Source organism: Ricinus communis, chromosome 8, assembly GCF_019578655.1.
Source record: "Ricinus communis isolate WT05 ecotype wild-type chromosome 8, ASM1957865v1, whole genome shotgun sequence".
Taxonomy (NCBI): Eukaryota; Viridiplantae; Streptophyta; class Magnoliopsida; order Malpighiales; family Euphorbiaceae; genus Ricinus; species Ricinus communis.
The window spans coordinates 12,801,207-12,857,771 of NC_063263.1; the positions used below are offsets into that span (position 1 = coordinate 12,801,207).

The 56,565-nt window shown below is 33.3% G+C and overlaps 7 protein-coding genes and 1 pseudogene across 10 annotated transcripts; 5 read left to right on the top strand and 3 right to left on the bottom strand.

Annotated features, from left to right (window-relative positions):
• The first annotated feature begins 4,977 nt into the window (after window positions 1-4,977).
• Window positions 4,978-6,135, top strand: LOC8284326 (embryogenic cell protein 40). Of its 2 annotated transcripts, XM_048378592.1 has the most exons (3): window positions 4,978-5,397; window positions 5,638-5,893; window positions 6,016-6,135. In XM_048378592.1, exons 1-2 carry the CDS (start codon window positions 5,059-5,061, stop codon window positions 5,866-5,868), a joined length of 570 nt encoding a protein of 189 aa, XP_048234549.1. In that variant the 5' UTR covers window positions 4,978-5,058; the 3' UTR covers window positions 5,869-5,893; window positions 6,016-6,135. The 2 variants fall into 2 exon arrangements, with proteins under 2 accessions (XP_048234549.1, XP_002512949.1); XM_002512903.3 differs by having other exon boundaries at window positions 4,979-5,397; window positions 5,638-6,135.
• A 4,617-nt stretch (window positions 6,136-10,752) lies between these two features.
• LOC8284328 (bifunctional phosphatase IMPL2, chloroplastic) lies at window positions 10,753-14,938 on the top strand. Its single transcript, XM_002512905.4, has 9 exons — window positions 10,753-11,384; window positions 11,716-11,794; window positions 12,076-12,170; window positions 12,249-12,298; window positions 13,155-13,279; window positions 13,425-13,491; window positions 13,896-13,985; window positions 14,487-14,598; window positions 14,725-14,938. The coding sequence occupies exons 1-9, from the start codon at window positions 11,006-11,008 to the stop codon at window positions 14,793-14,795; spliced, it is 1,068 nt and encodes a 355-aa protein (XP_002512951.1). The 5' UTR covers window positions 10,753-11,005; the 3' UTR covers window positions 14,796-14,938.
• A 127-nt stretch (window positions 14,939-15,065) lies between these two features.
• Window positions 15,066-18,725, top strand: LOC8284329 (probable receptor-like protein kinase At2g21480). The gene has a single exon (XM_002512906.3). The coding sequence runs from the start codon at window positions 15,805-15,807 to the stop codon at window positions 18,394-18,396; it is 2,592 nt and encodes an 863-aa protein (XP_002512952.1). The 5' UTR covers window positions 15,066-15,804; the 3' UTR covers window positions 18,397-18,725.
• Window positions 18,726-19,319: 594 nt separating this feature from the next.
• LOC8284330 lies at window positions 19,320-20,849 on the top strand. Its single transcript, XM_025156217.2, has 2 exons — window positions 19,320-20,338; window positions 20,467-20,849. The coding sequence occupies exons 1-2, from the start codon at window positions 20,274-20,276 to the stop codon at window positions 20,675-20,677; spliced, it is 276 nt and encodes a 91-aa protein (XP_025011985.1). The 5' UTR covers window positions 19,320-20,273; the 3' UTR covers window positions 20,678-20,849.
• A 202-nt stretch (window positions 20,850-21,051) lies between these two features.
• LOC8284331 (SUMO-activating enzyme subunit 2) lies at window positions 21,052-28,153 on the bottom strand. The gene is made up of 11 exons (XM_002512908.4): window positions 27,591-28,153; window positions 27,395-27,484; window positions 25,496-25,579; window positions 25,186-25,404; window positions 24,628-24,729; window positions 23,670-24,128; window positions 23,309-23,538; window positions 22,841-22,934; window positions 22,571-22,753; window positions 22,370-22,467; window positions 21,052-21,777 (listed from the first exon to the last, which is right to left on the bottom strand). Exons 1-11 carry the CDS (start codon window positions 27,621-27,623, stop codon window positions 21,435-21,437), a joined length of 1,935 nt encoding a protein of 644 aa, XP_002512954.1. The 5' UTR covers window positions 27,624-28,153; the 3' UTR covers window positions 21,052-21,434.
• A 2,616-nt stretch (window positions 28,154-30,769) lies between these two features.
• LOC107260795 (protein CHROMATIN REMODELING 35) lies at window positions 30,770-37,572 on the top strand. Its single transcript, XM_015715444.3, has 7 exons — window positions 30,770-31,135; window positions 31,266-31,329; window positions 31,638-32,152; window positions 32,491-32,676; window positions 33,406-33,564; window positions 35,288-37,035; window positions 37,129-37,572. The coding sequence occupies exons 2-7, from the start codon at window positions 31,278-31,280 to the stop codon at window positions 37,130-37,132; spliced, it is 2,664 nt and encodes an 887-aa protein (XP_015570930.2). The 5' UTR covers window positions 30,770-31,135; window positions 31,266-31,277; the 3' UTR covers window positions 37,133-37,572.
• Window positions 37,573-37,863: 291 nt separating this feature from the next.
• LOC8284332 (BEL1-like homeodomain protein 6) lies at window positions 37,864-43,970 on the bottom strand. Of its 3 annotated transcripts, none has more exons than XM_002512909.4 (5): window positions 43,026-43,970; window positions 41,207-42,167; window positions 39,782-40,161; window positions 39,599-39,659; window positions 37,864-38,852 (listed from the first exon to the last, which is right to left on the bottom strand). In XM_002512909.4, the coding sequence occupies exons 2-5, from the start codon at window positions 42,095-42,097 to the stop codon at window positions 38,151-38,153; spliced, it is 2,034 nt and encodes a 677-aa protein (XP_002512955.1). In that variant the 5' UTR covers window positions 42,098-42,167; window positions 43,026-43,970; the 3' UTR covers window positions 37,864-38,150. The 3 variants fall into 3 exon arrangements, with proteins under 3 accessions (XP_002512955.1, XP_015570902.1, XP_048233632.1); XM_015715416.3 differs by having other exon boundaries at window positions 41,207-42,179; XM_048377675.1 differs by having other exon boundaries at window positions 41,207-42,291.
• A 7,651-nt stretch (window positions 43,971-51,621) lies between these two features.
• LOC8284333 lies at window positions 51,622-53,916 on the bottom strand (annotated as a pseudogene).
• Window positions 53,917-56,565: the final 2,649 nt, after the last annotated feature.

A 56,565-nucleotide genomic window follows, 5' to 3' on the forward strand; every position in this document is an offset into this window, starting at 1 on the left:
AGATTTAGAGGACACTGAGTTTGTGGACTCTGATTATGACCTGAGGGATGAAGATGCTGATGATGATGCCATGTTTGATGAGTTTGTTGATAAGGAGCTTGAGAGGGACAAACCATCTGGTTCTAGAAGTGCTAGGCAACCTGCTGAGGAGTTCTCTGAAGAAACAGATGACACAGTTTATGGTCCATTAGATGAGCTGTTGTCATGCTCCTCATCTGAACACAGCGATGCAGATTCAAGGAAGCAGAGATGGCCTGTGTTTAATAAGGAGACTGACATGGCAAATCCCTACTTCAAGATTGGAATGCTCTTCAGTTCCTTCAAACAATTCAAGGATGCTGTGAAGAGCTCATCAATCAAAAGCAGAAACTAGGTTATATTTAGACCAAATACAAGGCAGAAATGCAAGGCAAAATGCAAGAAAGGATGCCAGTTTTTCATTTGGGCCTACCTGCTGAACTCAGACAAACAAATAGTGCAGATAAAATCAGCCAATTTCATCCACAACTGTTCAAGAGAGGCATACAATAGGCATGTTAATGCCAATTGGATAGCTGAACATTATGTTGAAAGGTTCATAGCTGATCCCAATTGGGCAATTCAATGGATCATACAAGCTGTAAAAGAAGATTGTAGTGTTGAAGTGTCCAAACTAAAAGCATGGAGAGCAAGAAATGCTGTTTTGACATTTATCAATGGTGATGGGACATAACAGCTTTCTAGCCTTCATGATTACAAGCTAGAACTCTTGAGAAGTAATCCAGGAAGCACAATAGTTTTTGGTTTGAATTAAGGTATTTTTAATCAAATGTATGTGTGCTTTGCTGCATTGAGGAAAGGATTTAAGTTTTGTAGGCCTTTCATATCTTTGGATGGCTGTTGGCTGAAAGGAGTATTTGGAGGACAGCTTCCCACAACTGTTGGTTTAGATGCAAATGACTGCATCTATCCAGTTGCATGGTGTGTTGTGCAAAAAAAAAACAAGGAGAACTGGAAATGGTTTTTGGAGCTGCTGGTTCAAAATGTGGGGATAACAAAACAGTTATCAATGGGTGTTTATGATTGACAGGCAAAAGGTAAATACTCTTCACAATTTGCTTTTCTATTCCTTCATATATTTTGGCATAATGGTATTAATTATGTGTTGTTCTTTTGGAATAGGGTCTTATTCCTGCCATTGAAGAACTTCTCCCTAATTCTGAACATAGATTTTGTGTTAGACATGTGCATAATAATTTTAGGAAGAAATTTAATAGTCTAGGGTTAAAAGAACTTGTGTGGGGTGCTGTTAAGGCAAGTTATGTCCAGATTTTTCAAAGGATAATGGAGAAGTTTGCAGCAGCATCACATCAAGGACATAATTACATGAATAACATCCCTCCTCATCACTGGTCTAGATCTCATTTTAGGACTGATGCTAAGTGTGACATGTTGTTAAACAACTTATGTGAGTGTTTTAACAATTTTATCTTAGATGCTAAAAGCAAGGGTGTGATAGCTATGAATGAGGTTATAAGAACAAAATTAATGAAGAGGATACATAAGAACAAGGATGCTATGAAAAGAGTGACATCTGCTTACTGCCCTAAGATATTGAAAAAACTAGAAAAATGCAAAGAATTTTGCTGGATGTTTACAACAGAGTGGTCTGGAGGTGAGAGATTTCAAGTGGTTGGCCCAGAGGGATAGTTTGTAGTTGACAAATAAGAAATGACATGCACATGTAGGAGGTGGGGTCTAACCGGAATACCTTGTTGTCATGTTGTATGTACAATTTGGTATAACAATGAGAACCCTGAATTTTATATACATGACTTCTACAAGGTTGAAACATATCTAAAATGCTATAGCCATTTGATTAACCCAACCACCAGTAAAGAATTTTGGCCCAAGGCAACTGCCCCACCAGTCTTACCCTCTAAACCAATAAAACCTAGAAAAGGCAGACCTGCTAGAAAGAGAAGGTTAGAGGAAAAAGAGATGGAGGGTCTGATTAGAAATGGTAAGGTCACCAAGAAGGGGTTTGTGATGACATGCACAGTTTGTGGTGCTAAGGGCCACAACAAGAGGTTTCATAGTGCTGGTGCTTTTACAAGGAGGGAAAAACTGCCTATAAGTATGCCATTCTTCTCATTCACTTATGCCTGTAAGTATACCGAATTGGTACCAAACTGTGTTCTTTTATATCCAACTGGTACCAAACTATATCAAATTGGTACCAAACATTGGATAATTATATCCAATTGGTACCAAACATAGGTAACTTATATCCAATTGATACCTAACATTGGTTACTTATATCCATTTGGTATATAATACTCCTTCAATTTCTTTCTTTCTTATTGTAGGTGAAGAGGAAGACAAAAAAACAGCAAAAGAAAAAGGAATCAAATGCTGCAACTACTACTGCACAGAATGTAGATGACCAACCTGATCATGTATCTCCTACAGACATAGCTCCTTTTGGGACAGCTTCAACATTTGATAATTTGTCACTGCTAATACCATTGTCACAGGTAAGTAATATGTCACCTCTAATATTTATTCAGTAATGTCAACTATATGCTAACTTGAGACTTTATTATACAGTTATTCAATGTAACACCATCAGCAAAAGAATTAGAAAAACCTGCAGTTCACTCTACTACATCACCTTCAAAACCTACCAGCAAGAAGAGTAAAAGCATTAATAATTTGTTAAGTGAGCTGCCATCAGATCTGCCATTGGAAGACTTTCACAAACACAGAAAGGAGGAACTGAAGTTAAGGGAAAAAAGACTTTCAAACCCCCAGGGTTGTTGAGCAAAGATGTTGGAGCTAAAGGAGTTACCACAATAACAAAACAAGACAAAGGAAAACAAAAGATTGATGGAAGTGTTTCAACAAATAAGAGTGCTTGGATGCCTCCAGAAAATGCAAAGAACAAAGGAATTACAATTGGAAACCCTAAAAAATAATGTTTATTTTGGTTGTTATGTTGTTAATATGTTAATATATGTGTGGACCTAACATGTGGTCCTTTGACAGAATTTTATTTTTTGTAATGGCTTTTGACAGCCTTGGGTGTAGGGTTCATGTGGATAGAATTTCCACATCTATTCACTTTTTGTTTAAACATTTCATTATATAAAGTAATCAACAGAGTACAATTATTTTCACTCAATTTGTCTGTTGCGAGGATTGCTCTATATAGGACATGTCTGTGCATATTTATCATAACAGTAACATTCAAATGATGCAATATTAATCAACTACTGTAAAAACCAAATACTCATTTATCATTTCATTCATTCATCAGTAAATTACATAAGTAACAGTAGTTGTAAATATCCGAAGTACATCTTTAAGTAAGGCTATATCTTCTAAATAACAATCATAGCCACACCATAACAGCCAAGCTTAGACAGGTCCATTTTGCACTTCATGCTCCTTCTGTCTTTTTTCATTTTCTGCAGCTTTGAATTTAGCAAACTAATCCATTCTTGTACTCATTCAGCAACTCAGTTGTAAGGTCAGATTCACCACTGTCTATTTTTAAGTTAATAAAATGACAAATGAAGAACATGTACAAGAAGAAGGTTCTTCATTACAACTCAAAACATATCAATGTAAGCTAAGACAACATCCCCAAAACTTACTATAACATAGCATAACCAAACTTGCGCCCGGATTTCCTTTCAGTTCGAGAGACGAAGCTTCACTTTCATTGTTTTTGGCAAAGCTTCACTTTCAGTTCGAGAGACGAAGTCACCATGCACATATAGATCAGTGGCTCAACTCCAACACCAAACACACTTTCAGTTGTTTCTTGCTCCATTTATTCGACACGACAAAGAACAAGGAAGCTACATAATTGATTATTAGAAAAAGTAAATTGATCGATATAATAAAAACTAGCTTTCATAAATTGGAAATTTTTCTGATTTAGGGTTACTTATTTGGGGTTTAGGGTTATAAATTGGAAATAAAAACTAGATGTTGTTAATTGCTGAGTTGAATAACTATTTGTTGAGTCACCAACAGATGTGGCAAGTGGTGTGTTATCATTCATAAATCCGGCAGCTACATCAGTAAATAAGTGCCGGATTCCTCTTTGATACTGGCAAAAGATACAGAAATAATAGAAGTGGTATCAAAAAGAAATAAATTAAAGGTTTAGTACCATTTGGAAAAAAGTATAAAGATTTGATACCAGCGGCGCATTTAACGCGACAATTGCTCAATAAATACTCTTTCACTTCTGTTTTGGTGAATTCTTTTAATCAAGTCACTGTCTGTCAGTCGCTTTTATTAAAAAAAAATGAGAATATTAGTTTTTGCTGTTTAATTTGATCCGAACACTGTTGAAGCTTTTCATATAAAATAAAAAAACTGGAAACCTTGTATCTATTTTTTCTAATTTCTTTTAGTCTTTTATTTAATATTTATATATTTATATCGAATTTATATTAATTTTTACATTTTAAATAAAAATAAATTTCTATTTAATGAGTAAAATATTATACATGTGAAGCTTTATTTAAATTATTAAATAAATATGAAATCATATTTAACGAAAAATTAAAGATCTAAATTCAAATTTTTTATTTCTGAATTCAAGACTTTTATTTGTAAAAAATAAATATTTCCGCTGTTTAAGCTTAGATATAAAATGTAATTTATTTGCTTAAAGATATGTATCTGCTGTTTAACCCTAACGTCAATATCTAGAGTGGTTTGCTAAAAGACACTTTCTGCAATTTTGGATCTGTACATGCTATCTGATCAACTGATCCACGAACTTAATTTGTTACAGAGCCAAAGTGGATCAAAGATCATCATATCCCCAAGCCATGTCATCCAGCTGAGTCACACGTGCCCTCTAACGTGTCAACAACACCCTTCACTTTCAAGAACACGCGTAGAACCCTAGCTACGTGCACGACAGCATTTTCAGGCTTCCACCGCCATCCATTCCCTTTAAGGCCTAGTCTCATCCAAAGTTCCTTTTGGAAACGATATTATACTTGTTAGTACCATTTGGGTTGTCTAAGAACTAGCTAGCTACTGTTACTAAAGATGGCTGATATAAGGGATGAGTTTGGCAACCCAGTTCAACTAACTGATGAACATGGTAACCCAGTTCAATTAACGGATGAACAGGGTAAACCAGTGCATCTAACTGGTTTTGCCACCACGGAACCTCCTATCGCTAGCACGACTGTGGTCCAAAGCGAGGTGCCACCTACTGGCCTTTTGGCTAGTTCTGGCAAGGAGGAAGTAACAGAGAGTCGGACTACTGCTCCGATTGCTGGAGAGCATGGTGCTGCTGGTGACGAGGATAAGTATAAGAAAGAAGAGAAGATGGATGAGGGTTCTAAGGATGTTCAAAGATCCAGCAGTTCAAGCTCTAGTTCGGTGAGATATTCACACACACACACACACACACCCCCCGCTGTGTGTATATATAAGATAAAATCTTGCTAGTTTTTGCATTACAGTAGATGCATCAGATTAGTAGTCTAATGAAACGTATTGAAATAGACAATTGACTAGTAGCGTACCTGAATATACTTGTATTCAATTATACATTTTACAGGTTGAACTTTTTAATCTACTTGTAGTATCATTATTATTGTTGTTGATGTTTCATTGTAGTCCGAGGATGATGGGCAAGGAGGGAGAAGGAAGAAGAAGGGGTTGAAAGAGAAAATAAAAGAGAAGTTAACAGGAGGAAAGCACAAGGAAGAGCATGGACAGACAGAAAGTGTATCCACCACAACCACTGCAACCGCCCCAGCAGAAGCGCACCAAGCACATGAAAAGAAAAGTATGATGGAGAAGATCAAGGAAAAGCTGCCCGGCCACCATAGCCACCATAGCCAATGAAGATTTATATATGACTAAATATCATGTACATGTGCTCTTGGATTTGTAGGGTTTTGTTACTTAGCTAGCTAGTTGGTGGATTGAAATGTTTTGAATTAATGAAGTTTGTTTGGTTATTGTTGTAATAATGGATGCTGCATTTTGCAGATACTGTATCTTTGATGGGTTATGTGTTGTTTGGCACCAAAGTATGGGCATCCGTTTGTCTTGTGTCCATGAGCTTGTTGAAACAAGATTGGTAATGCTACAGAATCAGAATTATCTCCATTTACCGTGTATTGGCTGTTGCAGGGAAAAAAAGAAACATGACTTGATTCATTTTTGGAAAATGAAATAATAACTAAATAACATGTTCTGAAATTCCATCAAGAGTGGAGCTGGGATGAGTCTCGTTCGATCGGGATAGTTGTTCGAGTTTAGCGAGTTCAATAATTTTGTTGATGGCTTGTGAATTTGTTTGTGAGTTTGAGCTGGAGTTTTGTTGGTTTTGGATTTTTCAAGCAGAATGGTAAGCTCGAGCTCGAATTTCACGAGCTTAAATATTTGGTTTTGGTTTGGCGATGCGAATCTGAAGACCATTTAGAAAATTTAGGAAGTTAATATTGGCGCAGTCCATTTAGAAAATTTAAGAAGTTATATGTTGGTTTTGGTTTTGGTTTTGGTTTTGCGAGCATACGATTAGTTCAAACTTCATTTAGGAAATTTATATTAGTTTTGATTTTAGTTTTGATTTTGTGAGCATATTGGTTTTGTGAGCAAGTGGTTAATTTTCATTTTTTAATTTAAATTATATAATATATTTACTTATATAATTAATATTTATATATTATTTATATGTAATTAATAATAATAATAATATAATTAATGTCAGAAAAATCTAATAATAATTTTGAGTTTTTTATATAATTATTAATGAGTCGAATTTAAAGTTAGTATATTAATTAATAAATAAGTCTATAAAAATTGAGTTTGATAAAGTTTGATTTTTAATATAATAACTCTTAATAAATTAAATTTAGTTCGGACTCGGAAACCAAGTTTAGTTCGAACTCATTACAGCTCTATGAAGGACTCTAGAACCTATACAAACTGTATAATGTTTTGTTTTTGTTACTTGTTTTTTAATGTTTTATTGCATTGTAGTAATTCATTTTCTACGAGACTTAGCTTTTTCTAAAGAAAATTACGAGTGTATAGGATTTTTCAGTTGACTAGTTTTCGATTTATTCTTGAACTAAAATTGTCAATTAATTTATCACATTTTCGACAATCATAAGCCTGTGTAGTTGAAAGCTTTGTTTAGCCTGACGGGGAGATTTCGAACCCAAGTAAAAGTAAGACTCCCCGCAATAAGCTGCTTTGCCTGCCAACGGGCTGGCCTATTCCCAGATTTGCAAACAAAAAGGACACGAGCAATAACAAAGGATTGGAGGCTGACTTTTGCTTAGGGCACAGAGTTAGCCACCTCCTAAGGAACTTAAGAATTAAATGCATTACAAAGACAAGAGTTTTATCAGGGGAAAATAACATAAAATATTTAAGGCTAATTTCAGTTGCCATCTAGAGAGCCCGGTTCATGACATCTTCCTTCGCAGCAAGGATAGAGGAGATTGGTTTACAATAGGATGCACCGTCAATCAGCTTCCCGAACCTATCTCTGATCAGGATAATAAGGCCAGCTTTATCAGAGGACTTCCTTCTCTTGACAAAACAGTGTGAATGAAGAAGTTAAAAACATTCCAATTAAGAGAAACTTCAGGAGCCCTGCTTAAGGAAGAAACAGGCGGTTTGGATAGCCAGGCGGCACAGTACTCATCAGCCAACTTGTCATTAGAATGAGCAATAGCCACAGGGTCAAGGGGAGTATTAGCAAAAATCAAAACATTCCTACCCTTCCAGATAGACCAGCACATAATCACCAACCTTATGATAATATCAGGACCACTCTTTCCTTAGGATTTCAATAAGGAGAACCATCATGACAAGATGGAACCAACAACATTATCATCGGGAATATACGCCAAAAGGCTACTAAACCAAACTTGCTTCACCACAAGGCAAAACAAAAACGCACGCTCAATAGACTCCCTCTAATCTCGACACATTAGGCATGTATCATAATTGATGATGTTCTTGATAGCTAAAACCTCATTTACAAGAAGCTTCCCTCTCACCAATCTCCATAGGAAAACTTTGGAAGGATATTAACAAGTAAATTCCTTAGCCGGTACCAAATATTTGAACCATGTTACAAATTGGTACCAATATTTTTATTGATTCTAATTGGTATCAAAACTTTACGAAAATAAATCAATTTAGGGCAGCACTCTATTTTTCCAGCCAATTGAAACTAATGCAGTCATCTAAGAAGGAATATTCCTTTAGATTCTCCATATCAGCTCTTGTCACATTATTAAAAATTATTTAATCACCAACAGGATCAATCTCTTTCTTTTCCTAAATTAATTTCTAATCTTTTCAAATTGCACCCTAAAATATCATGATTAGAAATCTCATTCACTTTATCATCGAGAAAAAAAATAGAAAACAACACGATCTAGATCCATGATAAGGGAAGATTCACTTTTCATGCTGGAAGTAAGAAGGCTTTTGCATACATTTGAACTCATGACTGCGATTCCAAAATATTTGAAGATCTTCTTGAGCTTGCATAAGATATATTTGAATCAGTCTGCGAAAAAACCAACAAGCCAACCAACCATAACAATATATGATCAAATGCTTATTTGAAAGCCATACAGAGCCTTGGCTAGGACTCGGGATGGGGCAATGCTAGATGCATGGTTTCTTCGGCAAGTGCTCTCAATTTGTTTAGTTACGGCAAAACAACATTCCCAAGATTCGGCATGTCTTTCCACCTCAACTCTAAGCACTTGAGGGCAAGCCTTGCACAAGACTTGGCCTCTTCAACTAGTCAATCAAGGACTGTTGGATCCAACATCTCCATAAAGGTAAGGGATCGTTCAACAAGGTAAGTTAAACCCATTGGCGATTTTTCTGTTAATACCTGTAGAATCATTATTCTAAGTGAGTGTTTATCTGACTTAATACCCAGCATTCATGTTTCCTGATACGCTGGATCTATATAGAAGAATGTCCCCATTGTCTATGTCATTCTATATTGTGTAATGTTGTCAACAACCGATGGCGGGACTAGCCTTGCCAACCCAACGTCACTAATCTTGCTTACGTAGTTACGATCTAGCAAGATGTTAGCTGGCTTTAAACCATAGTGCACTAGTGGCTCTGGTTTAGTTTAGTGCAGGAACAACAAAGCTAGTCCTATTTTTGCTGCACTTCAGGACCTTAGTTACTAGGAGAGGGGCGGCATATTTACTTTTTGAATCATGATATTTTAGGGTTCAATTTAGAGAAATTAAAAATTAATTTAGAAGAAGAAAGGGAGTGGGCTCCTTTTAGTGATTAGCCAATTTTTAATGATGTGGCAATTTTTAATGATGTGGCAAGAGTTTATATGGAAAATCTAAAGGAATATTTTTTTTCAGATTGGTCAACTTCAATTGGTCTGAAAATGGAGTGTTATTCCAAATTAATATACTTTTATGAAGTTTTAGTACCGATTAAAATCAAATTAAAGTATTGATACCAATTTATAATATGATCTAACGAGCTGGGCAATTTATCTAGATATTGACACTCCAGAAACTCTTCCATTCTAGGAAAAATGAGGATTGGCTAAAGGATAGCCCTCATTGAAATTTACCAAACTCTGGCTCAAGGAAAAATAGGTAGACTTGACAATATGTTCCCCAAAACCTGTTAGGATGCCAAATCCATCGGTCTCGTTCCCCTCCCTCATCCCATGGGGGATTTTCAATAGCCACAATCTCCATTTGGTCAAAAGGCCTTCAATACCCCTAGTGTCCCTCCCATCCATAAGGCTTCAACAACTCGCCGACTTTCATTCAATCACTATTAGGGCTTTAAGGAGAGAATAATCTAAAATTTGGAAGGGAGGCAATCCAAGGATCATGCCGAATAAAGATTGACTCGCCATTTTACACTTGTACCCTGGACCCCAACCCCAATACTTTTCTAGCAGTTAAGATACTCTTTCAACCCTAGGATGGCTTATACCCCATATGGGCTTTCCAAAAGTCATCCTCCCGAAAGTAAAGACTTCTCATCGATCTAGCCTCTATCAATTATCATTCTTATTTCTATTTTATAGATTGGTATAATTTAAAATTAAATCTAAGATTTAAATATTTACTGAATTTTACACTTAATTTTATTTTAATTATATATAAAATTTTAATTTATTTTATTTTAATTATTTTAAAAATAAATAATTGACACGAGATAATAGGAACCAATCAAAAAAATTAATTAAGAGAAAGAAACGAAATATGTCAATTTATTACTAATAAGGTGAATAAATATAACTAAAACTAAAATTAAATGATTCAAATAAAATCAAATTTTTATAACTAAAATAAAATTAAATATAAAATTTAGAAAATTTATATGATTATTGCCTTTCATTCTTTGTACAATAGCATCAACATTTTAATTTTATTTACACCTTTGTTAGATGAAGTATTGATTTAAGTTGTAATTTTAGAATTTTTTACTGATTTAGCTCATCTTTTATCAATTTCGATTCTGTTCTAAAATCAATGGGGTAATTGAGCTTTTCTTTTAATTTGCTTGATTCTATTTCATTTTTCAGTAATTTTGAGAAAAGATATTTGAATAGGACCCAAAATAGATCAAATGAAAAGGAACAGTTTTATCATACAAATTGAAGAAAATAAAGCCATAATAAATTTTAAATTGTATTATTATTATTCATAACAATAAAAATATAATACATAAAAGTGTCAAATTATTTCAAAAAAATAAAAAATGAAAAGGTGTCAAAATAAATAAATAGAATTTACCGGGAAAACACAACGAGAGGCTTGCTTAAAGTTAACTACTATAACTACTAAAGTAGATCAAATGGAGGAAAAAAGAAAGACATAGAACCAGAACGGGTCGGATATCACAAGTTACCCGCTCGCTCTCTCTCTCTCTCTGCCGTCGCTCACTCTGCTCTACTCTCTCTCTCATACCACATTTTCCCGCCTCTTTAAAAAGAAAACATTTACAAATGCTTTCTCAGTCACAATCTTATTTCCTCTCCCAAATTCCCAAATTCCCTCTCTCCTCCACTCCTCACTTCTCTCTAAACAGCTCCACCGGCGGCAGCGGCAGCGGCGGCCGAGTCGGAGGAACCGCCACTGCCGTCTCGTTTCAATCCTCAGGAGTAGAGTCTCCTATCTCTCTGAAATTGCAAACAAAAAAATTAGCTTCCGCCATGACTTCAAATTCTAAACTTTCTGATCACACCGATACTCTCCACTCATTGGTTACTGATGGTGAGCTGGATCGCTTTGCTGATGTGGCTAATAAGGTTGCTGATGCTTCTGGTGAAGTTATTCGCACCTATTTTCGAAAGAAATTTGATATTCTTGATAAGGAGGACTCGAGTATGTACTTCTGTATTTAATTTATCCGAAACTCTAGTCTTTATCTGATATGTTTTTATAGATAATTGGAAAGTTTTAAGATTTTAAATTGAATTCTTATTCAGTGACGTGACATTTTTTGAAAGAAATAAATTTTGTAAAAATCAATTATTAATATTTATTAGTGAGAAGTACTCATATAGCTTTACTTGATGGCAGATTAATATTTTATTTAGTCTCAAATTGCCTTGTTCTTTTACCTAACACTGTGATAATGCTCATTTGTAATTGGTGTGTATCCTAGTTTCTACATTTCATACTCAATTTTGTGTTGCTTTTAACTCATGAACAGGTCCTGTAACAATTGCTGATAAAGCAGCTGAGGAATCTATGGTTAAAATTATATTGGAGAATTTTCCTTCTCATGCTATGTGAGTTGCACTATTTTATTTCTTTTGGCCTTTTTCTGCGTTGTTTGGAATAAATCAATTGCAAGAACTCAATTCAGTTCTTGCTAAGTCATGTCACTTATGGCATGACTTCATTTCTTTCAAAATGCCTTCTTCTTTTTAAGTTGAAAGAATTAATTCCAGAACCTGTGACCTTTCTAAACAGGAGAATTGAAGGACTAAAACTGAATTCTTGCATTTTTTAACTTCCAGTATGTTAGTGAACTTTCTCACCATTTTTTTTATTGTTTCTGTGATTGTAGTTATGGTGAGGAGAATGGTTGGAGGTGTAAAGAGAATTTCTCTGACTATGTTTGGGTTTTAGATCCAATAGATGGGACAAAAAGTTTTATTACTGGTATGCTTCCTTATATTATCATCAATATTCGATCTTTTTGAATTCTTCCCGTAAGTAACTTACTTTCTATCATTTCAGGCAAACCCTTGTTCGGTACACTCATTGCTCTACTGCACAGGGGTAAACCCGTAAGTATCACCTGCCTTCTGGTCACTAGCAACAAAAAAAAAGGAGGAAGAGTTTCTTTTTTGTTTAGAAAAGATTCTTATAGTAATATGCACTAGATAAAAAATGAAGTTTATATATCTGTATCTATTATGGCTTTTTATGACATGAGATGATTATCTTCCTCTTCAATATAAAAGTAGGGATAAATTCTAATCCTTGAGCTTAAAATTATTAGCATTCTCAAAACAATATAAGGTTAATTCTAGGATATTGAATTTCAGGATATAATGCATTTCTCTGGATTTTGAAGGACATTTTTCATTGGTGTTGAGTTAGCTAACTAGAGTGCCCCATTGGGGTATAACTTACAAAAAGAGCATGTTTGGGTTTGACAACTACATGGCTTACCGGGTGCATACATCATAATAGATCTAATTGGTTTGTTTTAATTTCTATAATTGTACTTATCACTTCAATATTAGGAGTATGGTCCTTTGCAATGGTTAAAGTTTATGATTTGCAACAAACGAGTTACGGATCTAACTCTTAAGGCATGAGAACAGTCACTTAATGAAGAATAGTGAAGGATAGGACTGTTCTAAAATTCACCTGACCAAAAGTTTTCGTCAGTGGAAACAAAACTTTGTGATCATCTCTTTTTAATATTAGATTTTGAGGACCATAATAAATGGTTGACAATCTCATTATTTATCTTTATGCTTGTTGTTGGTTTGTGTATCCTTGGTGTAATATTTGAAGCATAAACTCAAAATAATTGGTTCGCTGGATAAGTGCATGGCGAGGTTTAAATTGCATGGTTAGCTTTTATTTATACAAGTGTTGTTTCATTCCCAAATTGCTAAAATTGTTTTACAGATTCTTGGCATAATTGATCAGCCTGTACTTAAAGAAAGATGGATTGGAATAACTGGAAGGCGAACAACATTGAACGGGGAGGAACTATCTACACGCTCTTGTGCAAAATTATCACAAGCATACCTGTATGTTCTCATCGTTTTGTTTGTTTTCCGCGAACAAATCAAACTTGTGACTTAATTGAAGTAATTGCACCTCCAGTGATTTAATTATGAGTCACATGAATAGTGTGTATCTATAACTTCTTTACTCTCTTTCTCCCCCTTTTAGGTACACCACAAGCCCACATCTATTTAATGGGGAAGCTGACGAGGCATTTACTCGCGTTAGAAGTAAGGTTGTATCTGTTTGACATGTGTTTTGACTAAGATTTTAAATGTTAAGGTTTTGTGCCACTGGGATATTATAGAGTGTAAAACTCAAATACAAAGAAAACTCAATTTCTTACTAACCTAACAAGAAGACTATTATCATTTTCATTTTCTTGTCTCTTTGCACGGAAAATATTTACCAGCTGGTCAATTCCAACCTGCATCACTTGGTAGAGTCTTTAGCAAGATTTGTCAATGGCAAGACCAAGCTTGATTTCTAGAGGCTAGACCTAATTGTAATATGTTATTAGTAAACAATTGAAGCGCTATCCTTTTTTTTGAATCTGAAGCATTATAAATTCATGATTCCTTTTTATCTTTGATGTATTAAATTTTTGAACTCTTCCCTTCCCTGTTACTTTGCTTATAGGTGAAAGTGCCACTATATGGATGTGACTGCTATGCATATGCGCTTTTGGCTTCTGGATATGTGGATCTTGTCATTGAATCTGGCCTTAAGGTATGCTGTACTCATTTCCATCAGTAATGTTGACTGATTGGGTTGATGCCGACTTGATGTGAATAGCTCCTTCTCCATGGAGGATAAGGACTGCTCCTCTTTATTCATACTGGGAAAACTTAGCATTCGCTTTACAATTTAGAGCATGTGGCAGACCTTTTTCTTGAGAAATGAATAAGGGTATACTTGGGGGAGAACGCTCTTACTTTCTTTCAAAATAATTCTCTATTCCCCATAATTTAATCAACTACTGGGCACCTTTTTATCATAACTAATATTATATTTTCCATACACGAAAGTTGTGAAACTGCCCAACTAACTGGATGATAGAATTCAGATCAGGCGTTTGGCGTTTGGCATTTGCAAATTCAGATTTATCTCACCAAATGGGGTGTTATTTGATTCTACAATACATCTGTTGCTTAACCTTCATTCTCTGTGAAGTGTGTATTGAATAATCTCAAACATTATATATGATGACATTGTGTTTCTTTTTACCAGCCATACGATTTTCTTTCCCTTGTCCCTGTGATAGAGGGTGCTGGAGGTATCATAACTGATTGGAAAGGACATCATCTTTGTTGGGATGCTTCTCCAAATTCTCGTGCAACAAGTAGGTTCACCTTCTTCCAAGATCACATTATTTTTATTCACCATCAATTGACACATGAGACATCCTAAAAGTTGTGAACCTAGTTTTCCAAGTACTTACAGACTTCAATTCTTACTATATTTTCAGGTTTCAATGTCCTGGCAGCTGGAGACGAACAGATTCACCAACAAGCACTTGATTCATTGGAATGGCATTAAAGATTCACACCAGAATCCTCCCCTATTTGGTTAAGAGCACTGAATTATTGTATTGGTGTACGATTTCTAGAATTACTTGTTGAGGTCAAATGATTTATTTTTGGCTAGAAATGAACAAAGTGACAGTAAATCTTATTTTATCATTTTTACCTGTCAAGAAGAAATTAGCAAGCAGTTATATGGCCTCAAGCCTCTAGCGTAAAAAGTGATAGCACTGAAAGTAAAGTAGTTAAAGTAAAGAGAAAAAAGGAAAAAAATTGAAAGTAAGGATTGCTCCATGTTAAAATGGTTTATTTTATTTGATTTTTTTTTTTTTTTTATCTCTCTTTCCCCAAATTGATACTATCTAATTGTGAAAATGACTTAGGAAATTTCAAATATTGACATCTGAGAGTTTTATGTCGGAAAATATTCTGCAAGCATGTTGGCATGGGGCTGCCTATGTGAACGTGCTAATGGCCTTCACAGTAAGACTGTTCATCCTAGCTTAGGCATTGCATGACATATAGAGACGAAGTTAAGAACAAAATTCTTTTGAAATATACAACATGAATATCACATATTTCAAGCCATATCCTTGGAATGAAAACATAAGGTTGAGGAGGGGTAAAATGTAAAGACAGAAATGCACAAGTTTTCACCATCACTAAATTAGGATGCATCAGAAAAAACAATTTTTTTTGACCATTTCAAAATTGTCTAAACATTTGATGACCACTATTCTATTGTTAGCAACAGAGAAAAGCCTCCATCACCTGCTAATTTTTGAAGAGAAAAAAGGAAGCATTTCCTTCCCCCCTAAAACATTGCCTGTTTATCAGGAAAAGAAAGTCCTCTCAGCTGTCAATTCCTTTCCTCCACTTATTATCAAGAAAAGGAAAAAAAGAAACAAGAAAAAGAGAACAACAATACCAAACTCCCATTATAGGTAAATGAAACTCACCTTTCTCAAATTCTCTTAATCTTTCAAGTTTGTGAACATCTTTCCACCGCCCCTCATCCAGGAGGGATGGAGATAGAAAAGAAACATATAATGACCAATCTTTTTCTATCTTCCTCATTGTCGTCATCTTGGATGGCTATCCTCCTGGTTCTCCTCTATTCCTTTGTTTTTGCCTCAGCTGCTGACACCAGTAGCTTTGCACCAGCTGATCAAATCCTTATCAGCTGTGGTTCAAAGAGCCTGTCTGCAATTCCTGATGGAAGGGTTTTCAAGACTGATCATGAAGCCCAAAGTTTGTTGAAGACAGAGGAAGATATATTAGTATCTGCGCCCTCTGCAGATGTTCCTTCTCCTATATATCTATCTGCAAGGATTTTTGTTCAGGAATCTACTTATGCTTTTACTATGAAAAGTCCAGGATGGCATTGGTTCCGCCTTCATTTCTTTCCATTCAATAACACAAGGTTTGATCTTCAGAGCGCAACGTTTTCTGTCTCTACTGATAAGTATGTTCTCCTTCATAACTTCAACGTCAACAATCAGACCAAGCCTTTCCTCAAGGAGTACCTTGTTAATGTGACCGATCCAAAGGTTACCCTCAAATTTCAACCTATGAAGAATTCTGCTGCTTTTATCAATGCTATTGAGGTTGTTTCAGCTCCTGATATCCTGATATCTGATGAAGGATCGGGCCTTTTCCCAGTTTCCAGCTTTTCTGGCTTGACTAATTATGGGTACCAAGTTGTTTACAGGCTTAATGTAGGAGGACCTTTGATTACATCCAAAAATGATACACTCTGGAGAACTTGGGAAAATGATAAGCCGTTCCTTAAGGATCAATCTTTGGCGCAGAGTGTTTCTATCCCTACAAGCTCCATCAAATATGGAACAGGAACTTCACCTTTGATAGCACCGGCAACAGTTTATGCGTCTGCACAAGAGATGGCCGAGTCAAAAACAATGCTGCCAAATTTTAACGTGACATGGAAATTTGAGGTTGATACAGCTTTTAACTACTTAGTTCGGCTGCATTTCGCTGATATTGTTAGCAAATCCCTAAATGACCTCTACTTTAATGTATACATCAATGGAAAAACCGCGATTTCTGGTTTGGATTTGTCTTCCATTACCAACCAATTAGCAGCTCCATATTACAAAGATATTGTTGTCAATTCCACCCTTATGTCTAATGGACTCAATGTTCAGATTGGTCCAATGAATGAGGATACTGGTTCGACAAATGCAATTCTAAATGGTTTGGAGATCTTGAAAATGAGCAACTCGGTTGATAGTTTGGATGGTGAATTCGGGGTTGATGGCAGGATGGCTATTGCCAGCAGGAGTACAGTTGCAGCAGTTGGTTTTGCTATGATGTTTGGTGCCTTTGTTGGTCTTGGAGCAATGGTTATCAAGTGGCATAAAAGACCTCAAGATTGGCAAAAGAGGAATAGCTTTTCTTCTTGGTTGCTTCCTATCCATGCTGGTGACACTAGCTTTATGACAAGCAAGACATCACTTGGATCTCACAAAACCAATATGTATTCATCAACTCTGGGCCTTGGTCGATATTTCTCTTTCTCAGAGTTGCAGGAAGCCACCAAGAACTTTGATCAAAGTGCAATAATTGGAGTTGGTGGTTTTGGTAATGTCTATCTTGGTGTTATTGATGATGCTACTCAAGTTGCTGTCAAGAGAGGAAACCCACAATCTGAACAGGGAATTACAGAATTCCAGACGGAAATTCAGATGTTATCTAAGCTCAGGCATAGGCATTTGGTGTCATTGATTGGTTACTGTGACGAGAATGATGAAATGATCCTAGTTTATGAGTACATGTCAAATGGCCCTTTCAGAGATCACTTATATGGCAAGAATCTACCTCCGCTGTCATGGAAGCAAAGGTTAGAGATCTCCATTGGAGCTGCTCGTGGTCTTCATTATTTGCATACCGGTACTGCACAAGGTATCATTCACCGTGATGTGAAGACTACAAACATTTTGCTTGATGATGCTTTTGTCGCAAAAGTTGCGGACTTTGGCCTGTCAAAAGATGCACCAATGGGGCAAGGTCATGTGAGTACAGCAGTGAAAGGAAGTTTTGGGTACTTAGATCCTGAATACTTCAGGAGACAGCAACTAACGGATAAATCAGATGTGTACTCTTTTGGGGTAGTGCTGCTTGAAGTTTTATGTGCAAGGCCTGCCATTAATCCACAACTTCCAAGAGAGCAAGTAAACTTAGCTGAATGGGCTATGCAATGGAAAAGAAAGGGATTATTGGAGAAGATCATTGACCCTATTCTTGTAGGCACAATCAATCCCGAATCAATGAAGAAATTCGCAGAAGCTGCAGAAAAATGCCTGGCAGAACATGGAGTTGACAGACCTTCTATGGGAGATGTCCTGTGGAACTTGGAATATGCTTTACAACTTCAGGAAGCATTCTCACAAGGAAAAGCTGAAGATGAAACAAAATCATCAGCCAGCGTAGCCGCCTCGCCTGCTGTTGTAGCTGCTGCTCCTGCTCCTGCTACTCCAACTTCTGATAACCGTCCTGTTTCTATTCCCGAAGAGAACAAAAGTCCAGCTGAAGTTCAAGCCATTGATGAGCATTCGGGAACTGCAATGTTTGCTCAATATGGGCTCAATGGCAGATAAACTGTAACTCTGAGAGCCTTCCAAATCAGCAGAATTTCAAGCATATTGATGGGGGTTCCTGTAATCAAGAGAAACCATTTTATAGCTTTTGCCGCCGCTGCTGCTGCTGCTTCTTCTTCTTGAACTGGATAAACTTAGCATTTTCAGAGGTTCTTTTAAGGGCTAGGATTGCTCATATACTTTTATATAAGATGATGATGGTGGTGTATTGAGCTGTGTTGTATCCATACTCTCTCCTCTTTGTTCTATATATTTTTTTTTTTTCTTGTTTTTAGTATTGGATTTGGTGGTTATAGAGATATATGTATTCTATTACATGGATTTATCAACTGGGACGGATAGATAGATGCATTCTTGCAGCAACTATATTATGCATGTATCCATCATTCCTATTATATTTCATGACCACAATTTTGTAATTTATTGTCTTAGCATAGAACAGAATGGGAATTTTCAGAATCACCTCTAACTCCATCCTTTCCACATTGAAGTAGAAACTGCATACTCTGTCCTTGTTAAAAAACACTATTCATATATCATTGCAAAGAAGTAATTTATGGATTTTCTTTTTTGAGTTTTAATAGTCGAAGCTTGTCAAATTCACTATTGAAATGAAATTCAATGGCTTTAACTAATATATTCAAAGGCCTAACTCAAGTGACAGAAATCTTGAATTCGAATTCTTTCTTCTGTTCTGAATAAAATTTTAAGTAAATTACAATTAGTTTACCACTAAAACTTTATTGAATAATAGATGATACATCAATACTTGCTTGAGTACCCTTTTTTCAATTCATAAATTTTTGTCTCCTATGACTTATAAGCACTCAAGTATATAGGTTCATCCATATGACAAAATATTTTTGGCCAACAAAGGATAAGAATAAGAACTAGTACTACTATCATGATTCTGAAGCTGATTGCTGAAGGCTCCTTTTTAGATTTTTTTTTTTTTTTTATTTGAATGGGTATATTGGGGTTTCCCAGCAATGGGTATTGGGCCGATCTAGCACTGGATATAGTAGTATGGTAAATAGGAAGGGCAACTCAAGCAATAGCACAAATCAGAGGCAGATGTTATCCTACTTCCAGTCCACCAAGAAAGAAAAATATTGGCCAAGGTCTCATAATTCAGGATTACATAACAGTTTTAAGTAAAGGAATTTGTTGACACTTTTAGCTAGATGTCATTCTACAATGGTAAAACTAGTGGCCAATTTATATATAATAATAGAATAACATTTACTCTTTTGTTTTCTAAAATAAGCTTGGGTGATTACTTTGAATAAGCTTCTGTTGAAACATCAAATATGATAGTAACGTATCCTGGCAAATTATATAAATTAATTGATAACATTTTAAAAAATTATGGCTACATCACAAGGTTCTTATAATAAAATATCAAACATTTTATTAATTTAAAAAAAAAATTGTTAATTTATTAGAATTACGTAAAATACAGTCAAATGACTAATTACTTTTAAAAGTAAAAAAAGAAAAAAAAATGATGAAAATAATAACAAAATAAAGATGGGAAGTGAGAAATGCCTCAAAAAGAAAAAGGAACTAGTATGGTAGGGTAGACATTTGAACGAAGAAGAGAAAGAATAGATAAGGATGTGGAAACAATGGAGGCATCTTTATTTGTCTGTGACTTGAGAGCCTTCTATTCTAACCAACCCACTTTTAAGGAAGCTCCAATATTTCCTAAGGCTGTCCTTTTGTACTATCCAATCCTTGACCTGTGAGTGATCCCTTATCCCATATCTATTCACATCTCTCATATATAACAGCCTCATATACAAATCACTTTTCTCCTATGTCCAAAACTCTCCTTAATCTTTGTTATACATTTCTCTTTCTCTTTCAACCTCAACATGGAGAATCCATCAGAAACAATGACCTTCGATATGAATGCATTGCGAAATAATCTACCAAAGAAGTAAACATACGAATTCCTTCATCTTATATTCGATCGTCCTAATATTTAGAATTTCTTTTATTCTTTTCTTTTGTTCTTGATTTTTGAAAAGTCAGTCTATAATGGGTGCTAATTTGTTTCTTCAGCAGGAGAGGGTTGTCAAGGTACTACTCAGGAAAATCAAGATCATTTACATGCATGGCAGATGTTCACTGTCTCGAAGATCTAAAGAAAAAAGAACATCCTGATGCAAAGAAAAGAAAGAAATATTCAGAGAGGAGGGATTTGCATGTTCCTCCATATCCATGTCGAAGGGTATCTAGCACAACCCAATGTGCTACACCTTATATTGGTGTCTAAATAATAAATAAACTTAGCCAAATGTATTAATTATCCTCCTTGTTTTACCACTTAAAAGATTTTGTAGTCATTTAGGCTCGAGGGTTTCCTAGTCTTGAACATATTATTGTACATTGATTTTGTGATTTATGATGTTTACAATTTTCCTGTTATATAAAAGTGTTATTTCAAAGATTGCTTTGTTTTCCAAGACGAATACTGAGAATTACAGCCACACAGAGAGAAGAGAGCCAAGCAATGAGAAATGCATTATTTCTGAGTTGATCAACAAGCAGGCATTCCTGAGTTGGGGCTACATCAATTACATCGTGCCGTACTCGTGCCTCTTCTGATTCATAATTAAAAGTAGGAAAAAATAAAAACAATCAAATAGGTACTGCAAACACACCAAATAACTACTCCTGAATAATGTCATCTCCATCCAGGGATGTACAGAAAAATATTTGCGGAGTTGCTTCAAATGTTACGAACACCTGGTTTGACCAGTGATCTCACTTTGCATCAATTTCTAACATAATTTAGTACTTTGACATATTACAAAATCCGACTGTTAATCTTAGCGAAGCCAGGAAGAATACACAATGTAGCTACACTCATAAACCACAGACGGTATGGAGACGTCAATTACTAGTATCTACTCGAAGCAAAACATTAACAAGCAGCAACTTAGTAACAAATATGAGCACCAAAGAATTACCATTTCTTCCTAATGGTACAAAATTAGGATGTAAGAAGCCTAACAAAGTTAAAGCTAACCCTATTGCAGCCGGTTTTTACTGCTTTTTGTATCCCAATGATCGAGCATGAGAAGGTCATCGTCATCATCAACAACATCAAGCTTTTGGACTTTATTTTGATTATTAGTTTCATCCACAGCAGTGTCTGTTGAAACCTCAGGTCGTTTTCTCTTCTTCTCAGAAATTATTATTTCTTCTGAAATTTGCTCAATCTCAATATCCTGTTGAGCCTCTGTTGGTAATGTGTTAGACGTGCTCCCACCGTTCCCAATGGAGTTGTTATCAACCTTCTTCTCGGGAGGAGCTTGTATCCATCCAGAAAGAACCATTCCATCAGGTTCTTTCTCCTCATCAAATTCTTCTCTATAAGAAATCAAGTAAAATCTTAGTTTCCAATGTCAAAACATAGATTTTAATAAAGCAGCCATAACATATGGTATCAAATCTAAAAACAAGCATTTTTTAGCAGTCTAATTACTGGTCATGGAATTCAGCTAGCAATTTTCATTTACAATCACTTACGTGGTCCGAGATTAATCAACAAAAAATCAGCCACTTAAAAATGTAATAAAACATCCGAACAGAATAAAGAAATGACAACTTCCAATAGTCCACCAAAATGGTGTGCAGTCATTCCATCTCAATTACAAGAAGAAACTGACTCGAGACTTTAAACCACATCATCACTTAATAACAGTTTTTCTAATGAAACTGTCTGCCCTCCATATCTAAAAATCAAACTTGAATGACAAGGCAAATAAACTTAAATGAAAATTGCTCCTACTATCGTCTCCATTGCATACAATATAGTTTCATCCAACCTAACTATAAAACCAAATACTAACTGGTTGATGTTAAAGGCAATATCCAAGTGATATTTTTACTTACATATTAGGAAGAATAGAAGTTACAATGAGAAGCCTGAAAGAATTATATGACTAGGATAAAAACAAACCTATGCTTGATATAGATATTGCAAGTAAATTCCTGTTGAAGATCTTCTACTGTAAGCATTGACCCACCAGTAACTGAAGAAGGAAGCTCAGACAGCGCCTGATTGGGAAGGGTCAAAGAGATGTAGTGTTAGGAGAAAGATTAGAGATGCCACATTGCTTGGACTTCATCTTAAGTTCCAGGCACAAAATGTTTAACATACCTTTTCAAGGTTAGCATTATAATTAGCTACCATATCTTCTTCAAGATCATCACCAACTTCATATAGAAGAGTAGGCCCATGCATAATTAATGGAGAATTCATGCCCAGTTTTGCTTTAACAATCTTTTCAACAAAATCCCTCAACTTTGAACGATGAATATTTATCTCCAGTGATAATGGTGACTGTCATTAACCATGATGAAATGAACAGAAAAACAGTAAATTAGAGCACAGATAAAAGGCCGTTCAGAGATAAATATTCGGATCTACCTTAGAACAAACACAGCATGACTTGTTAGGTTCAAAGGGTTCCACTGGCATAAGAAGCATCTTTCTAGATGGATGTTCTAAACAATATGTCATCCTGCAAGAACATTCGCATAAAATTAGAATAAATTAGCTGCAATATAGTCATAGGTAATATTTCCGAATTCATGTTATAGTTTCTAGAAACCATATTCTATGAAATAGGATAAGTAAAACATAGGTAGATCCATCTTCCAAAAAACAAAAAGAAAAGAGCACAACATCCACCCTCATTTTTTTCCCTTTTGGTTCAGAAACAATTGAGAGACTGAGGACTGGCACAATTAGGTTGACTAATTTGGAAACAAGTTAAAATGCCAGCCTCAGGCATACCTACCAACCATCTTCAAGAGTGAAAAGGATAAGATCTCCATATGAATATTTAAAAAACGGGAAACAAAGTTCACATAGAGGAAAGGGCTTTAGCCGCACCTGTAATTGTCAGCATCCTTTTCCAGCACCTTGATTGCTTCAATGACAATTAAACCAGCTATAATAGCATTAGTTGTTGCAACAGCATGCACAATATTTCCAGCAATACCTTTAGCTTCAAAAAGGCTATGCAAAGGAATCCCAAATGAAGCAGCTCGAATATTTGCCGCAGCCGTAACAATTTCTACGGCTAACTGATCATCTTTATCAAAACTCAGGTTCCCAATCTCCTGTGAGGAAAACAAAAAGCAACAAAAGAAAATCCCAAATGCTCATTCAAAAGACCAAAAATATACCATCCTTTCTCTGCTGACAAAAAAAGGTTATCATTCACTTTTCTAAAAGCATGAGATCACTGCACCTTTTCTCTGCTGACAAAAAATAACTTCAAAGCCTCAAAAAAAACTCTTGAATTTTCCGTAAGACTCCATATTTCCTGTGGATTCTTCAAACCCAAAGATGCCATGGCAGACACTGATGAAGGATCATGACTAGCAGAGCCTTTATCAACACTACCATTTTGTTGACTTGGTCTATCAGGAAGAACATCCCTACTGTATATAGGCCTTGGCCTATTACGGTTTTTCCAAGTCTCTTCATTAGACAAAGCTGTCTCGATGTTATAACCAAAGACATGATCATAAATTCTCCTTCCATATTGCTCAATGTCCTCATTGTTTCCTCTTTCAAATACATCTTCTGCATGTTCTGAAGAGTTAGAAGCATCACTAGACCGCACATTTAAATCATTTTCCTGATTCTTGTCCCCAAACAGCTTTGCAAAAAGCAGGTCCTTTGCCCAAACAATACAGTGAACAAACTGCAGTATTAAACAATGACAACAGAAATCAAATACATGAACAATTTGTCTAGATAGTCACAGGAAGAATCAACATTGTCGCAATTACGAGTCAATCATCTGATTTCCACACTGAAAAGAAATTAGAAAACATCAAATTAATGCAGTTGCTAAATTGTAGAAGTCAACAATCCACATAAACCATAATCAATAATAAGCTATCTACCATCATCTGTCAAAAGGAATCCCAAAAATTCTAGCAAAAAAGAAAGAAGGCTGCTTAGACATATTTATCGTATTGTGATTCTATTTTATTAATTTAATATATTAGCTTAATAATAGAAACTGCTGTAACTAAACCTATTTTATTAATTTAATATATTAGCTTAATAATAGAAACTGCTGTAACTAAACCTCTAGGGAATACAATGATGCTTTTGAGAACATAGGTCCAAACAAACCCAAGAGAGTATACATCTCACCCCACCCCATCCCCAATAAAAATAATGAGCAACAATACCTTGGATGGAGTACTGGTAATTGTACAGACAGGATAGGACTTTGGCGCAGGTTTAGGCTGACACTCGTAGCACTCTGTTTTCCCCTTCACATGCACCGTGACCTGAATACAAAGTATTATCAAAGGCTAAAAAAATTAATTGAAATCATTATCAGAAACAAACATATTAGGACAATCAGCTCGCAATCACAAAAAACTTATGTGAATGAGTGCACCTATGTGTTACTTAGTAAAAATGTTATCTGGCTGGCTACATCAAATAAACTGAAAAAGAATTAATTCTTTCAATTACCAAAACCGCCACTATAGCTAATTTTAGTGTTCAAAAATCACAACCTGTTCATAATCTTCAAAAAATTGGTCATATAAATGCTTTGAGGGAAAGTTTCTACATCTAGGAAAAACATAAGGAATGAAAAAGATAACAAACATATTATCCAATAATACAAAAGAAAAATAGAAGGAATTCAGAAACAAACAAGTTATCCAATAACACAATTGACAAGACCCTGTCTTAAAAGAATTATTGACAAAGGACTACAAACAACAATGCATCACCTGTCCAAGGAACCCAGTTGTCCCACTTTCAACCAAAGGAACTTCAGCTGCCAGGCAAAGGCGGTTCACATGGCGCCTTGCGTCCAAGTTGTCTAAACCATTCAGAACAGCGCTAAATTGCTTAAAGAAGTCCACATTGAAGTCAGAATCCTTCACATTTGCATGGTATGATGTAATTCTTATGTGAGGCTTAAATCTTAGCACAGCATCTCGAGCAACCTGGTCAAAAATTGATTAGAAATAATATAAGCTGTATTACTAAAACCTTTCCAGAACAGAAGATTCAAAAGATGCTGCTGAAATAACTTACTTTGGCCTTTGACTGCCCAACATGTGATTTCCGGAACAAAAACTGTCTGTTAAGGTTACTGACTTCTATTGTGTCCATGTCAATCTGCAGATGGATACAAGCAAATAAATCAATGACTGTTAAAAGATATCAAGGATCTTAAAATAAAAAGCAAATGCCCAAAGCAATTCACATTTTAATGCAAAACCATTTGTCCTAACTCAAGACTACAACATCTCTTTGATTGGGCTGATACGAAACTCATATATAGAACATAAGCACCAGATTCTAGCCAGAAAATATGGTATTTCAAGGTAGATCACAACCTCCTGAAAAAGAAATCACTCAGCCCTCCATCCTCTTCTTTTCCTTTGTTTTCCAATAAAAGATTATTTTTCTGATGATTTAAGACATGAACTTCTCGTCTATATTAGGGCATTAGGCACATTCAAATCAATGACAGTGGAAACCCTTACAAATTTTTCCTTGATCATAGCTATTCAAGTCCGAAATCCCTTCCCTAATTCAAGGTCGAAGTTCAATTAGGAACATAAGAACTAGTAGTTATCAAAGGGGGAAAAAAGTCATTTGCTGGTTCATGGCACCATGCCGCCCTTATTTTTCTCCTTTTTCTTGTTTTGATCTTCTCTTATAAAGGTGGTGGAAAAGATAATCCTACCACCCACTAACCCAAGTGATACATTCTAGTCCTTACCACCCACCATGAGACATCCTAGTTCTCACTACCCACCACCCATTAACACACATGACTCATTAAAACCGCCTCAGCCACTATCTTTTACCCTAACAACACTACAAATCCAGTGGCCCTCATTCATAAGAACTTCTAGCTACCACTAAACATTGTCATTGTGCCATTTCCATAACCTCCCAAAGGAACCTCCTTTGGTAATCCAAACCCAAAGCCTCTAATTACTCATAAAAGTTAACGAACACCATCACTCTAGTACAAGGTCAAAAGCACAACAACATTAAACTATATTTTGAACAGAGCACATCACAATCAACATCTGTAACATCAAACAAGAACATCAAAAATTGCTTCTACCTTAGTAGTAAAATCTTCAGCTCTCATACCACCACCATCTCCAGAAATTCATCACCTTAGCACTCAGCAATACACAACATGTAACTTACAAAAGCATAGGACTATCCATATAGAAAACCATCTCAAAACCTAATTGACACTGCAAAATATGACACCTCCACATCATACGTTTCAGTGAATATGCATCGCATAAGCAAAACCGTTTGCTGCTAGAAGCCCTAATCACTACTGACGTTACCAACTCATTTCTATTTTTTTTTTGTGGTTGTCACCTAGGGTGTCCCAATACCACATTAGATATGGGACTAATCCATGTTCAGGCCGGGGTATTGCAGATGATAAAGCCCCCCAATGAGTGCAACTGCAAGAATATTAATCACTTAAACAATGTTCATTATTGGCACTAATACTGCATCCATCAATCTATTGCCATGCGCCACCACTGGAAGAGATAAAAACTATTGCAACAGAATCTCTATCTACTTGCTTACACAACTATCATTAGTCATATATCCTTTAATGAATACTGCTGCTTTCTAATTCTCATAAATTCATAACTTAATGTACATATTAGAACTCTGTTTAACCTAGAGTTTGTGACACCAATTTAAGTAATAACTAAAATTATCTCAGCAAAGATCCAAAATTTGCCCATTAGAAATACTAAACTAATTTATATTGAAACCCTTAGAACAATACATGAAAATTTGTTTTAAGAAAAAAGGAGGACAAAGATGTAAACAGTCTGTTGAAACCCTAGAAAGTACTATTAAGTACCCCAAAAAAAAAGTAGAACTGAATATAAAAACTAAAAACAACAAGAAAACCCATGAAAAAAAAATAACACTCACAATATGAATATCTTCAAAGCCAGAAAGAGCTAGCGTCTTCAGTAGCTCACACCCAATCCCACCTGCTCCTACCATAAGCACTTTCGCGCCCTTCAAAAAAAAAATTAAAACCCAATTAGAGAAAAGAGAAAAATCATATCTTATCAATTGAGTAACAAAAGAAATTGAAGTAAATTAGAAAAAAAAAAAATAGTACCTTTACGGCAGATGAGTGCAGGAGGGAAGACATTTTGGGGTTGAAAAAAGAAAACTCTGAGAAACCAGAAGAGTGAAGAAGTCTGTTATTAAAATGGTCAGTTATTTATTTATCATTTATAAGAAGAAAATAAAATAAAAAAGAAAGAAAGAAAAAGAATAGTAGCAGTAGTGGGTGCGTTAAGAGAGTTGTGTTTGTTGGTTCGGAATCGAACACGACGAGAGAATCTTGAAATGGGTAGAATTTTTTTTTTAGGAGGAAATGAAAAGAAAGGAAAGGAAAGGGCGGCTATAAACTATAAGTCTACAAGTATAGGCAACAGGGGACGGGAGCGCCAAAAAGAACTCAAGTGGATATAGCCAAAAAGCAACACAGACACACTCTCTCTCTCTCTCTCTCTCTCTCTCTCTCTATGTTTGTTTTCTCTTTCTTCATTAAAACAACGGCGGAGGTGAAGAGTGGTACGGCATGAGAAGTAATTTGTTCGGAAACTAAGTTAAAAAAAGAACTTAGTCAAACACCACTTGCCCCGTCTCTACGGTAATTGTAGAGCCACCGCCGCCGCCCACGTCTCAATTACTTTTTGTCATTCTTTCAGTTTTTGGTAATATTTTCTAGTAGATATGGCAAATTTGGGCCGGGTATATGGACTTAATTATTTTAGATTTGTATAACTTCAGTTATAATTAGTGATTACTCGCGTGTATAAATAATAATATAAATTTTAATATTTAAAAATTGACAGCTAAATTAGATATTTTGTAAATACGTTTCTTAAATATTTAATATTCCGAAATTCTATTAATCCCAAACAACTAAATCTGAATCATACATATAAATAATATTTATGTATGTTCAAATAAGAAATTTATATTTTAAAATACAATAACATGTTAATAAAATTTTATATTATATAAAATATATATTTATAATAAATAAATATATATATATATATATATATATATATATATATATATATATATATATATATATACGTGTGTGTGTGTGTGTGTGAATTTAGCTGCAGTGCCTTTAAATTGAGTTAGAAAGTAGGGGCCAACATTTATTATTGTATTTGAATAATATTGTAAAGTACATATTATAATATATTATATGAAATATTTAATTTTGTTGTATTTTTTCTAGTTGGTGTTATTTTAACTGTAATATCATTTTAACCATAGATTATTTCAACTTGTATTATCTTAAATTTTAAAATATTTTGAATACAAATTTCTTGAGCTCAGATCAATTTAAATTAAATATTTTTAACATTTATTTTGTATTAATTTTTGACTCATTTAATCAGATAAAATAATAGTTTGATTTCAGATGGTTAACCATTAAATCAAACATTTAATTTTTTAACTTCAAGTTTTACCTTTGATTTTTAAATGTCATCTCTTTTTATCCGTGCTCCACTATTTGGTGCTAAAATAATCTATGGTTAAAATGATATACAGTTAACCTTAAAGATTTTTAAAAATGATTTATATTTAGTCTCAATTAAAAATAGACACAATACATATTTAGACATTTAAATTTCAATCATTTAATTATTTTTAATATTTTAATTTTTAATTTAATCTAACAAACACCTATATTTTATTTTAGAATCTGTTAAACATTTTTAGTTTTTGTTTTAATCCAATAGACACTCGAACTTTGTTTAGTGGTAGTAGTAACATTAAAACAGTTATGCATAATATATATTGAGATATTAAATAAAGCTATATGTTAAGAAGTGTTTAGATATTATTAAAAATATAAGTTGAAATTTTATTAGATTAAATTGAAAGTTAAAGTATTAAAATGACTAATTCAAAAAAATTCAAGTGTCTAAATATGTATTTCGTCTTTAAAATATTAATGAGACGTATTAAATTAGTTAATGTATCATACATACATGACAGGTCGAGCATACTTTATGGCCAAATAAACATATACTACATAAAAATTACAGATAACTTATAAATAAATGTTTAATTTATAATTTTCTGAAATAAATTAATTTAAAAATAAAAATTGATATTAATTTTGTTTAACATAAATTCTTTTTGTAAACATATTTATATAAAGGTATTATTTGCACATGTTGCATGTTATTTTTATTATATGTAATATATTTTATTGACTTTTAATTGTATGTTTTTATTTAGTAGATTATGTATTTTAAAATATTTTACTGTTGTCATTTTTAAATAGAACTAGAATTTTAAAAATAAAAATTTTTCTAATTATTAAACTGATGTAATATAAGACAATTTTAATCTCAAATCTATATTTTTCAAGTATTATATTTTTTTTTATTAAATTTCCTTTATCAAACTCGAATTAAGGCGATTTAAAAGTATTAGAAAGCTAATAAACAAGGCTATAAAATTCGTAATTTGAGCTCAACCTAGTTTGATTATCTTTGGGTCTAAAATATATTATAATTCAGAACTAATAATTAATTAAATTAAATATATTTTGTGGAGGGTTTTAAATAGTTAAAAATTCTAAAATTTAAATATTTTGATTAGTGAAAGTAGTTTATTTATTTTTCTATTAGAATAAATATTTAGAATATTTTATTTCAAGAAAAAAGTATTCAGGATATTTATTTCTTATTGTATTAGAGTTGTAGTACATATAGCTGCAAATTATTTACTGAAAATTGAATAAAAATAAAAATAAATATTTTTTATTTATATTTAGCAATAACTTAATTATAATTATTAAATTTCAGAATTTGTGGTGAATACCTACTTAATTTATCAATTAGATTTTCATATTTAATTACGAGTTATTTTTTCATAATTAAAGGTTTTACTTATTAAATAAATATCATATTCTAATTTTTATTTGTGATATTTAAATTTTAAACGATTTTAGCAAAATCTTATTTACAATTCAGATTTATCTGGTTAGATAGGCTAGGTTGGTTTAAGCACCAGAATTTATTATTCCAATTCATTTCTACTAATATTTTTTAATGTAATAAACAGGTTAAGAGAAACTGCTAAACTGTGGAATTGCAGCGGAAGTCGAAGCAGCCTTATTCGAGTCTGGAATAAGTGTGTAAAGATCCATATAACCAAACAAGAAAGAATAAGTATAACGCTGACGTATATACGGGACCCATTTACCATCCACATTTCCGTCGCGTGTCCATTTTATTCCCTCACCAACTTAATAACATAATAACACGATCTTCTCGTCTCCCCATCGCTCTCCCGTTGCCACCACACCGGCGCCAGCAACTATAAAACAGTAAATAATTGGCTATACCCGATTATATTTTCAACAACATTACTACTGGTCTACGTAACAACAAAAAAAACTCTTTAGCCCAATCATACTCTGCCGTACATTAAACGAACACCCTGCTAAAGCGTGTGTTATACACATACAATGATCAATTCTCTCCCCTGGCCACCAGTTCTAAGTTCACTTTGAAACAACCAAAACGACACTTTTTAAGAAACGAGAGAAACAGGAACAAAAAGAAAGAAATACTGGAAGCAAATGTGATTTTGATTACTTCTAAAATCGCTTATAAAGTGAGTTTAGGGTTTCAATTGCTCTGCTTTTTGTTTTTTCTTTTTTCTGGTTTGGTTTGGTGATTATCTTTTTATGATTGTATTAGCTAATTAATTTAATTTGTTTGGTGTGTTAATGTTGGATTAATAGGTGTATTAATAAATGGAGATTGCTCCTCTTATGGTTTTGCCTCAAAATCACACGACTCCTAATGGTAAATGTGTATATGCCTATCAGTTGGGTTTCTAATTTTTCATCATGATGCAGCTTTTTCTTTTAATTTATTAAAATTTCTGTCCTTGTGGCAAAATATTATTATAGTTTTGTTAAGTTGCTGTTATTAATATGTACATATATTTTTTTGGATTGTTTGAATTTTAGTGTATATATATTAATATTCTCAAGCATATGTTTGAAATATAATTTCTTGAATCTAGGCATCCATTTACATTTCCATTACATTTTCCATGACTATCTAAATGTGGTTTGACTACTATTGTGTGTTTTTGTGTTTATTACCAGAGTCATATTCCAAGGGATACAAAAGGGTAAAACTATCTAATGATGGAGATGACTATGGTAGCATTCCCGTGGCTACTACATTAACTTACAATGGAACTGGAGAAAACAAACCAAAATCACCGTCACCTAAAGTTGTTGACTATTCTGATCCTTTTGCTATATCCAGTATGATTGATAAGTTAGATTCTGGTAAATATGGAAGTGTTACCAAAGAGATAGAAGCTCTTATTTCTCGCAAGATTCATGCGCTTAGTCCTTATCTCAAGAAGCATCCTACACTTACAGATATATTCTTGGATGGGAATAAGTGCCCTAATGAAGAAGATGCTTCAAAGGCACAGAATAATGTCATTGATTTGGAGGATGCTAGTGTTGTAAATCATTGTTCAGCAGTAGCAAGGCCTCTTGTAATTCTGGATTCTGACGATGAAGACAGTGGAGATTGTAGGCCCACTCCTCCCTTCCAGGAGGTTCTTTTGCCAAGACCTGATGGGCTACTTTTCATGGACACATCAGTAAGTTTCCCCTTTTTTTTCTAATCTTTTTTAAAGCTAATAAGTTTCTAATATTGCTAAAGTTGTATGTTTCAAAATGCACATAAGAACAAAAGGTTTATGGCATTTATAACTCAGCTCTAACCATAATCTGAAATTCTGAATCTAGAGCTGGGGTAGGCTATATATCAACAAGATTAATCCCATTAATATGCACTACACGCTATCAACTAATGCTTAAAAGGGATGTTGACTTGTTCTATTCTTTTTTTCTTTTTCTTAATTGGATTAATTTCATGATTATATACTTTATTGTCCTAATCGCACTTTGGCTATAATTGAATGGTTTCTGTATTCAGGTTAAAACCTATGAAGAGAGAAACAGCCATGGAAATTTAGTAAGTTTATCCAGTGAAATTGATATCAAGAGAGAGAAAGGTGTTTATGTTGGTGTAGAGGAGTATGATGATGATCAATCTAAACCAGAAGATGATGGCCTTGGAGACATTTGGAAGGAGATGTCAGTAGCAATGGAATTTTCTAAGGTAATTATTCCTGGGAAACAAAAGCAGGAGACTTTTTTAAAAAAAAGTTTCTACTTAGAGATATCTTTGTGAACTATCATGGTTGAGGTCTGCTTTTGGTGATAGTGAATATAATGGAGAGATGTGTCGAAGTTGTCTGATTTAAATTTATTGATTGAATGTTTCATTCTTTTCTGTGCTGCTACAAGGCAGGAAGTTTAAAAGAAAATCTTTTAATTTCATTAGAAAGTTTATTGATCATAGTAAGAATTAATGCTTGATATTATTGACTTCTTATCTTTTCTAAATACCAATTTTTTTTGGGGGAAATGATTACCTTGTACATAGCTTTCTCTTGTTGGCTTTTAAAAAAGAGATACTTCAGCTATTTTAAAAATGTAAGTATTATTAATGTCTAGTTGATTGTGGTGGAAGAGATGTAACCGGTTAAGCTAAACTAATGCTCCCAGTGATTATATACTGTACAAAGTAATTAAGATCTGTAGATCTTACTTTATACTTTAGATCATTTATGCTACACAAGCTCATTCTCATTTCTGTTATTTGTATGCACCACCAAGCTTAGGGACTCACAAATGACTCTTGACAATTTTGCTTTATTGCTTGTTTTAGACCTTATGTATTCTACTTACTTTTTTGTTTATTTGAATTAATAGTTTCAAATTTTGATTTAAAAAATATTCTTTGCTGTGCTTTAATAATTGTGCATGTTCTTTTACTGTTTGACAGGATGTTGCTGAGTATCCTTCATCTGATGAACACATGGAAGATGATGAAGAACATTGCGATCACTCTTTTGTTTTGAAGGATGATATTGGTTATGTTTGTCGCATATGTGGGGTTATTGAGCGAGGAATTGAGACCATAATTGAGGTTCAGTTTCTCAAAGTAAGGTTATTACTTCTGTATTCTTTATAAGTAACTTTGGATACAGTACTTCCTAAATTCTTATCTTAATGAGTTTGTTCACACATAGACTTGAACTGCCAAGTAATACGTACTAATGGAGTTGATTTTATTGAAGTAAAATGACATGTTCTGAGTTGCTATGCTCAAGAGCTTTTCCTGGTTAATGAGACAGCTTAAGCTATTTATGACCTAAATGGTAGCCCAGTGCTCACTTTCCCTATTCATGCATATATCAAGAAATAAATTTGTAGGAGTTTAAACTTAGGTTAATGCTTCATGATATCAAGAATCCAGGATATCTTACCACTCAACAAATGCCTTGGGTTGTCTTGCTGTGATCTTTAAACAAATTATCCTTGCTGCAAAGCAAGCTGTGGGATTTCCCTATGAGCATGCTGTCCTTAGCAGTGGAAATAGTATCTTTACTCTTAAGCATTATATAGCACCTCTAACCATGTGTAGCTTTTCTAGGAAAAAGAAGAGTCCTGCTTTATAGCAAGATTGTTTATTCTGTCTCAACTAGCTTATCAGTAAGCGTGTTGAGTTTCCTGTTTTTCTTTATTACAAATTTCTTCGTTGAAGAGTGCATTATTCAATGGCAACTGAAAATATCACAAAAACAAGTTTTGCTGATTTTGTTTCCAAGTAAAAGCACACATAGTCTTCAATCTTCATCTTCCTTTCCTGCATTACACGTCCTGGTGTATGGTTACCCTTTCAATATGTTAATTGTTATATCATCTTTCTTTTAGTCATGTTTCTCTAATTCAATATGACATACTGCAATGGTACTTGTTAGAAGTTGTATTTATCCCACATCGCCTAGTTACTGAGTTGTTATGGTGTATATATGTGGATTTGACACCCTCTTCCTTTGAGCTAGCTTTTGAGAATGAGTTCTCCCAAGCCCATTTGTCATGTTATCAAAGCCAGCCTTCTTTTTGCAAGGATGGGTTTGGACCTGGCCCATTTGCATGTCGCGCCAAGCAGGAGGGAGGGTGTTAGAAGTTCTATTTATCCCACATCGCCTAATTACTAAGCTGTTATGGTATATATATGTAGATTGGGCACCCTCTTCCTTTGAGCTAGCTTTTGAGAATGAGTTCTACCCAAACCCATTTGTCAGTACCTATTATTGCCCTATTGATTGTTGGACTTGTAAAGATTTTCCATTGACTGATATAATGAGTTATAGCAAACTATAAAAATCTTATAAAGAAAAGCTTGCTTCGTGCCATGATATAAGATTTAAGGAATGGCACAGCAACTTGGAGACAAAGTTCTTCAGTGCATAAGCCAGCTCTTGGCATCAGATATCAAGTTATGAATTGAACATGAGAACGCTTGGGCAAGCCAAGCATAGAAAGCAAGCTTACGAGTGATAGAAATTTGGTGTATTGGGAAACTGTATTGAAGAGCAGTTTTGAGTGGTCTTGCATCCTTCTATTTCTAAGTGAAATTTAGTTTGATCATCTTTGACTGTGAATGTCAGCTTTAATAAAACCTGATTAATTTTCTGTACTTTAGTGGTTACTTTTGTAGTTATTTCTACACTCAGCTTAATAAAGAATATAGCGCTGGGCATGCCATACTTTTTGCACATGCCAATTAATTAGGATTTTGTTGTCTTAGCTAAATGCTGCTGGTCTGGATTTTGTTTTTTCAATTCTGCCTCTTATCCATTTCTTTCTTTTCAAATCAGAAAAAGAGTACGCGGACATATGTATCTGAACCTCGAAATACCAAGGACAGAGATTCAAACGAGATGGTCGGAGTTGCATTGTCTGAAGAAGATTTGATGGTAACTGATATCTCTGCTCATCCAAGGCACATGAAGCAAATGAAACCTCATCAAGTGGAGGGTTTTAATTTTCTTCGAAGTAACTTAGTGACAGATAATCCAGGGGGCTGCATCTTGGCTCATGCTCCTGGATCTGGAAAGACGTTCATGATTATCAGTTTCATGCAGAGCTTCCTAGCCAAGTATCCACACGCTAGACCGCTAGTGATACTTCCCAAAGGAATTTTAGCTACATGGAAAAAGGAGTTTCTGACATGGCAAGTTGAAAATATTCCACTCTATGACTTTTATAGCGTAAAAGCAGATAGTCGTTTACAGCAATTAGAGATCCTGAAACAGTGGGTGGAGCAGAAGAGCATCCTTTTCTTAGGCTACAAACAATTCTCTTCTATTGTTTGTGATGATGCTAACAACAAGGTTGCAGCTAATTGTCAAGAGATACTACTGAAGCGACCTACAATTCTAATTTTAGATGAAGGGCACACTCCAAGGAATGAGAACACTGATGTTCTGCAATCCCTTGCTAAGGTGCAGACACCTCGAAAAGTTGTGCTTTCAGGAACTCTTTACCAAAATCATGTCAAGGAGGTGTTCAACATATTGAATCTTGTTCGCCCAAAGTTTCTGAGGTTGGATACTTCCAGGGCTATTGTCAAGCGTATCATGAGTAAAGTACATATACAAGGCGTGAAGAAGCATCTCAAAACAGGAGAGACGGTATTTTATGATTTGGTAGAGCACACAATACAGAAAGATCATGATTTTAAGAGGAAAGTTACTGTCATACAAGACCTGCGTGAAATGACCAGCAAGGTCCTTCATTATTATAAAGGAGATTTCTTGGATGAGCTACCTGGACTTGTTGATTTCACTGTAGTACTTAAGCTTAGTTTAAAACAGAAGCATGAAGTTCAAAACTTGAAGAAGTTGGCAAGGAAATTCAAGAGAAGTTCCGTTGGGAGTGCTGTTTATCTTCATCCAAAGTTGAACTCTGTCACTGAGAATTCTGCCTTGACTGATGACAAAATGGATGAGTTCTTAGAAAAGTTAGATGTGAGAGATGGAGCCAAGGCTAAATTCTTTCTTAATATGTTGAACTTATGTGCGTTAGCTGGGGAAAAGTTACTGGTTTTCAGCCAGTACCTCCCTCCATTGAAGTTTTTGGAGAGACTGGTGGTGAAGGTGAAAGGTTGGGTTCTAGGAAGGGAAATCTTTGTGATCTCAGGTGAATCAAGTTCTGATCAGCGGGAGTGGTCCATGGAGCGTTTCAATAATTCCACAGATGCAAAAGTTTTCTTTGGATCAATTAAGGCCTGTGGAGAGGGAATATCATTGGTTGGGGCATCACGCATTATTATTTTGGATGTTCATCTGAATCCATCAGTTACTCGCCAAGCAATTGGACGTGCTTTCCGTCCAGGTCAGACAAAGAAAGTTTATGCATATAGATTAGTTGCTGGAGATTCACCTGAGGAGGAAGATCATAGCACATGTTTTAGGAAGGAAGCTATTGCAAAGATGTGGTTTGAATGGAATGAATATTGTGGTTATCAGGATTTTGAAGTGGAGAGAATTGAGTTGAAGGAGTGTGGTGATCCCTTTTTAGAAAGTCCACTAGTAAAGGAAGACATAAGGGAATTGTACAAAAGGTTAGCAGGCTCATCTTTCCTTGTTCTAATTATTTCCTGTTTATATATCTCTAGGGTACTCTGCCTTAAATTTTACTTTTATATATATTTCAGGTAGTTGCTGACAAGGAAGATCTGAGGCACCGGAATAGGCAGAACTATTTTGTTCCTTAACTGACTTGGGTCTGTAAATGCTCCTCCAATTTTGTATCTGGTCCACAAACCTGGAGCCAACTAGGCAGGTTTCCTACAAGAAAAATTGACTCTAGATGCTTTAGAAGTTCCTATGTTGGATTCTTTATCCTGTCTTCTTTTGCTCCTATTGGATCAAAGGATGTTGCTGCATACCTTTGTTGGAACCAGAACTGGTAATCTTTGTAGTTCTTCGGAGTGTTTAAGTATTTTGTTAATATTGTTAGCAGCAGCAGTATAGGAGATTTCTCAGTAGAGTTTTCTGGAACTCCTGTTCTGATCAGCCTCGTTTCTGATTAGCGTCTGTACAGATAACATTAGACATGAATGCATGAAAAATATAAATTGGACATCTTGAAATCTCTAGTTTAACAGTCTTCTTTCAAAATGGCACATCAATTCATAATATTTAGGAGGACAGCGTTATAATGTTTTTCCCTCGGGAATTTGCAAATCTCACCAAACCAGTCAAGGTTGGAAGAATAGTCTTGGAATCCCCTGAAAAAGGAAGCTGTAAACATCACATGAACATGAAGCCTGTGCATAGGTGTGCCAGTTTGAGCTGATTCTTTTGATATTGAAGTAACAACAGCTTACAAACGTGGCTCAGTTACAGAAGTATTTTAGGTCATTATCAAAATCACAATCACAACAATATGCCAATTTTGACCATCTTTATTTCAAACCAAGACTTTTTTTTGTTCCTTTTGTTTTTCCCTTTTTTGACACAAAAGTTATCATTAATTGTACACTTCCTTCCACATATTAGATAAAAATATGTATCTTTACAATATATGCTAAGCCTCCAACCAATTCCTTTCAAAATGCTACAACTGTGTTTTATGCACAATCACCACTTGAAACTGAGATGAATCTTCCTAAAGGAACAGAAAAAGTCGGCTGCAACTGTCCCCAAGTAATTCAAATATGACCCGTGTGATTATTCATGCTACGAAATCATGTAATAAATGGGAGGAACTAAACCTATGTTCCCTGTTCCCTGGATTCAGGCAATCAAAATCAGTGGTCTCAGCACCTACGGAAGATGCTGCTGCACCATAGATATCATCCCCTCTCATCGGAACAAAACTGTGATGGGTTGTGGCAGACATCGGCAAGCTACCATCATCACAGTGCTGCAACCCCAGTGTAAGAGACACTCCACTTCCACTCCCAAACCTCGCTACCTCCGACATTTGATAAGCAGCAGCTGCTGCTGCCATGAACCTATTACCACCCCCATCGGAGTGAACAATGGCGTCAGGGAAAAGACCGCAATCATCCATACTGGGCCTTTGCTCCTCCCTTAGCCTGAGTAATCCATAATCAGTAATCGCCTCTCCACGCATGATATTATGGAAATTGCTTCTTGTAGTTGATCCTGCCATCTCTACATCAGAAGCATGGACAGATTTGGAATCCATCAATGGTCCAGCACTACACCTTTCAGTTGCTACTGAGCTAGCACTTTGTTGCATTTCTTCCTCTCTATCTTCAGATGTTCCCATGTCGCCTTTTGTTACTCTGGCTGCATTTTCAGAAGAAGAGTTGGAGTCCATCTCTACATCACCAATCTCTTCTTTGTACATCTCTTCAACCATGGGTTTCCAAAGACGCACTCGTGCATTGATAAACCAATTTGAGACCTGAGCAAGGCAACAGATATGCCTCAGCATTTCACAAATGGAACACATAGAAGTGCAGAATATCGTAGCGGATGATATTGTTTGGATGGGCAAGGCACATGACTATGAAAAGGACTTGACGCCAGAAGAAAAGTTACTGATCCAAATTTTACTCATAAAATGGTAAACCATCCTATTAGTATCAACATTTAATGAGAATATGCAGATATAGCAAATGTTTTCAACAGAACTACTGAATGTCTTAAAATGGTCAAATTCAATAGACAGGAAACACTCCCAACTTACAGAAAGCAATGCCAAATCTTCATCACCCACTTTGTTGCATGAGGCTCGTGTTTAGAAATTGACTCATGTCTTTTCTAAGAAATACTAGCAACTGCTAAGTCCAATAGACTGCATTTACTATATTTCAGATATACATAGTTGCCTCTTTATAATGATTAATGACTAAATAATTCGTGAGCTCGTTCTCTATTACCAACATGCTCAGAAACTACCCTCATCACATGAGTTCTTCACTACATTTCACTTTTTTAATACTTCTCCAACAGATTACTGCCTGAATTTTCCCAACTTACACAATGTTGCACACCTAGACTCAGTGGGTCTTATAAATTTGAAAAAATTGCATGAATCAACGTTTCAGAAAAAGTGACTTGTACTTTGACTCACTTTTGATGAAAAAAAGAAAAGGCGCTCTAGTTCACTGTGCTGATTGCTAGATAAATATGTTCAGTTCATTTTACCTGACTTCTAGTCAAGCCCGTCTGCCTTGCCAGCATGATCTTATCAGAATCCTTCGGGTAACTGGTGAACATCAGAAAATACTATTACTACAATTGAAGAACAAAACTTTCCAAGAAACAGGAACGACACAATTAAAAGACTAAGAGTAGAAGTTATTGTTGGAGGATTTATGGAGGATTTACGGGTGAAGGAAATGCTCAAACAACCAAGCACGGAGAATTGAAACGGAGCTTTCAGGTAAACCCCTTTGTGGCCTCCATGCATGTTGCTGCATCATTCCAAGCTGCTGAAGAGCCCTCTGTTGCCTGAGCTGCTGATCCACATACCGCAGCCGAGTTATTCCAACCCCTTTACCATTTTCTGATGTTTCTTGCTCCCCAAGGCTTTTACGAGTTGCTCGAATTTGGCCACTTATTGCATCAAGCAAGCACCGAAAGTGGCGAGATATAGTTTGGAGGGCAAGTGCTGTGTATGGTTTAGCTGCCCCGCATCCTGCTATCACATCAAAAGATGACACCACAATCTGCATCTGGTGATAGTACTGTTTGTACCTTCTATCAACCTGTTAAAATGGAAGAGGTATTGTTAGACCTTATAAAAAAAGAGAAGAGGTGATAATCATTGCAATACCAATAGAACTTGCACAGAGACAAACAGCGACATCGTTACAAGAGATCTTACTATTTTAGTTGGGAAAGCCCTAGACAAAGGACAATATAGCGAACTATTCCATAAAACAAGAGAATCAGCGATGCATAGACATGAATTGTGATAGTTCTCTTGAGGGACATCTCATACATGGGACATCAATCTAGGCTTAGCTATGGTGTAAAAGTCACATACAATATGAACAATATCACCTCCATTTATATTGCAGAACTAGAAGAAAATCGATTCCAAAGTGCTACATGCACCTAGAAATCTTAAGTTCAAGGCGCATGGCTTCTTCTTTTAAATAAAAAAGACTATGCCAAGGTTCCTGAGACAAAAGTGCCAAGCTCTTAAACATCTTTTTGGGGGAAAACCTTCTTCCAACCCGAGTGATTATCTCTTGAAATTCCACTTTTTGGATCCACTTTATGTTTCCTAACTCTAACGAAAGAGTATCTCCACAAGACAAAAGTGCCAAACTTTTCATTAAAGAACATACAGTAGCATGACCCATAAATGAACTGCCAACCCCTTAAAGAACAAATAATAGCATAAACTATGACAAAATCATCTATAAGCTGGAATAAGCAGTACATTTAAGCAGCATTATTCTAGTGTGACAACTTCCCAGTAAAAAAATCAAAATGGCTTAATTACTAGCAGTTTCCTTTTGCTCACTTTTGCAAAAAGCAAATTTTAGCGAATCATGCACCTCATACTTCTTCAGCCTGTATGCTCAGTGACATTGAAAGACAGATAGAGAAAACTAAACATTAATCAAGTTAACATAGTCAAACTGTTCTTAAGAATTTAGAATATTGTTACCAAGATTTTGCAACAAATTGACAAAATAGCTGCATCAATGCAGAGAAAGGCATAAAATTATCTTCTACGGTTCAATTATCACACAAGTAAGCGGAAGATATAAAATAGACTCTTGAACTTATTGGACTTACCTCGTCCAACATGGACAATAGCTTTGTCAACTTATTCTGCAATTCTTGTCTTTCACCATGTGAAAGCTCATTTGGTGAGTTATTGGTTGATTCCTGAGGGTTGGATGAGCCATCCTTTGATTTTCCATCACCCTCATTTGAACTATTCATCCCATGCTCATCTCTGTTTTGGTTTTTCTCTTTGTCAGGCTGCTTCAGAGCTTTTCGAACACTGACAACTTCATCAAGCAGTTGTTGTGCTGCCTTAAGATACTTAGAACTTGGAATAGTTCTTGCAACACTTGTTATTCCATATGGAGATAAAGCCCCTTTGTTTGAATCTTGATTACCTCCTGAAAACCCAGGTGGCAGATATTCAGCATGTTTCGGTTCTTCATCTCTAGATGAGCTATTCCTGCCACCTCCCTCACCCATAATTGATGGAGTAGGACTTAGGAATGAAGCCAAGCCTGGACTGGGGTTCCTATAGGAGATGGAGGGCATTTGGATTCCGGATGGAATTTGCGTGCCAAGGCTGAGGGACAAGCCCTGGCCTTGCAAGTTCTGGCCACTAAGAAGAATGCTGGAAGGTCCAGCCATTGAATGCATAACTAGCATCTCATTTCTACCATCCCTCCATGCATTTAAATCATGCTGCCCCATTCGTGATCCACTGAGATTTGACAAGATTTCTTGCTGCTGCGGGGTTGAATCTGAAGCCTCCACAGACTGAATCTCAATGCAGTTGTTTTGTTGCTGGGAATTCCCTGCCAAGGTATCTGAGTATGATCCAGCATTCATATACATCATCACATTGCCAGGAAGAACTGGAGCCTCTGAATATGAACCTGGCATATATATCATCGGCACGGCCTCTCTTTGATTATTTGTACTAGCATAATATGTAGCCATATCTATTCTTTAGTCTTCAGACTTTCCTCCCTGGTTACTAACGTCAGAGATTACATAATCATCCGAGCAACTGAAAAGGCCACTGGAAACGGGTTCCATCACCAACAGCTATAAGAATGTCTCAAATTGGAAAAAACAGAAGTGCAGAATTTGAATTTGGTACTTTTAAGTTACATGCATGTTTCACGCCCTCCCTTGGTACAGGAACAATTCACAAGGAAAATATGCAAAACAATCAATTAGCATAAAGCTGAAAACCATAGACACTAAAAGCAGATTCTCTACACTCATGCACTCTTTAAGTGTTCATGGTTACAATGGTCAACAGGCAACGATGCAGATAATTTGAAAAAGGAATTAAGACAAAACAATCATAAGATAGATTTGTCATTTGGTTTTAGGATTTCAAAGGAAAATACTAACAAAAGTATTTATCAGTGAGAAATTTCTAGTTACAACATAATAAAAAACTCTCTTTATACTAACTAGCTCAAGAGAATTACAGCAGCAACAAAATCCTACACCCAAAGTTCCCCTTCAAATCACCAATAGAACACGAACTAAGAAGAAGGAAACTGAAAAATTGAAAATTTCAAAGAAAATAATTATTAAATGAAGCCCAAGAAAGCTGTTTAAGAACAAAAACTACCAGATATCCAACTACCAAGAAAGAATATATAAATTTTTCCTAAATATGACATAAATCAAAGCAGGAGGCAAGACAAAACCATTATCTGCAAATCCCAATAGTTATTCAGTTTAAAAAGAAATATGTTACAATCCTATGATTACCATTCCTATCTCTCTTCCTCCAGGCAAAGAGAGAGAAAAGATATATATATATATATATATGAAAAAGAAAGAATAAAAAATTAAGAATTCAGCAAAACAGGATAAAAGGTCCAAGAATTGAGCATTAAAAAATTACCTGAAAATCAGTAACACTTGTGGGTGCTTTGGGGAACAGAAAACCTCAAAAACACCACTTGATCTGCTGATAAACAAATCTGATGATCCCAATACAATAAAAATGACAACAACACAGCACTTCACTTTTTATTACACACTTTCTATTCAACTTTGCATACAATTTACAAAGAATTATACAGCAAGAATAATAACAGATAAAAATCCTTCCTTTCTTATTTTTTAATTAAAACAAAAAGAAAAAGAAGAGTGACAATTGGAAGTAGCAATGAATAAATTTCCTCACTTTTGATCTTTTTCTCTCATCACATATTCTCTAACCATCATTTCATCAAAACCCCACGTGAGCATCTTCCTTCCCTTTCTCTTTCTATTTCTCTCTCCTTTTTTTTGAAAGAAAAAAAGAAACTGAAAAAAAATGATAACTTTCTCTTTTTGGCTATCTTTGTGTAACTTTCTGAAATAGTTTTTCTTTTTCCACTTTTTAGAGGGTTTTGGCTTTTGGGTCTTGCTTGAAATTAACCCCAGTTGAATAAGAAGAACTGAAGAAGTGGTTGGGAGCTTGACTTCTTATTGTATCTGGTTATTTGTTGTAGTTGATTTTGTTGCTGTTGCTGTTGCTGTTGAGACAATTGCTTCTTGTTATTGTTGTTGTTGTTGTTGTTGCAATTCTTGAGTTGGGTTCTTTCTTTCTCTTTGGCTGGTTGATTGAAGATTGTGTGTATGTGTTTGGTTAAGGAGTTCAATCTCTAACAACCAGTTGGTAGACCTAAAACCCTCCCTTAAACCCCATAAAAAAAAACACCATTACTTTCTTTCTCTGCTTTCTCTCTCTAACCAGCTAGCTGCCTGTCTCTCTCATCCTTCAGCATGGATGATGGAAGGTCTGCCTTTACTGCAATATCCACCATATAACCATATTCTATTCTTTTTCTTTCATTTTTTATTCAATTTGTTGGACATAAGATATTATTTGTGTAATAATAATATTTATTTATTTGCTGTACTTCTTTTATTGGGTATTCATTTGTTTAATTTATTTGTTTGTCTGTTTGTTTGTAATTCTTTTTTTTCCCTTTAGATTTGAAATGTAAGAACAGCACTATTAGGTGCCCATATCACTATATTTGTCCTTTTGTTCTAACTAATTTTCAGTTTTTGCACTGGGGTCTGTCTTCTGTTGTTTTCCTATTTCTCACCCTCTTGTTTTCTTAAATTCTTTGTCTTCATAATTTTCTTTAATAGGAAAAAAATTATTTGCCTAGCATGTCTCCCAATCTAAGTTAATAAACTAATAAGTAATAAATATAAATATACAGTATATATATAATATGAAATCTTATTTATTTAGTAATATATATATATATAATTAAGCTTCAAATTGAATTTAAACCCAAAAATCAATTAATTGTTTTTACAAATCAAATTTAATTTAAAAATTAATAGAAACTATGCATCAAAAGATAAAAGTTTTTCTTACTTCAATATCATTAGCAAATGTAAGATGTAATTAAAATAATAATAATAAAATGAAAAGAATTAGTAACAGGAGAAAACCTTTCTTTTAACAATTGGAAATGCAGATTTCTTGTGATAAACCAAGTATTAATCCTAGTTTAATTTAGATTATGGTCTTGATTATATTATTACGTAAAATAATCTATAAATTGATGCTACTTTTAATGTCTAATTGTTATTTTACAAAGTATTTAGGTATTTGAATTGTAATCCAGCGAATGGAGCAAGATTCATATTCTCAACCAGCAAAAGCTCAGGACCATGAGGGTGCCATGAACATGAGCCTGGTACTTATGTTTTTGATATCACTAAATTATCCAAATTATCAGCACATGGAAGAAGACGAAGGTGGTTTGTTTATCTCACCTTAAACTGTAAATACACTGCAAAATTCAAGCAATCAAAAAAGTTTAAAATTCTATTTAAAAAAAACAGGAATTCATTGGCTAATAGTTTAACAATTAAATACATACACATATATACTAAAGTTTCTAGTCACTGGCACCCCCTCCACAAACTTAATTTATCAATTATCATGCAGGAAAAGAGCCCAGAGTTTATTTTAATATGTGTATTAATTTTCTTACAAACGAGATTAAAATTTATATATTTTTTAATAATATTTTTATTAGTTTATTAATTAATATTTCTAATATTATTCTAATTTTAATCTTAAAAATAAAATATTAATAATAAATTAAATTCTAATTAGTGATATTTATCCTATAAATTAAGTAAATTAATTAAATTTTAATATTATATTAATTATAAATTAATTTATTTAATTAAATAATAATTTTAATTTTAAAAATAATATTTAAAATATTAAATTTACTAATAAATTAATTTTTTTATCATATAATAATTTTTGATTTTAAAAAATAAATATCAATTATATTAGTATTATTAATTTATATAATATTATAATTAATTAATAAATATTTTTAGAATAATTCTTATATTAGTACACTAATAAAATCTTAAAATATTAAAAAATTAAGAAGAAAGATAAAAAAAATATCTATTCTATTATTACTTTTAAAAAATAATGAATAAATATTAAATATTTAAAAAATTTATTAAATTTTATTTATAAATACAATAACAATCATGCAACGCTGACTAGTAGTTCGTAATTATTGATATTTTTATTTTAGATTGGTCATTGAACAATTGAAATATATTAAATATTAATAAAGTATATTATTATTATTATTATTATTATTATATTATAATTTAATAATTAATGTATTTAACAGATTTAAATTATTAAAATTATAATGATTGAAAACTTTAAAAAAAGTTATGACCAAAGTATTCAAAAAATAAACTATATATGTAATTTAATTACTAATGAATTATTACATAAAAAATATTATATTGACTTGGGATTATTCTCTTTCTATCATAATAAACCCGATTCCGTACAATTTTTTTAAAGTAATAATTACATAGCCATTAATGTTTATTTATCTTTTTATCTTGAAAGCTTGTACTAATAAAATTGTAACTCTTTAACATACGATTTAGGTAACATTTTACATGCATGTACTCACAAATATATGCCAGGAATTTAATAATTTATATGCTATTTCTTTCTATTTTCTTTTTTGTTTTTTCACAAAAAGAACGTAACTATCTTTTCTTATCTCAAAAGTGCAACATCAAATGCTAAGATTTTTACCCCAAAAATCTCATATTTCCTTTCAATCAAATTAAATTCTCATAACTTTATACCAATTAATTGACAAATGACGTAAGTTTTTATTTATTTATTTATTTTTTAAAAATAAAATAGATGAATCCAACAAATGCTTGTAATAGTTCTCTCCATGTCTTGTTTAAGAAAGCATTCCACAAAATGATATGATATGAGCAAAGAGAATGTGCATGTGCTTGGACTTTCATGGAAAAGTTCCAAAAATTTCTCTAAATCCCTTTCATTTTTCTCAAATGAGATTAAATAGTATTGACCTTTTGGTAATAAAATCATGGGTCATTTTCTATTTGATGGTGTAAACTATAATAGAAAAGGGGAAAAAATATTAAAGAAACAAAATATTGAGTCATAGTCCTTGCCAATACCCTCTATTTATATGAAATTAAGCAATTTTGGGAAATGGTGATGGGTCCTATGATTCCTATTGAAAGGCAATTTTACAAGATTAGTATTTTATTGTGGACCCTTTTTTTATTGTTGCAAAATTTATTGTTATTGAATGATCAATGGCACATATTAAATAACATCTTTTAATGGTTAGTGGATGACCTAAAATTACATTTTGAATCCATCAAATTGTTCTTTGATATTGATTAAGAGGGACGTAGGTCCATTTCACAATTTCATCTAAATGATACTACTAATTTATGCTTTTGTTTTAGAGTGTCTACGTATATAACTTCATATCCCCATGAAAGACAATGACAATGGACATAAGATGTGTCACTCCTAATAATTTTGACCAAAATTCAATAATGATGGAAAAAGAAATTGAACTATGATTTTTAATATATGGATTAGCACAAGATTAGCAACCTAATTGAGATTAGACAAGATTAAATTAATAAATTTAATTATTAAAATTATCACCAACTAACTAACTAAAACACAAGTGGGCAATTTACACACATTGATTAGCTTAAAAGATAAAACAAATGCAATAATTATGACTTGCAAATCTAAAATTGCTAACAACCGCTTGTAGCTTATAACTCAAAATCCAAAGGAGAGAAGATTTAAGCAAGTTTGGTATTAAACTCAAAAAAAATAATAATAGTAATAATAGTAAAAGAAAAAAAAAACCCATTTGTGTATGTATTGTGTTCTTCTTGATCGTGGGCTTAAAGAGGTTGCTTGTGTATTATTAAAAAGCTAACTTTTAAATTTTAAAAAAATATAATTATCTATTAGATAATAAAATTTAATTGTTGATTTTCAATCTAACGGTCAAAATGATTTATTATATTCAAATTAACATTAAGATATCCTAATCCATATTTCTTTAGATTTTAGTTTATAACTAAAAATTGACTTAAAAGATAGCATTATTTAATCTAAAATTTGAATACAAATCAAAATAATAGATTACGTATCAACTTCCATCTCCAAAAAGGATCTCATGCTATTCTTCAATTTAACTGTAAATTTTTGCACTAAATTAGGCATGATAAATTTTTACTTTCTTATTTTTATTGATGAAATTGAGTAATACTAATTAACTAAGTAACGAATACATTCACATTCAAAATTGGAGTAAAGTATCCTTATCCTAGTTAAACTATTTTCAATTAATTTTTAAATAACTTACTAATAACCGTAATATTAGAAAAATTGGAATAATATGAAATTTAAAAAAATTATCATAAATATTTTTTTATTCGTTAAAAAAAAAAAAATCAAATTTCAGAGGGGTTGAGCCTCCACTGGTCTGCACATGGGGTCCGTGCATGAAAATAAGTGGGGGATATGAATATGGGCAGATATGCATCACCTTGAATATGGATAAAAGGGTATGGCATTATATACTGAATAAATACGTAATTGTTTTTTTCTTTTAAGAAAAGAAAAAAAAAAAAAGAGTTATTGGGAGAGTAATTTTCGGATTAACCATGAGCTTTGAGTAGTTTTACCATTTAAATAGGTAATTGTTGTCCATTTAAAAGATTTATATAGTAATAAGATGATGCAGTTGGCATATTAAAAAGCCATTAATCCAAAGGTAGCATTTAATTTTCTTAACCCTTATATATATATATATATATATATATGTTAGAACTGTCACATAAAATCAAAAGAAAAGAATAACAAATTTGTGAAACATCTTTTTGAGTGACATTTTATATTCGACCATATATATAAAGTGGGCTATATTTGAACAATTAGACTACATATAATGATATATGCACCTCAATCACCTACTTTATTACAAGTATAAGCATTTAAAACACTTATCACATGTAGCGATGGCTTCGGTTTAAATCAAATCAGATTTACGGAATAAACTGAATCAATTTTAAAAATAAATTGAATCGAAACTAATTTTTTAAATAAATCAAAATAATTAAAATTTAAGATCACTTTAAAAATTTTATATTAAAAATAAGAATAAAATTTAATAAATAATTAAAAAATTAATTATTTAAATTAATTTTATTTTTTAGCATTAAACCGAACCAAAATAACATTATTTTGATTTTTAAAAAAATTGAATTATGTATGGCCGTCCCTAAAGGCATATTGGTTGAAGTAGATTCTTCTTTTTTATCAATCAAAACCTCTTCCCAAACCGTACAAGCTTCTTACAAAGCATACGGCTTTCTGGGTGTAGATGATGATATCTATACAGATAGATCTTATATATTGTAAAATGAAAAAAAGTACTACACGAGTGGATATATAGAAATCCAAATCCGCTGAATCGCTCATATTATGCTCTTCTACATCCTAGGTCTGAATAAATTAAATTTATAAAAAAGACCGAACCAAATTAAACCGAACAAAAATTGATTTGGTTTGATATTTGATATTTTTGGAATTTTGCTCACACCCAGACCCATGCATGGGTTGGGTTAACCTTTTCTACACCGTGATTAGACAAAAGCTTGCAGGATTATTCGTAAAGAAAATTCAGTTTATGCATTTTAAAATACATTATATAATCCCTCATTCAACCAAAATTAATTAATTTGAAAAAAAAATCAAAGAGCCAACTGTAATTTAGCCTATAGTAGTTGGGTCGGTTATGAAGATATATTAATATAATATATATTACTATATAATAATTAGCTAATCAAGCCAATTAACTAAAGTACATTATTGCTTTATCTTTGTTGACAAGTAAGAAGGTTAAAAGTACTGCTGTTGAACACAGTAGATGATTAAAAATTATTTGACACGTGGCAGTTTGATTACAAGATTAGTTAATTTCGTTGATTAATGATTACTGAAGTTTAACACTTGGCATGTTGATTATGTAATTAATTAATTAATATATTATCCTTCTGGTATGGAAGTGAACCCCATATTAGTTTTACAATAAACTATATTAAGAAAGAGTTGTACTTTCATATCTAGCCCCTGAACTTTGTAAGTAGGCTCAATGTGATAATTTCTAACCTTTGTGGCCAATTTAGGGCAAATATTTACATTTTTGGCTCATTTTAACATTTTTCAAGAAAATGTGCATACTATAACAAGCGCATAAATATGACCAAATTGAGTCTAAAGGATAAATAGAAGGCAAAATTAAGCTTGTTCATATAAATATTAATTACATTTTAAACTTTATAATTTTAATAATTTTATCTAATAATTTTAAATAAATTTATAATTATTTTTTTTTAAATATGTCTAAATTGAGCTTGCACAACAAATTTAGTGGTCAAATTGAATCGCATGATGGAAAAGTCTTGAATAGGAAAGCATTCAATGTATGAACTCAACCTATGTTCAAGAGCTTGAACAATGAAGTGAAAGCTCTAAGCTAGCTCAGTTAAGTGGTTAAATAAAGCTAATGCAAAGAGTTAGATAGCCAAATTATACTATTTTTTCACAAGAAAGAGAATGCAAACGCTTTCTTAACTAAAAAATAGAGTCCAAATAAGCTAGAAAATGTAAGACTGTGAGCTAAATTGGCTTTAAAGTTTAAGAAAGCCCAATTTGAAATTATTTGCAAAGTTGGGGGATCAAATTAGCATCTATTTCAAAAAATTAATATGTTTTTCTTTCCTCTCTCACTTGAAAGATATGGTTTTTCATTTGATGATGTTAGCTATGACATATATATGACCCACTCTGAGATAATTTATTGTGGGTTCTAACATTTATTTTTAATTATAATTTATGGGTCCCATATTGCAAAGTCTAGGAGGCAATGTGCCTTTGGGAGGCCACTTTGTTTTGTTATTATGATGACAAATGCTTGGTTTTGCTCATTCTTTTATGCCCAAGGGTGGACTTATTCTTTTCACTATTATAATCCTTGCTTTCACTTAAAACACAGAGAAGATCAATGCCATTTTGCTCCTGGGTTTTCAAGCTTTTATGTTTTTATATATATATATATATATATATATATATATATATATATATATATAATTATTTTGTTGCTTTCAAGCTTGGTGTATATTTTGTATCATGCATGATTCTTTGTTGTTGTTGGTATTATCATTATTATAATAATTATTATAACATGCATGAAATCTGAGGACCATTTTTGGAATTTGTGGCATGCCTTAGGTTTATTTGATAGTGCATGAAAAGTAGGGTATGGAGGATTTTGATTTCATCAGTAAATTTCTAAATACTGACACAAGGATTCATGTTTCCACTTGCAAGAGCTCTTTTGTGGCCTTGGTGCACGAAAATCTAAACATCAAATTGCAATTTGGAGATGACATTTTTTTTTTCATTTTACCCTTCTCCCATAAGTCTTGATGATAAGGCTTTTATGTTTTGTATCTTATTACATATATAAATATAGAATATATTTTATTTTTAATATTTTAGTTCTCGAGAATTGTCTTTATACATACCTTATTGTAATTTAAGGAGTTTCTTTACAAAAATAGTTAAAATAGGAGAAAATAAAAGGAAGAGATAGAAATGTAAGAAAAATAAGATATTTGAATAATTCTTTTGTTATGATAGAAAAGGATTCATAAGTTTAAAGTTTATGATTAGAAAATTGAATTAGATTAATCACTAATTGATTTTATTAGAGTTAGAAAAAAGAAATTGATCATTAATTGATTTTATTAAAATTAAAAAATTAATCACTAATTGAATCTATTAAAATTAAAATATTAAATTAATTATAAATACAATTAGAATAAAATAAAGTTAATAATTACTTATTAATTATAAAAATATTTATCTTGAAATTTACTCCGGATCACTAAGGAGGGTGGTACATCACCAAAATCATGTTCTGTGCATGGTGCTATGATTACATTTTGTTTATCTCAAAACAGCATTTGCAATTACCATACTCAATCTTGTAAAAATTGTGATACAACACCAAACTTATTATCCACTAGCTAGTAGTTATTAATTAATTAAAGCCTTAACTTTGCACAATTTATTGGACATGATAGAGCAAGTATTTCTTGCTTAAAAAGGATAAAATTTCATTGGAAACTTGTTCAGCTTTCTCCTGATGGATAAAATGGTGACCATCAATCACAGAACCTTCAAGGTTAGGTACAAGACTTTTCATTATTTTCTCCATTAATGCAGTCCTTTGTCCCAAATGCTACAAACCCAACATCCTTGTCACCAACTATCAATTTTGTAGGCACAGTAATTTTGCTTTCTTGCCATGGTCCAAGAAGCCCCCAGTTCCTGCCAAATTTTACAGCTATCAGAACTTTCCATTTCCACTAAAGACTGTGTTACTATCAAAAGTAATCTTCTGCCTGCAATATAATTATTGATTAAGACAAATTGAAGAGTACTACTTTTATAAAACACATAGTATAGAACAACATGAATTTATAACAAATAAAAACAGAAACAATAAGAATTCCAACAAAAATCTGATATAAGGGTAAAACAATATGAATTTATTAACTAAATTTATGTTTTCATTTATGTCAAAATGATTAACAGTAGAATATATAAACTCGAGATCTTAGAGTTCCGGAGACAACTCCATTGCTATTGGGTGAACATTATATATCTTTTTCTAAATGGTATATCATGTTAATTCACTTCAGAAATAATAAAATAACAGAAGGGGAGAATTATCTAATTGTGTAGATCTTTTATTAAAAGAAAACAAATATAATAATGATAACAACAATATTAACAGTAAGGTCTTACATGTTCATAGCACGATAGTAGTTTAAGGCTCCTGTGAAACCAGTTTCTTGGAATTTGCTAGCAGAAAACTGGAGTTCTTCTTCAGCAACCCATGAAGCCAAAGAAGATGGGGTTTCAAGAAAATCTATAAACAGTTGGCCAGGAGGTGCTGCTAGAACATCAGGAGCAGCATCGATCAGTAGAAACTTCTGTAATATCGTTACTGAATCATACTTAGCAAAATGACTTTTCTGCTCTTCCTGGCTCCTATAATTAGTACACAATTAAAATTAATGACATATTAATAACTATACAGTGTTTCTTTAGTTTTCTCTTCAATCTTTATAAACCCTTTTACCTGAAACTGAGAAATGTAGAAACCTTCTCCGAATTTTTTGAAAATTTGAGATGGCTCGAGTTGTGGGGAACGTGGACGATCGACAAGGGATGCCCAAGTTAACAAGTCCCTTGACGCTATCTGGCCTGAAGAGGCAAAGATGCCATGCAATTTTTGTACCCTAGTCATGGCCTATAACAAATGCCTGTTGAGAACCACTTTTCCTTAGCAGAAACACTCAATGTATGACTTGAATTTCAGCAAGACCGTACAATTTGGAAGCATGCCATATATTTTAATAGTGGGGATCATATTCCTAAGCAAAATGAGATGTATAATCAATGTTGTTTCTCCTGTGGTTTTACTGGTTCTTTCATTAAAGCTTCCCATGTGCTAGAATTTATGCTGCTATTTGTTTGTAGTTGTTAGGTCTCGTGTGAAACACAAGCCTCTCTTGTCCTACTTCAATATCGACAGCCTCAAACTAGTACTTGTCTGCTAAAGTATTATTGAGTTTCAATACTTTGTCGCAAGGTCAATGATGATGAGATGAAATCGTGAATATTTGCTCAATCTATGGCAAGCTGACTGATTTTTCAGTTGATGATGAAATGGGATTTTATAAGCAAAAGTTTCATTTATGCATCCTTTTACATGTATATAAAATATTCAATCTTATGTAATGGTCTCACATTGTACTGTGCTGAGTGCCTTTTTTGAATTGTTTTTACAATATATTTAATCATATTAAACTTCCATATTAAGTAAGATTTTTCACTTTAATATAAGCTAAATTCTTTAGGTACTCTTAGTGCAGAATAGTCGAATGTTGAGAGAGTGACTAGTAATTTAAATTACTCTATATTAGTTCTATGGTATATATAAATAAACAAGATAAATAAGTTATGTAAAAATAATAAGAAAAAAAAATTAAAAAAAAATAGATGAGATGATAAAGATTTATTTTAGCTTAATTAAAGTTTGAATTTGAATATTAAATATATAACTGCATTAAAATTTTTATAATAGTGTTTTGCTATCTGTAAAGGCTCATCCAACATACTCCATGATAACTCTAGATATATGAGTCGAAGTACCATAACCTCGCATATCAGGTGCCACCCCATGAAAACCATCTGCAGCCGGGTGATTAATCTGGTAAATCCAGGTCGACCATAGCTCAGGAAATCCATGAATAAGGAGGACCGGAGGCCCTTCTTTTCCTGCTATGTGCATCCATACTCCATTACAGTAGATTCTTCTGTGCTTTACTTCACGTGGGTGAACTTTGAATATATATATATATATATATATATATATATGAAAGAATTGGCTAATTGACATGTGACTTGTCAATGGACCATGCCTAACTTTGCAAATATAGTCAGAAGGTAGCCTGCCCCGGCTAATTCTTTTTTCTACGTTGGACACACAGATGTTCGATCAAGGAGCTATTAAATGGGCTAACGGTTTATGATGAACCAATACAAATCACATTTGTGATCTTAACAACACTTTCTATTTTTTCATTATCATTATTCTTTTGCACTTCAGAATTAGTTGCTGAATTTACCATGTATGTATATATCTAGTATTTTAAAAATCAAACTAATAAAGAGTTTAGTGGTTGATTCAACTGATTGAATTGGTTGGACCGTTAATTTAATCAATCTATTAAAATATTTTAATTTTTAAATATATTAAAGTCGGTCTTTATCAATTAGTCTAATAAAATAGAAGTATAATGATTAATTAAATAAATTATTATTATAAAAAGTATATTATTACTTCAATTGCTTTTATACTTATTTTATAGATAGTCAAGCTTTGCAATATTGTTCACGTACTAATAATTTTCCTTCTAAAAGGATGCCTAGTAACTTTGAAAATGGAGCAGGGATAAGATAGAGTAGGAGACAGAATCGAAGAAAACAAACTTGAGGTGGCTGGCCGAGTAAGCAATTGCCTGTGAGCCCCTACCACTAAATTAAGTAGAGTAATTTTATTGAATTTGTTTGTATTATTTACTCTTTGGGACAAATCCCAATTGGCCGCCAATTTTGTGAATATGCTCAATTTGGTCATATCACTTTCACCATGAATTTAGCTAAAGTTTATGTATTTTTGGTTTATTTAGATCTTAAGTGTGAGGTAAGAGAACGTGTAACATACACAACTTTTTTTTATTGAATAAATTCTAATTTGACCCTTCTAATTTTTTTACATAACCTAATTTAATTGTTTAGCTTTTTATACAGATTTAATTTAGTTCTGCTTAAAAATTATTTAATTAGTGATTTATTTAACTATTTAACTAAATCTATATATCAGATTTTATTAAATTTTTAATTAGTTAATTGAATAAATGAAGAAATTGATGCTAGTGGCTTGGTGGTTTTGATATGGGTATTTGGTGGGTTATGAGTTTAGTTCAAACTAGTTGTTTACTCGTTTATTTCATATTTGTTATTATTATTTTGATTATAAAATTAAATTTATAAATATAAATTAATAATTTTTTTAATATTTAATATTAAATTATAATATTTTAAAAAATAATAGTAAACTAACTATTTTTAAATTTTTTAAATTTTTAAATTTTTTATTAGTGTAGTAATATAAAAATTATTTTTATTTATTTATTAATTTTTAATTTTTTTATTAGTGCAATATAATTGATATTATTATTTTTTAAAATTAAAAATTATTATAATAATTAAAAGATTACTATTGTTTTCTACGATCTTTCTTTTTTTAATGAAGAATGACAATAATATCATTGCAAGTTAAGGAATCATTATATTCATCAGGAGTAGTTTCTCCAGTTCATCTGGAATAACACAAGTCTAGCTGGGATTCCGAATTAAGGAAGAAGAAGTTCTTGACACCCAACTTGATTGCATTTTCTATACAATCATCCAACTTCTTGGGGAAAATCCTGATGTCCTCAATTATCAGTCTAATATCCTATCAGATCTTTCTTGTTGTGGTAAGTAATGTTGTTGATATTATTCTGAAACCATCTTGTTGACCTTCAAGTGGGTTCGATCGCATCAAGCCTCTGCTATCAGAGGTGACTGACAAAAACATTTCCTGACACCACCGCCGATGAGGGAGCCTACCGAATTCCTGCAAACGAAAGCAATAGTAGCCTTGTCAGTTATCATATTAATGAAGCAGATATCATGAAGTCCAGCTATTAGGGTTGCTATTGGTCTGTAGATGGTTAGAAGAAGACTATAGGAGCTTGAGCATAATGAAGAGGGATCTGCTTTTGTGATCTTCTGGTTTTTTGGACTGTCCTTGTTGGATGAATATGAGCTAATTTAGACAAAATATTCTTTCATGCCAACGAAATAGCCCAGCAAATATCTGCCAGGTTGATTTTATCTTCGTGTTGGTTGCTATTCAGAATATTGAGAAGCTCCCTCCACTAATCATTAAAAGAGAGAAATTGAAAATGGCAAAAATCGACACCAAAATTTGCAACCAACCAAGTGGCCTTTGGCGTGGTTATAAAAAAAAAAGCTTGTAGTTGATTGTCTTAGGTTCCTCCTGACCATACACAAGGAGGAAAGCAATTGGAGGGATTATATTCTCTTCTGTACAGATTGTTTGTAACTGCAATTGCATTTTTAAATTTTAAATGCATCTCCAAAGAAAGGTCCTCAGCTTGGATTTTCAGAAGTTTTTAGAGTGAATGCCTGAGGAGCTAGCAGTTGAGAACTGATTGTATGATCTGTTAATAAGGTGATGATAGCCACCTTTAACATATACCATCGAGCTCTCAGGATTAGTGATCAATCTCTAACTGGTCTTTGCAGGCAATATATAGTAGCAGTAAAAGCCTGTAACTGTTGGAAGCCCACCCCCCCATGGAATTTA

Excerpts from the sequence above, each read along its gene's own strand:
- LOC8284326 (XM_048378592.1), top strand. The coding sequence starts at position 5,059 with ATGGCTGATATAAGGGATGAGTTTGGCAACCCAGTTCAACTAACTGAT. Across the intron at positions 5,398-5,637 it reads GCAGTTCAAGCTCTAGTTCG|TCCGAGGATGATGGGCAAGG; the intron begins GTGAGATATTCA and ends GTTTCATTGTAG.
- LOC8284328 (XM_002512905.4), top strand. The coding sequence starts at position 11,006 with ATGCTTTCTCAGTCACAATCTTATTTCCTCTCCCAAATTCCCAAATTC. Across the intron at positions 13,280-13,424 it reads AAATTATCACAAGCATACCT|GTACACCACAAGCCCACATC; the intron begins GTATGTTCTCAT and ends TCCCCCTTTTAG. Across the intron at positions 13,986-14,486 it reads TCATTGAATCTGGCCTTAAG|CCATACGATTTTCTTTCCCT; the intron begins GTATGCTGTACT and ends TCTTTTTACCAG.
- LOC8284329 (XM_002512906.3), top strand. The coding sequence starts at position 15,805 with ATGGAGATAGAAAAGAAACATATAATGACCAATCTTTTTCTATCTTCC.
- LOC8284330 (XM_025156217.2), top strand. The coding sequence starts at position 20,274 with ATGGAGAATCCATCAGAAACAATGACCTTCGATATGAATGCATTGCGA. Across the intron at positions 20,339-20,466 it reads CGAAATAATCTACCAAAGAA|GAGAGGGTTGTCAAGGTACT; the intron begins GTAAACATACGA and ends TTTCTTCAGCAG.
- LOC8284331 (XM_002512908.4), bottom strand. The coding sequence starts at position 27,623 with ATGTCTTCCCTCCTGCACTCATCTGCCGTAAAG. Across the intron at positions 25,405-25,495 it reads TTGGGCAGTCAAAGGCCAAA|GTTGCTCGAGATGCTGTGCT; the intron begins GTAAGTTATTTC and ends ATTTTTGACCAG. Across the intron at positions 22,935-23,308 it reads AAGGATGCTGACAATTACAG|GATGACATATTGTTTAGAAC; the intron begins GTGCGGCTAAAG and ends ATGTTCTTGCAG.
- LOC107260795 (XM_015715444.3), top strand. The coding sequence starts at position 31,278 with ATGGAGATTGCTCCTCTTATGGTTTTGCCTCAAAATCACACGACTCCT. Across the intron at positions 31,330-31,637 it reads AAATCACACGACTCCTAATG|AGTCATATTCCAAGGGATAC; the intron begins GTAAATGTGTAT and ends GTTTATTACCAG. Across the intron at positions 32,153-32,490 it reads TACTTTTCATGGACACATCA|GTTAAAACCTATGAAGAGAG; the intron begins GTAAGTTTCCCC and ends TTCTGTATTCAG.
- LOC8284332 (XM_002512909.4), bottom strand. The coding sequence starts at position 42,097 with ATGGCTACATATTATGCTAGTACAAATAATCAAAGAGAGGCCGTGCCG. Across the intron at positions 40,162-41,206 it reads TATTGTCCATGTTGGACGAG|GTTGATAGAAGGTACAAACA; the intron begins GTAAGTCCAATA and ends CCATTTTAACAG. Across the intron at positions 39,660-39,781 it reads TTTGAGCATTTCCTTCACCC|TTACCCGAAGGATTCTGATA; the intron begins GTAAATCCTCCA and ends GATGTTCACCAG.